The sequence below is a fragment of the Ursus maritimus genome, unplaced genomic scaffold (assembly GCF_017311325.1).
Source record: "Ursus maritimus isolate PB19 unplaced genomic scaffold, ASM1731132v1 scaffold_9, whole genome shotgun sequence".
NCBI lineage: Eukaryota > Metazoa > Chordata > Mammalia > Carnivora > Ursidae > Ursus > Ursus maritimus.
Window position 1 is genome coordinate 1950976 of NW_024427107.1, and position 72089 is coordinate 2023064.

The following is a 72089-nucleotide window of genomic DNA, read 5'->3' on the forward strand; positions in this document are numbered from 1 at the left end:
GAACTGTGTCATCCAGGCACACCAGGCAATTTCCTTTTTGAGTCACTTCTCAGCTCAGAATGAATCATACTCCACCCTCCTCTTTTTCAGCCTTTATGCTTATAGGCTCTGTGCCTGAGTGGAAGGGAGACCATTTTCTCCCCAGCGGCAGCATTTCAGCAAAGAGCCTCCGGAGAATGTCCTGTCTGCCTCAGTGGGCAGGGGTCTGCAGGAGAACTCCCCACCCCTGCGTGATACGACTCTAGACGCAGGGGTGGTCACCTGAGATCCTGCCAGGTCTCAGGGCCTGGAGACATGGTGTGTGGAAAATCAGAGCCCCAGCAAACCCATTTGTTAGTGGAAAAGCACACTTTTCTTTCCCATTTGGGTTTTTCTCCTGACTGAAAAAATCAGAAACTGGTCCCCTAAGCTTTTGTGAAAGGAGAGATTTTAGTGTCATTGTGCCCCTGGGTCCTTGGCTTTGTGCTCTGTCATCAGAAAAATAAGATGTATCTAAAATCACTGGTCACTGGATTTGACCACAGGAATTTCTGAAAGACTTTTCCACTATATAAATATATATATATATATATAATGTATACTTATTAAGTATTTTTGAGTTTGTTTGCATTAATGTATACTTATTAAGAATTTACCTTTGAGTTTGCATTGTTGTTTTCAGCTTTCTTTTTTTCTCTTTTTTTTCATTTTTAACCTATACACACGGTCAAAAATAAAATTACTATTTATACGATGTAATTAAAGACAAGAATGTAAGCAATGGGTCTTGGAACACAGAGCGTTCTCTGTGGGATCCCTGTTCTTGGGAAGGAAGGGGACCTGAGGTGGCTGCAATGAGGTGAGGTCGCGTTCTTTACTCATCCTGTGCTGAGCCCCCAGGCCTGCAGAGCTCTGACGTCCAGTGAGGCTTCCTCAGCTCTGCTCCTGCAGCTGGCCTTGCAGAACTGCGCCTCTTTGGGAGCAGAAAAGCTGAACCCTCAAGCTTGAGAAAAGGATATGACTAATCATTGGATTTAAAAACTGGTGCCTGTACCTTGATTTTAGGCCAGTTCAAGAGCTTTGGGGTTTCCCTGGGGAGGAGTCAGTACTAAAAAGGAAGCTTTTTCAAGCGCTCATTCTCCTTTGCTTTCCTCTCAAAGTCACTTTGAATCCCAGACCAGAGAGAGGCAGCCCTCCTTTGCAGTTTCCCTCTGCTGCCTTCTGCAGGGAGCGGGCAGGGGCGGCAGGTAACATGGTCTTAAGTGCTAACACCCATCCTTCCTCCCACTGTGGTGACATGCTTTGGGGTCTTGAGGGTTTTTCACTTTTCAAGAGTCTTCACTTTAAAAAGAGGCTCTTTCAGAAGGATTAATACCTTACTTCAGGAAGGGTTATACCGGTTAGGTAGGGGAGGCTAAGGCGATGGAGGGGTAAGGGAGCAAGTGGGCTGATGTGGAGGTGGAAGAGCCCAGTGGCAAAATAACCCAGATTTCTGGGTAGACTTCTGTCTACCCACCTCACTGCCTCTCTAGCTTTCGTGCATCATGCAGAATTAGCTTGAGGATGTCACTTCCTTGCTCAGACTTCTTTAGTGACTTGCAATCGCTGCAAGAACAAAGTCCAAACTCATTAGATTGGTGGCCAAGGTGTCCATGGTCTCCCTTCACTCTGCTTTTACAAACTATGGCCAGCCTCATCTCTCACCCTCAGTGTACCTGGGCTCCAACCTACTCTTTGCTGGATCCAGAACACAGCCTGCAATTCCTCACCTCTTTTCCTTTGCTGACTTTGTTCTCTTAGCCTATACCTTTCTTTCCAGTTATTTCCATTCTTCCTCTCCTTTTCCCAATTGTTGAAAACCTAACCATTTTTCAAAGATTACCTACTTCACAAAATTGTCCCCAGTTTCTTAAGTCAATGGAAATCCCATATTTATTTATTTTCCTGCAGTACCTAGTTTTGTCAGGTACAACATCTTATGCTTGCCCCACAATCAATTATTTGAGGGCGTGCCCTGACGTATTAACCTTTGCATACTCCATTGCACTGAGTGTAGTGCCTGGCACATTAAAATAATTCAATAAATGAGCATTAAGATGTTGGTTCAGGTTCCAACATTCCCAAGGACTTACCTTAAGAAAAGACTAGATTTTATTGTTGAATAAGTAGCCCAGAAGCAAAAAGGACCTCAGGGCACTAACAGAGAGGATCCAAAGTGGCATGTGGCTGCATAACAACACTTTCCTCCCAGTTACAGGTGGGCAGCTTGGCATCAGGAAAATAAAAGAACGAGGTGAGTCCATACGTGACTGTTCTGCACTGCTTTGCAGAAAATGAAGATGCAGCCTTCATCCAAATGGTATTCAGCTCATCAGCACTGGACCAAGCCTGCTTAGCAACCTCATGTATGGGCCCAGGGATGCCACTTAACCAATTCAGCATTTACTTGGTTTTAGGGTTTTAGAATAACAGAAGCTTAGAGTTGGGGGTGTACTGTGGAGATCATCTTGCTGACATTACTAACGAATGTCATCCCATTTGTTCCTCAGGGCTCCATGTTTTGGGGTTTGAGGTTGTGTGTCTTCCAGGGAGGGGCTTATGTACCTCGGAGACCACAAAACTGCACCCCTTACCGGTCCCCAGAAGCCTTTGCAGGGAATGTGAGGGGATTTTTCATAGGTGGAATCTTGTGAAAGGTATGCAGAGGGTTAGACAACTTGGTAGAAACACCTTGACACCATGCTGTGCCAGTGAGCATATCTGTCCTACAGCAAGACAGAAATTCTGGGAGCCCACCCTTAAAACTCAAAAATGACTGAAAAAGAAAAGCAATCTTAATGGCAAATTTCTGTAGTCATTCTTAAGAAAAACTTGGATCTTGCTCCATCAACAATTAAGATTTTCAAAGACAAATGATCATGTCACAAAGGGAAACACTTTCTATATGCCAGTTTAAAGAACAATGTCAAGTACACATGATTTGGACATTTACTATATTTGTAAATTTGATAAAGATTCACTTCAATGAAAAAAAAAAGAAAAAAAAACTTGAATCTTGTAATCTGCTTATAAAGAGCTGTGGATTTATCATTTTCAATCAGATGAGAGTTTAGCACGAGCTGTAAAGCGCATTGTTAAGCACCAGTAGTTGTTTATGCAAATACAAGGGCATTTAGAATATAAAGAACTAAGTATGAGGATTTCATGGCTACTGAGGTGTTTCTCATACAGAGGAGGGTCAATGGAGAAATTTCACGCTGCTGAATGAAGTCAATTAATTCTAACTCTATTTGTCTATTGACCATAAAAAACTGATCTATCACTCAGATATATCCAACTCATCAAGAAATAATGATAGTAATAGTAGTGACCTTTTAAAAAATTGTAATAATATCCTTTGGAGGTACATATATACAGTGAGTATGTGCTGTGGATGAGGATTTCAGAGAATTGATTAATTTACTCTTTGATCCTTTGGCCTTGGATGAGTTTATTGTTAATAAATACCTGCTTTTTCTAGGAGCTGTTCCTTGATCTAACTTTAAGGATATTAAGTTATATTTTAATGTTTGATAATAAATGAATAATTTTGAATTATTGCCGCCGTATTATTTAAGTGTTGAGTCAGAGAATTTAAATGAGACATTTTTCACATTTTCCCATCTTAGGAAGCCTGAGAACTGTTCATAATTCAGCAGGGAGGTTACTGTGATTAACTTTTGAACTGTGGAATCCTTGTTCTATCTTTCCTACATCTTAGGCCAGACATCAGAGCAGACACTTTCCATCTGTGACTTCTTACAGAGTTCTTCGTTAGAGCCCTTGAGCCTGGCTGTTAACTGCCACTTCAACCAGGTTGCAAAGAATTCTCAGGATAAAGCTCAAGATAAAAAAGGAAACATCAAAGCCAAGCACCTACTCCCTCCGAACCACTGGTAAACACACAGAAGCACAAGCACACTTGTGGGTGTGCACAGAACTATGAAGCCTCCTTGACTGATTCTGAAGTGTGGCAGCCAGAGGTGCATTTGTATGCGGAGATGCAAATGTCGAGCTGAGCAGCACCTGCTGTGATCTGTGATCTGCCATTTGTCTTGAAAGGGCCAAGATGATAGAGGCCTGAGTCCCTGAACTTTCGAAGGACTCCAAACAGCAGGAGCACCCTGGTGGAACAAAGGGCCACCGACATATGTGAGGGCTGTGTTTTGTCAACTAGATATCATGTTCCGGCCACAGCATGACAGACAAATGCCAGGCCAGATGAGGAGATATAATCTGCTCAACCTGATGCATCTGTACCTGGATCATGTGATGAGGGCAGATGCTGATTCAATATGGATGCAGGTGCAGAAAAAAAGGAAGAAAGAGCCCAGACACTGAAGCCAAGTGCTACAAAAGTCCAGAGCCTCCAGGGGACGCTCAGTTTTCTAAATTATTGATCTGAACTTTTATGTGGTATAAGTGGTTGTCTCTGTGGTGCTGTGCTGAGACTCTCTCACAATGGAAGCCTGAGAGGGTCTTTGACATCTGGAAACTAAAGGTTTCTGTAGGAACACGAGTCTTCCTATTCTCATGTCATGGACCTGCAGTTTCTCCCTGCCTTGATGGCTGCCAAGTCCACCCTTGATGATGGATACTCTTGGTGCTCCTAGCTATACCTGGATGGATCATTAAGATAAGACCACCTCAGTTACACAGGGCTGATGAGCTTGTTACTACTTGTCCAACTTACTAGCACAGGAAATCTGATTTTGCTTGTGAAGGTAGCCCATGTTTGTGTCACACAAGAGGTTTAGTGCTCCGCCCTTATCCTTGAGAATGCCCAATATCAACTACACTGAATAGTTCTTAAGATCAGAGTTCAACATTTCCTGATTGTTTCTCTGGTTGCTTTTATTCAAAAATTACTTAGCATCTTCTATCTGTTAGTCAATGTGCCATATGCTTAGATGAAATGGCTTGCACTTGCATAAAAAATAAATGTTCATGCAATTATTGAAAATAAGCTCCTTGCTCCTCAGTAAAAACTGGCCTCCATCCTGAAAAACAGAAAATGCTGGTAGCTCTCCAGAGGGAGTGTTTCTAGCTTCTGAAACATGTTGACATCTGGTTACTAATGGGAGCACTACTATTTCCCCCTCCACATCTCCTTGTCTATCTTCCCTTTATCCTTCTTCTTTTTTGTTATTATTAGTGCTATTGTTACCTTGCCCCTCCCCTTCCATTTTGGATATCCCTTGGTTCACATAAAGTTTGAGTTCAGAAGCATGAAATCACTCAAAGTTTTTTGTTCCTTGCTTTTAAGAGCTGCTCATTTTTTTAATTGAAACTTTTATTGAGATGATTATATATTTACATGCAGCTCTATCCTTTACCCAGTTTCTCTCAAATGTAACCCTTTGCAGTAGTTTGGTTATATAGGATAATGACATTCATACAATCCATCATTTTTACTAAAATTTCTCTGGTTTTACTGGTACTGGTGTGTGTGTGTATTTAGTGCAATACTATTTTATCACATATATGGGCTTGGGTATCCATCATCAATGTCAAGATACTGAGCACTTCATTACCACAAGGATCCTCCTTGTCGGCCCTTATTTTTATTAATAGACTTTTATTTTTAGAAGTATTTTAGATTCACAAAGAAATTAAGCAGATGATATAAAAAGTTCCCATATACTTCTCACACTTCCCACATACAGCTCTCTCTATTATTATCATGTTATGTTAGTATGATTCATTAAGTCATTATTAATAAACTCCTATTAACTAAAGTCAATAGTATATTCAGATTTTCTTAGTTTTTTCCTAATGTCCCTTTTCTGATTCAGGATCTCATCTAGGATACTATATTATACTTCATGGTCATGTCTTCTTTAACTACTCTCAGCTGTGGCAGCTTCTGACTTCCCTTGATTTTGATAACTTTGAAAAGTTTTGAGAAGCATTGATCAAGCATCTTGTAGGATACTGCTCTATTGGCATATGTCTGACATTCTTCTCAAGATTAAACTGAAGTCATGGATTTGGGAGGAAAATCACAGAGATGAAGTGTCATTTTTATCACAGCATACCAGGGCTATACACTGTGGACATGATTTATAATTGTCAATGTTGACTTTGCTCACTTGGCCGAGGTTGTGTTTATTAAGCACCATTCATTCTTTTTTTAAAAAGATTTTATTTTTTAATAGGCTCTATGCCAATCATGGTGCTTGAACTTACAAACCTGAGACCAAGAATCTCATGCTCTACTGACTAAGCCAGCTAGGCACCCCTAGGCACCATTCACTCTTAACAGGTACTGTTAACACAATAAGACAACAAAACGAAATAAAAGGTGTATAGACTGGAAAGGAAGAAATAAAATTGCCTTTGTTCACAGATGACATGATTGTTTATGTAAACATTTTTTAAAAATCATCTACAAAAAACCCTCTTGGAACTAATAAAGATAATATTATAGCAAGTTTGTAGGATACAAGGTTAATATATAATTTATTTTCCTATATACCAGCAACAAACAATTGGAATTTGAGATTTAAAACACAATATTATTTATATTAAGTCCTAAAACATTAAATACTTAGGTATAAATCTAATAAAGTATGTATAAAAACTATATGAAGAAAATTAAAAATCTCTGATGAAAGAAATAAAAAAACTAAATAAATGATGAGATTCCATGCTTCTTGATAAGAAGACTTGATATGATTAACATGTCAATTCTTGTCAAGGTGGTTAATAGATTCAAGATAATTCCACTCAAAATAACAGCAAATTACTTTGTGGATAGTGGCAAATGTATTCTGAAGTTTGAATGAAAAGTGAAAAAGACCCAGAATAGCCAACTAAATAGTGGAGAAGAAAAATGTCAGGGGACTGACATTGCCCCACTTCAAGACTTACCAGAAAGCTACAGTGATAAGAACGGTTTGGTATGGGTGAAGAACAGAAAAATAAGACGGAATAGAGAGCCCAGAAATAGATCTACAAATGTATAATAAAATAGATCCGTGCAGATACAACAAACTAGTCTTTGACAAAAGAGCAAAGCCAATACATTGGAGAAAAGGCAGTCTTTTCAACAACTGGCGCTGGAGCGACTGGACATCCACACGTGCAGACTGGGATCTAGACACAGAACTTATATTCACCAAATCAGTGAACTGAACATGGATCACAGACCTACATACAAAATGTAAAATTATAAGACCCCTCAAGATAACATAGAAGAAAAGCTAGGTAACCTTGGATTTGATAGTGACTTTTTAGATACAACATGAAATTTATGATCCATGCAAGAAGTAATTTTAATAAAATAAAAAAACTCTTCTCTGTGAAAGACACAGTCAGAATAGACAGACAAGCCACGACTGGTAGAAAACGTTTGTCCAAAAACATAGAGTGTATGAAACCCTCACAACCTCAGAATGAACCCAGATGTAAACTGGAGACTTGGAGTGATAAAGATGTGTCAATATAGGTTCATCATTTGTAACAAATGTACCACCCTGGTGCTGAATGTTGATCAAATGGAAAGCTGTGCATATGTAGGGGCAGAGAGTATACAGGAAATCTTTCTCACAATTTTGTTGTGAACCCAAAGCTGTTCTAAAAATAAAGTCAGTTAGAAAAAAAATCAATTCAGCATATTTGTGGATCTGTGGAGTGGTCTCTTGGGGGGGGAGGTTGAGTCACAGACTGTGGGACAAATTGGTTGGCTTGTTGTACCCACTGCCTTCCTGATTACACTGGTCCACTCCGTTTCTCCTGTGAGAAGGGGAGTCTCTGGCTTGTTGGGGTGAAGAGGCCTTGTTGGGTCTAGTAGGAAGGAGTCATCTCCCTAGACTGTGGTGGTGCTGCCCTGTGCTGTAAGAAGGACCTTGTTTCCCCAGCAAGGAATGGGCTTGCCTGTGCTATTCACTGTTGTAGGTTGAGGGTTAAGAAGCCTTGGAACAGGACCACCTTATTCTGCTGGTGGGAGAGGAGCTGTGGCCATCCTGCTGGGGAGATTTTCTTCAAGTCTCAGGTTCCCAAACCTTTACATATTTCTCTACTACCTTTCACTGTTTTTGTTTGGCAACTCTCAGGATTTATAGTTGCATTTAATCAGGGAGAACAGACAGAAATGGATCTATGCCATCCTGTTGGGACCAGAGATTTGTTTCTCTAAGTTTTGAGCACATAGGTATATAGCACATACTAAAAAAATTTGCTTTGTTTGGATGCTGGTGCATCTTTTAGGATGCTTTATTTGAACAATGAACAGACTAATTTCCTTTATTATTCTAACCTATGTTGATTTGTACTGGACTTTATTCATCTATGAGATAAAGTTCAAAAGATGAGGGGAGTGGAGAAGAAATGTCATGGGTTTAATGAAATGCAGTTGAATTATCTCTCTTGTTCAAAATTCCATCAAATAGAGCGCTGATTTATTTGACCAGAGGCCTCTTTGTGTGTGTGGAGAAGGATGTGAAATGTTTGGGAGTGGAATGGAAAAAGGACACAGGACAATGGTGGGGAAGTTAAAGACTTCTCCTATACAGCACTACACAGCCTCCCAGGAATATGCCATCCACCTGACACCGGGTCACACTTGTGTATGAAATCAGACATGCAACAGACTGAGATAACAAGAGAAGACCCCAACTCTGGTAACAAAGACTACTGCAAAGCAAGGTAAAGATACTCATTGTTTGGCCTTTCATAGCTTTAAGTAACGGTAAAGTCCAATCAAACTTGACAGTTTCTAAGATTATAATAAAATGCTCATTGCTCCCATCTTCACACACTTTATATATATTGTATATTTAAATCAGCTTTAAATAACATTTTAAAACACTTATTGTGAAACACAAGACACAAGAACAAACAGATGAAACATATATACATAACATAAATTATTACAAGCTGATCACATGGTATTTGCCACCAGGTCTGGTAGCACCAGCAGCTCTCTCCCCTGTCCTGACTTTCTCCAACTCCTGAGTGACCTTTCACTCGGAGTGGTGAGGGTCTCCCATCCTGCTCTTCCGAAAAATTCTCAAACATAAATATGCTTTTAAGTACTCTATTTAACTTGTTTTTGAACTTGATGTAAATGAAGTCTTATAACATTGCATATTTTGTGTCTGACTTTTTTCTTTAAACACTATGCTATTTATTCATGTTTCTTTAATTGACCTATATTTAGCTCTGATATAAAAAGGACACACCCACAAATAGAAAGATGAGATATGAGCAAGAATAAATATAAAAGAATGACAGGACATATAATGTTGTTTTCAAAGATGGTATAAACACAAAGGAACAAAAATAGAAAAAAAATGTTAGGGATCTCAAACAAATACTTGAATAAAAAATAGTTCATGAATTACTACTTTTGGGTTGCCTTCCAGAGTCAGGTTGTATTTCTTTTAACTCTATAATGGCTTTGTGGGTTTGTGTCATTATCCCTATTTTCAGAGCAGAAGATGGAAATTTAAAGAAACCAGGTTCCAGCTCAAGGTCAGCAGTTTTGTGGCTCACATTCACACTTCAGAGCCGTGTTCTGACCCACTTACACTGTTACAAAGCTGTCCCCAAAACATCAAAAGGGAACTAAAAAGATCTGTCAGAGGTCAGTGAAGAAATGTTGATGAACAATAAGCAGAAAACAAAACTCGTTAATTCCTATGTTGATTCAGCAACCCACCCCCAATGAAACCAAGTCATTTTGGACAAAAAGGGTAAAACAAATATTGTTAAGAGGAAATCTAAGCCAAAGGAAATCATAAGAAAGTTCTCCTTGATTAGAGTTTGAACATCTTGACCAAAATGAATCATAGACCCAAATGGATAAAACTTCTTGTGTTTGTTGAATGAATGAGTGGCTAGTGTCACCAACCACTGTGGGTAATTGTTGAAGCCTGTAGAAAACTCGTGCAAGAATAGAAAAGTGGTAAGTAAAGTTCCAGTGTCCTTGCTGGGAAAGAATTCTACCAATTATAGACTTGAAAGCCTGCTGTAGATTTAAACAAGAGTTGAGAAATAATTTCTAAATGTTTAGAAAGGAAACATGATCATCAAAGCCACCATGGATTTACTAAGAACAAATCGTTATGTGGACTAGCCTAATTTCCTTTTTCATCAGCGTTGCCAGCTGGTAAACAGATCTGGATTTCAACAAGGCATCTGACAGGGCTCTCCTGTTATCCTTTTGGAAAGATGGTGAGATATGAGTCAAAGAATGTAAGACCCACAGAGTGATGAGTGAGATGAAGTTCACCTTGGAGGGCAGCTTCAGTGTGAGGTCAGGCCTGCTTTCCTCTTGGTCTTGGCCCCTTGTCCTTAAGGACTTGGAGGAAGGAGTGGAACAAAATGTACCAAATTACTGTATGATGGGAATCTGGGTGGGTAATGAACAGGAAGGATAACTAGACAAGGATACTGAAACATCTCAAGTATCTGGAAATATTTAATAACTAAAGATTAATAGAGATTATATAATTCTTCACATTTGGTTAAAAGTACTATGAAAGAATAGAAACAATTTCATATAATAGGGACACAACCTAGCCCCAGCTCCTGGGGAAAACACCTCGGTGGTTGAGCGGACATTAAATATCAGTCAACTTAGCCATGTACCCTCTATATTACCTCTGTAAATCCAAGTCACATTTATCAAGTCACATATATCTGGGATTATAGGACATTTCGTGTTCTCCCGGTTAGGTGTTCTCATAGGACACAAGCTCTAGCTCTGTGCTGGCATTTACCATTTTCTTCCTAAAATGTTGTAGATTTATAAACACCTTAAGAAATCCCAACAACACTCTACAGGCTTGAGGACTTGACTTCCATTTCGGACATCTCTGTGTTCTCAGCAAAGTAGCTGTGAATAATACTGTATGAATGTGACTAAGAGCTAATATGATCTTGGGTCAATCAACATATACAGTGGGCCACAAGGGTGAGTTGGAGAGGTCACTGGCACATGGAAGTGACCCTACATTAGACATCAGTTGGCAAGAGAACTTCAAATCACTTCATAAGAAGAATGACAGAAAAAAAAAAAAAACAGAGGATTTGTTTGCTGTTTTGTTGTGGTGGTGGTTTGTTTGTTTTGCTTTGTTTGGGCTGGAAAATACGTGAGTTAGGAACAGAGAGGAGTGATACAGAATATGATCTCTAAGGACCTTCATGTGAAGAAAGGGTTTACTTTGCTCTGTTTTTCTCTAATGGGAAAAGCAAGTAGAAACAACATATACATAGAATTTAGTTTGACAAGGAAAAATCTTCTAAAAATTAGGAATGAAGCAAGGATAGAATAGGATGTCTCAGTAAGCCATGAGTCACTTTTATTGGAGATTTTCAAAGAGTTGAAATAACATCAATAAATAATATTATTGAGGCTATGACACTAGCTTATTGTAAAATAAGGGCATATGACATTGGAATAATCTTGGCTGTATGTGATCCAGTTAACAGGGATAAAAAAGTGAAAAATGAACTTCAGAGTACTCAACCAGTGGTTCTATGCAGATTGACCTTCAGACTAATAATATTTAGAAAAGCTATATAATTAAATTAAATTATTTTAAATCATTTACTAGAAAGTGGGATTGAATTTAACAAGTTCATAAATTCATTTATTTGTATTTTTAAGGTATAATCTTTTTTATTGCATGATTTATTATCTCAGAGTGCTCAAAAATGAATCCTAAGAACTAAATTAACCCTAGAACTTCTGAGCCCATGGCACTGATCTCAGGTATGACCTGACACCATCTTACAAGTAACAAAGTAACCACAACTTGAGGTAGTAAATGCCCTCTGATGCACTTAAACTTAAACCAACAGGGGAAATAGAACCTAGACAATGGGTCTTCTCTGCTAACAAGCACTTAAAACTGATATATGTAAAACATTTTCATGCCAGAAATTATAACAAATTATCTATGGCTGTTTTAGAAATCTGCCATTTGCTCCTTTCTGCTTTTTGGAGTCCTCAAGGCTAGCTGGGGTGTGGGTCTACTTCCAATAGATTTACTTCTTACAGCATGGATTTTTGGTGAGTCCACTCCCCCCCTGAGAAACACAGCTTCTACATGGTGAAGGATTAGCCTGTTTCTGCTTCTGCATTGGACAGACGTCTTTGACTTCCCTCCTACCTCTGGTCACATGGGGATTCCAGCATGCTGCACTTGTCTCCTATGACCTCATTCCTCTTAACTTTGTCACTTTCCATGAAGGGTATTATAATATTTATTCCCAGCTTTTTTCAAATGTGACTATAAGAAATGATCATATGTATCTTTGGTCAAAAATGACAGAAATCAATCTGATTCTAAATAAAAAGGAATCTAGAGACTTCTACTTCTGGGGAGATAGATTAGATATATTTTACCTTATTCCTTCTTTTATTAAAATTTAAATTCAATTAGCCAACATATGGTACATCATTAGCTTCAGATGTAGTGTTCAATAATTTATCAGTTGCGCATAACACCCAGTGCTCATCACATCACATGCCCTCCCTAATGCCCATCACCCAATTACCCCATCCCCCCATCCACCTCCCCTCAAGCAACCCTCAGCTTGTTTCCTATAGTTAAGAGTTTCTCATGGTGTTTCTCCCTCTCTGATGACTTCCCATTCAGTTTTCCCTCCCTTCCCCTATGATCCTCTGCAATGTTTCTTATATTCCATATATGAGTGAAACCATATGATAATTTTTTTTCTCTGAGTGACTTATTTCGCTCAGCATAAGACCCTCCAGTTCCAACCACATTGATGTAAATGGTAAGTATTCATCTTTTCTGATGGCTGAGTAATATTCCAGTGTGTGTGTGTGTGTGTGTGTGTGTGTGTGTGTATGTATGTGTGTATATATGTATATATGTCACATGTATCTCATATATATATATATACATATATATGTATATCACATCTTCTTTATCCATTCATCTGTTGACAGACATCTCAGCTCTTTCCAGAGTTCAGCTAGTTACCTTATCCCTAAAAAGTCTGGGTATTATATATAAAACATCCATAAAAGATTCTAAAAGTGAAGAGATGAAGGCAGATGAGCTAGAGTTTTTGTAATCCAGAGAATAATAACATGGTGGTCAGTTCCCCAGGTTTTCATTTTGCCTTTTATATCATATACTTGGAGATGAAGAAGCCAACAACCCAGAAATACCAAATAGCAAAAAAGAAAAATGCTCCCTAAAAATCCAAAGGACCAGGAAAGGGGCAGTCTAGAAATACAACCTTTAGACACCAATCACTAAATTGAAACTAAAACACTGCAGGTAAACAGTGGCTCCACCCCTACCCTCTTCAAGAAATGCTGAGTGGAGAGCCAAGGCTTCCAACTCGCGAGGCTGTTATGAAGTGTCCTAATATCCTATCACCTGCTGAACCCTGGCCAAAGTGGTGTCAGAGAAGTCCAAGTGGGAGCTCATACTTTCATGCCCACCAGCAGGTAATGATCCCCCAACCGTTTATGGGGACCCTGAATTTCCAACCCCAAACAGCAGTAATGAGTAACCCTCCTTGTCCACTCAGGGTGGTGTCAGAGGAGGTCTAGTGGAGACTCAGGACTGACGCACTACTTAACAGTGCAGAGGCCATCAGCCACCCACTCCCACAGGCTATCTGTGTAGGCCACATGCTGAATAATAATAAAGCATTCCTACCTTTCTCAGACAGGGAAGTATCAGCAGAAGTCTAGTAAGAAGCCAGAAATCCTATCCACACCCAGCAGTAATGAGAAGTCCCCTCTCCGATGCCAAAGGTGGTCAAGTGGGGAACCTGAACTTCACACCACTTGGCAGAAAAGATGATGTCCCTGCCTTCATCCATTAGAGCAGTATCAGAGAAAGCAGCTAAAAGACAAAATATAAATAAACTCCAGACCCTGTAACATGATATATAAACTGTCTAGACTTCACTCAAAAAATTGCTCATCAAACCACAAACCAGAAAGATCTCAACTTTAAAAAAAAATCATAATTGCCAAGAATGAGATGACAGAGTTATCTGAAAAAGATTCTAAAAAAATGATAAAAAATCAACAAGCAATTCCAAACATACTTGAAACCAACAGAAAAGTAGGAAATACCAGGAAAAAAAAGTTTCAGCAAAGGAGATATAAAGAAGAACAAAACAAAAAGTTTACATCTGCAAATTACAATGGCTGAAATGGATGAGATCATGAGCTGAAAGGAAGATGGAGGGTTGCATGGCCAAACTAGAGGACAGGGCAGTAGAAGTTACCTAATCTACACACGAGAGGGAAAATGGATTGAAAAATATGAACATAATCTAAGGGACCTGTAGGACCATAATAAAAGATCTGAGGTTTATGTTTTCAGAGCCCCAGAAAAAGAAGAAAATAGTGTGGGGCTAAAAAGTACCTAAACGTTTATGAAAATGTCTCATATTTGGAGGAAAAAAAAACTTAACAACCAGACAAACAAAACCCATTAACCTATAGATTCAAGATGAGCATAGCCCAAAGAGAATAAACCCAGAAAAAATTTATATCAAGACATCTAAAAGTCAAACTTCTAAAAAACAAGACAAAAAGTAAGTGTGAAAGCAGTAAGAAAGAAATGGCTGTTGACATACTGAGGTGGGGGTGTGGGTGGGGGGAACAATTCAAAAGACAGCAGATATCTCATAAGGAAACATAGAGGCCAGAAGCACAGCATTTTTTTTTTTACTAATAGACTTTTTTTCCCCAAAGTTTTGGGTTCACAGCAAAATTAAGCATGACCTCCTCCACCAACAATATCCCCTATCAGAGTTGTTCATTTGTTATAGTCAATGAATCTACACTGACATATCATAATCACTCAGAGCCCACAATTTACACCAGGGTTCACTCCTGGTGTTGTACATTCTACAAGTTTGAACAAATGTATAATAATATGTGTCTGCCATTCTAGCATCACGCAGAATAGTTTCCCTGCCCTAAAAAAAAACCCTTGTGATCCACCTATTCATCCCTCCTCTCCAACCTCTGACAACCACTGATCTTTTTACTGTCTCCAATGTTTTGCCTTTTCCAGAATGTCACTGTGGTTGGAATGATACAGCGTGCAGCCTTTTCAAATTGACTGTTTTTTCCTTCATGTCTTGTCATGGCTTGATAACTTTTTTTTTCTTAAGCATGGACTAATATTCTGCTGTCTGATGTAGCATGGTTTATTTACCCATTTACCTACTGAAGGACATCTTGGTTGCTTCCAAGTTTTGGAAATTATGAATATAGCTTCTACAAACATTCATGTGCAGGTTTTTGAGTGGATATAAATTTTTAAGTCGTTTGGTTATGCAAGAATACCTTGTTGTATTGCACTAGATTGGAATTGCACTTCATAGACATTGTGTTTTTTGTTTTGCTTTGCTTTTGCCAGTTGGAGGTTTGTGGCAACTCTGTGTGAAGCAAGTCAATCAGCACCATTTTTTCCCAACAGCATTTGGTTGTGGTATATAATCCTTTTTATATGCTGCTGAATTATGCTTTCTAATATTTTGTTGAGAATGTTTGCATAAATGTTCCTAAGAGATATTGATCTATAGTTCTCTGGTAGTGTCTTTGTCTGGCTTTAGTAACAGAGTTATGCTGGCTTCATAGAATATGTTATGAAGTACTCTCTTCAGTTTTTTGGAAACATTTGAGAAGGATTGGTATTATTTTTGTAAATTTTTAGTCGAAATCACCAGTAAAGCCATTAAATTTAGGGCTTTTCTTTTTGAGAGATTTTTGATTACTGATTCAATCTTTTTGTTAGTTTTAGGTCTGTTCAGATTTTCTATTTCTTCTTGATTCAGTCTTGGTAGGTTTTGTATTTCTAAGAATTTGTGTATTTCACTTAGGTTCTTCAATTTTTTGACATGAAATTGTTCATAGTACTCTCTTATGATACTTTTTATTCTGTAGAATCTGTAGTAATGCCCTCACTTTCATTTCTGGTTTTAGTAATTTGAGTCTCTGTCCATTTAGGTAATATTTTCTCAATTTCATTATCTTTTCAAAGAATCAACTCTTTGTTTCTTTGATTATTTTGTTTGTTTGTTTTCTCTTCTCTGTTTCATTTGACTTTAATTTTTATTGTTTTCTTCTTTTTATAGTTTTGGGTTTAGTTTGTTCTTTTTCTAGTTGCTTAAATTGTAAAGTTATGTTGCTTCTTTGAGAACTTTCTCTTTTTTTAAGATTTATTTATTTATTTTAGAGAGAGAGCACAGGTGGGAGAGGGAGAGGGAGAGAGAATCTCTAGCAGACTCTGCACTGAGCATGGACCCCAACTAGGGGCTCGATTTCAGGACCCTGAGATGATGACCCGAGACGAAACCAAGAGTTGGAGGCTTAACTAATTGAGCCACCCAGGTGCCTCAAGATCTCTCAGTTTTTAATATAAGCATTTGTAACTATAGATCTCCTTGCTGGCACCACTTTTCTTCAACTCATGGTTTGGGTAGATTGTGTTTTGTGATCATTCATCTCAAGGTATTATCTAATTTCCTTTGTATTTACTCTTTGATCTATTATTTGTTTAAAAATATATTGTTTAATTTTCACAATTTGTGAAGTTTTCAGTTTTTCTTTTGTTATTGATTTCTAATTTCATCCCATTGTATTCAAAGAAGATACTTTGTGAGATATCTATCTTTTTAAATATATAGAGACTTAATTTGTGGCCTAACTCAAGGTCTATCCTGAAATATGTCCCATGTGCACTTGAGGAAGAGTGTGCACACAGTTTTGTAGGGTAACATGTCCTTCATGTGTCCTTTGGGTCTGGTTGGCTTATCGTGTTAAGTCCTTTAGTTTCTTACTCATCTTCTGTCTGGTTGCTCTATCCAGTAACTAAGAGTGTGGTATTGAAGTCTCCAGCTACTTTTGTGAAGCCATCTATATCACCCTTCAGTTCTGTAGGGTTTTGATTCATGTTTTTTGATGGTCTGTCACTAGGTGCATAAATGTTTCGGGTGCCTGGGTGGCTTAGTCAGTTAAGCATCTGCCTTCAGCTCAGGTCATGATCTCAGGGTCCTGGGATCAAGCCCCAGATCTGGCTCCTTGCTCAGTGGGGAGCCTGCTTCTCCCTCTCCTGCTTGCTTGGCCTATGCTCTCTCTTTCTGTCAAATACATAAATAAAATCCTTAAAAAAATAAATAAAAAATAAATGTTTATAATTGTTTTACCTTCTTGCAGAACTGAACCTTCTAGTAATACATAAACTTTCTTTATCTCTTGTAACCTGAAAGTCTATTTTGTCTGATATTAGCATAGCCAGCCCTGCTGTCTTTTGATTACTATTTACATGGATTACCTTTTCCTATCTTTTCTTTGTCAACCTTTTGACTTCTTTGGATCTCAGGCAAATTTCATTTACACAGCACATTTTGGATCACATGTTTTCATCTATTCTGCCCATCTCTCTCTTTTGATTTGAGATCTTAGTCCAATTATATTTAAAATAATTACTTATGGGACATAATATAATGTCTAAACTTGTTGAATCACTATGTTGTACACCTGAAACTAATGTAATATTGTGTGTCAACTATAGAAAGAAAAAAAGAAAGAAAGAAAGAAAGAAAGAAAGAAAGAAAGAAAGAAAGAAGAAAATAGAGATAGAAAATAAAATGGTAGTTGCTGAGGGCAAGGGGGAGGTGGGAATGGGGAATTACTGTTTAATGGGTACAGAATTTCAGTTTTGCAAGATGAAAAGAGTTCTGGAGATGGATGGTGGTCATGGTTACATGACAATATGGATGTAGTTGATACCATTAAACTGTATTAAAAATGGTTAAGATGGCAGGTATTATATCATGTGTGCTTTATTATAATAAAAACATTTAAAGGTAAAAAAAATAATTACTTTTAAGTAGAGACTTCTATTACCATGCTCTTTGTTTTCTATATGCCTTATTGGTTTTCTTGTTTCTCATTTCCTGCATTATTAACTTCTTTTGTGTTTAGCTGACTTGTTCTAATAAAATGTTGAATTTCCATTCTAATTTCCTTTTGTGTATAGTCTATAGCTATTTATTTGTGATTACAATGGTGATTATATTTACTGTCCTAAAGTTTAATGCTCTAATTTGAATTTATACAGCTTAACTTTAATAACAATAATCTTGTATTTAAATACAAAAACTCTGCTCCTTTATAGCCTGTCTTCACCTCTTGCCCATTTTTAGTTGGGTTGTTCATTTTCTTATTGTTGACTTTTAAGATTTCTTTGTATATTTTAGATAACTGTCCTTTATCAGATGTGTCTTTCGCGACATATTTTTTTCCTAGTATGTGATTTTGTCTTCTTATTCTCTTGGCAATATCTTTCATAGAGCAAAGTCTTATGTTGTTGTAAATTTATGTAGAGTAAATGTGTAAGGCAATTTATATTATATATGTTGGAGGGTAAATAGAAGTAAAGTAAGGTATGATTTTTCCACATCAGTGAACTGGAAAAATAATAACATCAGTAAATTGTGACCCTGTATAATACAATATCTAGAATAATCACTAGCAAAGTATCTAAAGAGATATACTTAAAATCATTAAAGCTAAATAAAAATGGATTTCTAAAAAATGTTCAAGTAACCCACAGGAAGGCAGAAAAAAAGAAACAGATGGTTGTTCTGAACTGAATATTTGTGTGTCCCCCCACCCCAAAGTCATACGTTGTGATCTAATACCCAATTTGACGGTATTTGGAAGTGGAACATTCAGGAGGAAATTAGGTCCTGTTGGTAGAGCCCTCAGGATAGGATTAGTGCTTTGGTAAGGAGAGGCCAAAGAGCTATCTAATCCTCTCTTTCACTTGCAAAGATAAAAAGAGAAGTTGGCAGTCTGAAACCTGGAAAAGGGCCCTCCTTGGAATACAACCATCCTGGCATCTTGATCTTGGACTTCAAGCCCCCAGAGCAGTGAGGAATAAATAAGTAAATAAATAAAGCATAATGAATGAATGAATGAATGAATGAATGAAGCAAACAAGTTATGGTATTTTGTTATAGAAGCCTGACACAGACACAGACAATAAACAACAATAAAAACCCAAAAAGAACAAACAGAAAACAAAACAAAATGTCAGACTTAAGCCCTAATAACTATAATTACATTATAGGTAATTTGTCTAAATACACAAAAGACAGGAATTAAAAACATGGCCAAATTATATACTATATACAAGAATCTCATTTCATATATAAGATAGGCAGGTTCAGAGTAAAATGATTATAAAGATGTATCATGCAGGGATGCCTGGGTGGCTCAGTCAGTTAAGTGTCTGCCTTCAGCTCAGGTCATGATCCCAGGGTCCTGGGATCAAGCCCCATGTTGGGCTCCCTGCTTAGCAGGGAGCCTGCTTCTCCCTCTGCCTCTCCCCCTGCTAGGGCTTCCTCTTTCTCTCTCTCCCAAATAAATAAACAAAATCTTAAAAAAAAAGATGTATCATGCAAATATTAATCAAAGGAAATGAATAAACAGATAAATCACATTTCAGAACAAAGAAAATAACCAGAGACAGTCATTATACAATGACAAAAGATTCAATCCACCAGAAAGACATACCAATTATAAGTGTGTATGCACCAAGCAACATAGATACAAAAAAATGTGAAGCAAAAAATGATAGAACAGAAAGGAGAAATAGACAGATCCACAGTTATAATTGGATGTTCTGGTAGCTCTTTCTCAATAGTTGAGAGCTCAACTAGACAGACAAGCAGCAAGGATACAGAAGAATTCAAAAACACTCTCAACAAACAGGCTATAGTAAACATTTGTGGAACACCTAATCAAACAACAGTGGAACGTCCATATTGTTTTCAAGTTCTCATAGAACATTTGCCAAGACAAACCATATCCTGATGAGATGTGGGGAAACCTCAAGAAATATTTAAAAGCTGAAATGATACAAAGTATATTCTATGACCATAATGGAATAAAAAGAGAAAATAATAACAGAATGATAAGAAAATATTCAGAAACTTGAAAACAAAACAACACACTTCTAAATAATCTATTGGTCTCAAAGGAAACAAAAATACATTGCGCTGAGCAGAAGTGAAAGTACATGTCAGAATTCGTGGGATATAGCTAAAGTCTTGAGAGGGAAATTTATAGCACTAAATGCCTCTTTTAGAAAATCTAATATCTACTAACCTAAGATCCCATCTCAGTAAAATAAAAAAAGAAGAGCAAAATAGAGACAAAACAAGAAGAAGGAAGGGCATAGAGAAATCATGCCCATGTTAAAAATCAATGAATTTGAAACAGAAAGACAATATAAAATGAATTAAACAAAAATCTGGCTCTTTGAAAGTATCAGTAAATTTGACAAATCTCTGGCAAGATTGGCAAAGAAAAAAGGCAACATACAAATTACCAATACTGATATTCATTCAGGGGTTGAGAAAATGAAACAGGGAATGTTACTATAGACCATACAGTCATCAGGAGAAAAAGACAACACTATGACCCACTGTATACACACACATTTGGCAACTTAGAGGAAACAGACTGCTTCCTTCAAAAGCACAAACTTTTTACTGATGTAAAATAGACACTCTCAATAGTCTGACGACTATCAACAAAATTCAACTTGTAGCTAGATATTTCCAAAATAATAATAATAATAATAATAATAATAATAATAATATCCAGGCCCAAATGGTTTCACCTGAGAATTCTACCAAAAATTCCACCAAAATTCCACACATTCTCTTCCTGAAACTAGAAGAATGAATACTTCCCAATTCATTTTACAAAGCTAATGTTACCTTGATACAAAACAAATTAAGACAGTACAAAAAAGTAAACTACAGACCGTACCCTTGAGATAATATTATCATTCTATTTACTCTAATGATAAGAAATTTGATTCTCAGAGAATTTGCTAATATTTTGCAGAATAAGGGCTTGAATTCATAACCTCTAAATTAAGATGACTGGCACCCACCCTCCCTCTACTATGGATTGTGAGGATTTTCTTTCTTAGCTTCTCCTTGTTCCTTTTCTCTAAATATTCTTCTGTCTATTGAATATTAATCCCAGCAACCATACTTACTAGAGAAGCTTGAGCGAGCCATTTACTTTTTAGAGATTTTTCTTAGCCTTTCATAAAGCTGTTGTGAAAATCATCATCATCATTATCATCATCATCATCGTCATCATCATCACCATTTTTTATTAAATTCTCTGGGTTTGCATTTTTCTAGGTTACTTTTTCATTTAACAATGGATCTACTAAAATCCATTCCTCAATTGTACTGAAAAGTTGTGACTGGGGTAGATTTTATTTGGTGGTAAAGGGAAAAAGTTTCAGATCATAAATGAAGCAATGGTCTGAAGAATCCATCCAGCACTTCAGGGTTTCATGAATTAACAAGGCATGTGTGTGCATTTTTGCATTAGTGGGCTGGAGCAGATTCTTCCATAAGGTATTTCCTTGGAAACTCTCTCTTAATATTTTACAGGCCTGGAGTTACTATGGTATGTGGAAAAGAGAAAAGAATGAAGGAGAAGGAGGAGGAAGAAAAGAAGCCAGAGGGAAGGAAATGAGGGACAAATGTGTATGTAAAACCTCAGAGGGATTTTATACCTTAGGGATAAAATCCAGACATCACATGAAGATGGAGAGACCTAAAATACAAATTGGAGTTTGAATTCAGGCCATACAAGCACAATTTAAGCAAAAGGCATTTGTTGATTGCAATAAAAAGAGCCTGAACTGCTGAATAGAATCAATTTGGCAGTCTCAAGTTTTTTGGTCAGTGAACGGAACTGTCTTTGACTTAAACTTCCTCGCATTCCTTATTCTCATTTGATATATAATTTTTTATTTTTTTATTTTTTAAAAAAATATGTTTCATGTTTTTATTTATTTATTTTTATTTTCTTATAATTTTTATTTTGTTATATTAGTCACCATAGAGTATATCCTCAGTTTTTGATGTAATGTTCCATGATTCATTATTTGCATACAACACCCAGTGCACCATGCAATATGTGCCCTCGTAATACCCATGACTGGCCTATCCCAAACCCCCACCCCCCTTCCCTCTGAAGCCCTCAGTTTGTTTCCCAGAGTCCACAGTCTCTCATTGTTCATTCCCCCTTCTGTTTACCCCCCCCTTCATTCTTCTCTTCCTTCTCCTACCAATCTTCCTATTTCTTATGTTCCATAAGTGAGTGAAACCATATGATGATTGTCTTTCTCTGCTTGACTTATTTCACTTAGCATAATCTCCTCCAGTCCCATCCATGTTGCTGCAAATGTTGGGTAATCACTCTTTCTGATCACTGAGTAATATTCCATTGTATATATGGACCATATCTTCTTAATCCAGTCATCTATTGAAGGGCATCTCGACTCCTTCCACAATTTCGCTATTGTGGACAATGCTAATATGAACATTGGAGTGCATATGGCCCTTCTCTTCACTACGTCTGTATCTTTGGGGTAAATACCCAGTAGTGCAATTGCTGGATCATAGAGTAGCTCAACTTTTAACTTTTTAAGGGACCTCCACACTGTTTTCCAGAGTGGCTGTACCAACTTGCATTCCCACCAACAGTGTAAGAGGGATCCCCTTTCTCCACATCCTCTCCAACATTTCTTGTTTCCTACCTTGTCAATTTTTGCCATTCTAACTGGCATAAGGTGGTATCTTAAGGTGGTTTTGATTTGAATTTCCCTGATGGCTAATGATTTTGAACATTTTTTCATGTGTCTGTTAGCCATTTGTATGTGTTCATTGGAAAAGTGTTTGTTCATATCTTCTCCCCATTTTTTGATTTGATTATTTGTTTCCCGTGTACTGAGTTTGAGAAGTTCTTTGTAGATCTTGGATACTAGTCTTTTATCTGTAGTGTCATTTGCAAATATCTTGTCCCATTCCGTGGGCTGCCTCTTAGTTTTTTTGACTGTTTCCTTGGCTGTGCAGAAGCTTTTGATCTTGATGAAGTCCCACGAGTCCATTTTTTCTTTTCTCTTGCCTTTGGAGATGTGTCATGAAAAAAGTTGTTGTGGCCGATGTCAAAGAGGTTGCTGCCTATGTTCTCCTCTAGGATTTTGATGGATTCCTGTCTCACATCGAGGTCTTTCATCCATTTGGAGTTTATCTTTGTGTATAGTGTGAGAGAGTGGTCAAGTTTCATTTTTCTGTATATAGCTGTCCAATTTTCCCAGCATCATTTGTTGAAGAGGCTGTCTTTTTTCCACTGGATGTTTTTTCCTGCTTTATCAAGGATTACTTGACCATAGAGCTGAGGGTTCTTTTCTGGGTTCTCTATTCTGTTCCATTGGTCTATGAGTCTGTTTTTGTGCCAGGACCATGCTGTCTTTGTGATCACAGCTTTGTAGTATAGCTTGAAATCTGGCAACATGGTGCCCCCAGCTTTGTTTTTCCTTTTCAACAATTCCTTGGTGATTCAGGGTATTTTCTGGTTCCACACAAATTTAAGGGCTGTTTGTTCCAGTCCTTTGAAAAATGTCATTGGTATTTTGATTGGGATGTCATTGAAAGTGTAGATTGCTCTGGGTAGCATAAACATTTTAACTATGTTTATTCTTCCGATCCATGAGCATGGAATATTTTTCCATCTTTTTGTGTCTTCTTCAATGTCTTTCAAGAGTGATTTGTAGTTTCTAGAGTATAGTTCCTTTACGTCTCTAGTTAAGTTAATTCTGAGATAACGTATGATTTTTAGTGCTATTGTAAATGTAATGGATTCTCTAATTTCTTTCTTTAGTCTCATTGTTTGTGTATAGAAATGCAACTGATTTCTGAGCATTGATTTTGTATCCCGCCACATTACTGAATTTCTCTATAAGTTCTAGTAGTTTGGGGGTGGAGTCTTTTGGGTTTCTATATAGAGTATCATGTCATCTGGGAAGAGAGACAATTTGACTTCTTCTTTGCCAATTTGGATACCTTTTATCCCTTTTTTTTTTGTCTGATTGCTGTTGCAAGGACTTCTAGTACTGTGTTAAATAATAATGGCGAGAGTGGGCATCCTTGTCATCTTCCTGATCTTAAGGGAAAGGTTTTCAGCTTTTCCCTGTGGAGAATGATATTCGCTGTAGGCTTTTCATAGATGGTTTTTATGAAATTGAGGAATGTACCCTCTATCCCTACACTCTGAAGGGTTTTAATCGGGAAAGGATGCTGTATTTTATCAAATGCTTTTTCTGCATCAATTGAGAGGATCATATGGTTCTTGACACTTTTCTTGTTGATATGATCTATCACACTGATTAATTTGCGAATGTTGAACCACCCTTGCATCCCAGGGATGAATCCCACTTGGTCATGGTGGATAATCCTTTTAATGTACTATTGGATCCTAATAGCTAGGATCTTGTTGAGAATTTTGGCCTCCATATTCATCAGGGATATCGGTCTGTAATTCTCCTTTTTGATGGGGCCTTTGCCTGGTTTGCAGATCAAGGTAATACTGGCCTCATAGAATGAGTTTGGTAGTTTTCCTTCTGTTTCTATTTTTTGAAACAGCTTCAGGATGATAGGTATTATTTCTTCTTTGAATGTTTGGTAGTCCAGGCCCTGGACTCTTGTTTTTGTGGAGGTTTTCGGTCACTGCTTCAATCTCTTCATAATTAATCAGTCTGTTTAAATAATCAATTTCTTCCCGTTTCAGTCTTGGTAGTTTATAGGTTTCCAGGAAGCCATCCATTTCTTCCAGGTTGTTTAATTTATTGGCATAAAGCTGTTGATAAAAGTTTCTAATGATCCTTCCAATTTCATTGGTGTTGGTTGTGACCTCTCCCCTTTCATTCATAATTTTATTAATTGGGGTCCTTTCTCTAATCTTTTGAATAAGTCTGGCCAGTAGCTTATCGATCTTATTTATTCTTTCAAGGAACCAGCTTCTATTTCTGTTGATCTGCTCTATTGTGCTCCTGGTTTCTAATTCATTGATCTCTGCTCTAATCTTGATCACCTGCTTTCTCGTGCATGGGTTAGGACTGTTCTTCTGTTCCAGCTCCAGCTTCTTGAGGTGAGAATATAAAAACTGCATTTTAGATTTTTCTGCTCTTTTGAGTGAGGCTTGGATGGCTATGTATTTTCCCTTTAGGACTGCCTTTGCAGTGTCGGATGTGTTTTCATTTTCATGGGTCTCCAAAAATTGTTTAAACTGATTTTTACTTTCCTGGTTTACCCAATCATTCTTGAGCAGGATGGTTCTTAGTTTCCAAGTGTTTGAGTGTCTTCCAAATTTTTCCTTGTGATTGAGTTCCAGTTTCAAAGCATTGTGGTCTGAGAATATGCAGGGAATAATCTCAGTCTTTTGGTATTGGTTGAGACCTGTTTTGTGACCCAGTATATGGTCTCTTCTGGAGAAAGTTCCATGTGCATTCGAAAAGAAAGAGAATTCTGTTGTGCTGGCGTGTAGTGTTCTATATATATCTATGTGGCCCAAAGAAAGAAAGCTTTTCTTTCTTTGTTGATTTTCTGCTTAGGTGATCTATTGCTGAGAGTGGAGTGTTGAGGTCCCCTACTATTAATGTGTTATTATCTATATGTCTCTTTATTCTGGTTAAGAGTTGGCTTGTGTCATGGAAGGAGCCAAGATGCCCTTCGACAGATGACTGGATTAAGAAGATTGGTCCATATACACACTGGAATATTACTTAGCCATCAAAAAGAAGGATTTCTTAACATTTGCTGCAACATGGATGGGACTGGAGGAGATAATGCTAAGCGAAATAAGTCAGGAAGAGAAAGACAATTATCATATGGTTTCACTCATTTATGGAACATAAGAAGTAGGAAGATTGGTAGGAGGAGAAAGGGAAGAAGAAAGGTGGGGTAAACAGAAGGGGGAATAAACCATAAGAGACTATGGACTCTGGGAAACAAAATGAGGGCGTCAGAGAGGAAGGGGATGGGGGAGTGGGATAGGCTGGTGATGGGTATTGCATGGTGCACTGGGTGTTATATGCAAGTAATGAATCATGGAACTTTACATCAAAAACTAGGGATGTACTCTATGGTGACTAACATAATATAATAAAAAAATATTATTAAAAAAAAAGAGTTGCTTTGTGTATCTAGCTGCTCCCCTGTTGAGGGCTCAGGTTTATAATTGTCATATCCACTGCTTGGATACAACCTTTAAGAATAATATAGTGTCCTTATGTATCTCTAACAACAGTCTTTAGTTTAAAATCTAATCTGTCTGATATGAGAATTGCTACCCCAGCTTTCTTTTGAGGTCCATTGGCATGAAAAATGGTTTTCCATCCCTTCACTTTCAGTCTAGATGTATCTTTAGGTTCAAAATGAGTCTCTTGTAGAGAGCAAATGGATGGGTCTTGTCTTTTTATCAAATCTGAAACCCTGTGGAGTTTTATGGGAGCATTTAGGCAATTCACATTGAGAGTGATTATTGAGAGATATGATTTTAATGATGTCATGTTGCCCGTGAAGTCTTTGCTTCTATAGATTGTAAATTTCTGTTCTGTATTACTCTTAGGGCCTTTTTACTTTTATAGAACCCCTCTTAATAGCTCTTGTAAGGCTGATTTGGTGGTTACAAATTCCTTCAGTTTCTGCCGATCCTGGAAGGTCCTTATATCTCCCTCAATTCTGAATGACAGCCTTGCTGGATAAAGGATCCATGGCTGCATGTTCTTCCCAGATAGAGCTTTGAAAATACCCTGTGAACCATTCTTAGCCTCCCAGGTCTCTGTAGACAGGTCTGACCTTATTCTGATACTTTTCCCTCTGTACGTAAGGATTTTCTTCCCCCTGGCCGCTTTCAATACTGTATCCTTGGATCTAATATTTGAAATGCACTATGACGTGACGTGGTGTAGGTCTGTTCTCATTGACCTTGGGAGGGGTCCTCTCTGCTTCTTGGACATGAATGCTTGTTTCCTTTGCCAGATTAGGGAAGTTCTCAGCTACAATTTGTTCAAATATCTCTTCTAGACCTCTCTCTTTCTCCACCCCCTCAGGGAGCCGATGATCCTGACATTGGAAACTTTCATTGAGTCTGCAAACTCCTGTAATCTACATTCTTGAGATTGGATTTTTTTGAGCCAAGTTTCTGTTTTAACTTTCTCTTTTACCATCCCATTCTCTAATTCACTAATTTGTTCTTCTGCCTCATTTACACTGGCCATTAGAGCGTCTAGTTTAGACTGCATTTGATTCATAGCATTTTTAATTTCTGCCAGATTAGCTTTCGTTTTTGCCCTTAGAGATTCTATATTCTCGTTAATATTTTCATTAAAATTTTTTTCAATCCTACACATCATCTTGACCATTGTTACTCTGAACTCCATTTCTTTTTTTTTTTTTTAAGATTTTATTTATTTATTCGACAGAGACAGCCAGCGAGAGAGGGAACACAAGCATGGGAGAGGAAGAAGCAGACTCATAGCGGAGGAGCCCGACCGATGTGGGGCTCGATCCCATGACACCGGGATCATGCCCTGAGCCGAAGGCAGACGCCCAACCGCTGTGCCACCAAGGCACCCCCTGAACTCCATTTCTGACAATTTGGTTATATCCATATCCATCAGTTCTGTGGCAGAGGCCACAGACTCATTATCTTTTCTTTTTGGGGGGGATTTCTCCTCCTTGTCATTCTGATGAGGAGAGGTTGCGGGGATGCCCAGAGCCCAAATTATTGACCAGGACCCAGGCAGCATGCACTTGTTTTATAGGGACCTTAGGGATGTAGGCTTCTTGATTTTTCAGCCTGCCTTCTGGGGGAGGGGCCTGCCACGCTGATACTCAGACAACCCTGTTTGGGTAGAGTCTCTGTGTCCCCTGCAAGAGGGGATGGGGATGGGCACACTGTGAGCCAGTATTTCTAGGCTTTTGTTCTCTGCGGATTTCCCTGGTGGTTTTCTGTGAATCTTCTGAGAGTGAGAGCAGCAGTGGCCATATCCTAGCCTCTTTCTCAGAACAGAGAGATTGCAGTCTGCTCTCCACTAAGCTCTCATGGCCACTTTAACTCTTTTTCTGTAGGTGCTGGTAAAAACCCTGCAGTGTCCCAGGTTGTGCACCTCACAGCCGCTCTCCCAGCCCTCACTTCCAGGGCCAGCATGTCTCTGTCCTTTGTGCTTCTAACACCACCAGCCACCCCCAGTTCCCGTGCGCGCTCCCGAGCTCCCAGTATCAGTCCCGTTCCAGTGAGCGCTCTGGAGCTCCAGTTTTCAGTCTAGTTGCACACATGCTCCCGTGCTCTCGGTTTCAGTCTAGTTTAATTGTGTGCTCTGGATCTCCGGTTTTCAGTTTGGACTTGCACGCGCCCCAGAGCTCCCGGTTTTAGTCTGGTTCCAGTGAGTGCTCCAGAGCTCCGGTTTTCAGTCTGGTCACACGCGCGTTCCCAGGCTCAAGGTCTCAGTCTGCTCTCTCACGGGTATCGATCCTCGAGTGTCTCGCTCCCCAGTGCAAGTGGCTACTGCTTCCCGGTGCCCAAGTACGTTGTCTGCCTCCCCCTTCCACTTATCTTCTGATATCTGTGCACGGATTCATGGCTTCCCATTTTGTACCTCAATATTCACCGCTGGAGATGCTCATTTGTAGAGATCCAGATGTATCTTCCTGCGTCTCAGGCTGATTTCGTGGGTTTTCAGGATGATCTGGTAGATATCCAACTCCATTCAGGGGACCAGCTGAGAAAGGATCCCCTACTTCTCTGCCATCTTTTCTCCTCCTTGCAGAAAGTGGTCGCTTTTCTGTTCATAGAGTTTCTGCTACTCCTTTCTTTGTTCTCCAGTTGCGTTCATAGATATTCAGAATGGTTTGGTAGCTCTCTAGCTGAATTCCTGGGACCAGATGAACTTCAGGTCTCCTGCTCCTCCGCCATCTTGGAACTAGAAGCCTCATTTGTTATATAATTTTTGAAATCATGATTCCTCGCAGAAAATGTCTGAGGTTTAATTGAGCCATATTATTTCAACTCTTTCATTGTCTCTGATAGTATCAGATAGAATATTTTCTCCTTTCTACTTTAGAGCAGGAAATGAAATTGTCAGTGTTTTTAATTTCGCAGATTGATGTATTTCTGTTTTTAGGTGGTACAGTACAGCAGAAAGGGCACTGGATTATGCAGATTGTGGGCCTTGAGGCAAGTTAACTCACTTTATGAACCTCAGAGTCTCAACTCTGAAAGGAGATGGTAACAACCAACCTTCCTACACCACAAGTTTTGAGTTGTTTGGATGTTATCAAATGGAACCATATATGAAAAATGCTTTGTAAACTGTTCAGCAATTTACATTGTTGTTCAGATCATTAGATAAAGATAATAATGATTAGTAGTAAAATACATATCGATATTTTTAAAATTTCACCACAGTATTGTTATTAATTGAAAACAATGAAAACCAGTGTTCCTTCTAGATATGTTTAGGGATAAGTCTATTTTTTTTTTTTTTACAAAAGAATTAGGCATGAGCATTAGACTTATCTTTATATAATTACTATGTTTAGACATAATTTTGAGCTCTAGTTTTACACCTTTAAAAAATACTGGTTTTTAAGACTAGCAATTTTTTTGTTTCCAAATATTGGCATAAGATACTTCTAGTACTTCAGTGCTGTTGAAATCACACACATGTGTGTATGTGGGTATGGTATGCACACACACACACAGGCACACACACAGGCACACATGCATACATTAGAGAATTCTTTGAATTCCATGGGGTGCTATCAGGATTCAGGGTCCAGACCGTGTGAAGTCTATATTATGTCAGCCAAATGGACTCCTGGCTCTGATAATAGAAAGACTGACTTTTAAGGACACAAATATTTCAGAAGCCATGTTGTTCCTTTTACTCAAAATGTGCTGAATATTGTTATTGGTCAAGCATAAATGGAAGTGGATTTTAGGACTGATTTACTTTCAGAGTCCGTCTAGAAAAGGAGTGATATATACCATATTTAATTGAAGTTAAATCAACCCCATTTCCAAGGCTTGATAAAAAAAATTGAAACTTCTCTCTACTTCTGTATTTTAATCAAGGAATGGTCATCAAAGAGAATGTTGACACATGCCATTTCAATTTTAGTTAATTTTTCTTCTAAAATACCAATAATAACTTTATATGTATGGTATCCTATATGATGACAGTGACATTCTTACTTTTATTAAAAACAATAGGAGTTTTTTATGGGAAAAATTAGTATATAACATTATATAAGCTTCAGGTATACAACATTATAGTGCAATATTTGTATACATTACAACATGAGCGCCACCATAATTCTAGTTACAAACTATCACCAAAACGACTGAGCCCTTTCACTATTTCCCTATCCCCTCAAGTACCTTCCCCTTTGGGAATAACCAATCTGTTCTCTGTATCTTTGAGTTTGTTTTTGTTTTGTTTTGTTTGTTCATTTGTTTTGTTTTTAGACTCTACTTATAAGTGTGATCATACCATATTTATCTCTCTCCATCTGACTTATTCCACTTAGTATAATACCCTCAAGTTCCATTCATGTGTCACAAATGGCGAGATTCCTTTTTTTTTTTTTTTTCCATGTCCTTTGTATATATGTATCACATCTTTATCCACCGGTCTGGGTTTGTTTTTATGCCAATACTCTACTGTTTTCATTTTAACTTTGTAATATAGTTTGAAATCAGAGAGTGTTGTACCTCCAACTTTGTTCTTTCTCAAGATCACTTTGGCTATTTGAGGTGTTTTGTTCTACCTCTGTGAAAAATGCCATTGGAATTCTGATCAGGATTGCATTGAATCTGTAGATTGCTTTGTGTAGTATGGACCATTTAAACAATGTTAATTCTTACAAACCTTGAGCATGAAATATCTTTCCATTTGTTTGTGTTTTCTATAATTTCTTTCATGAATGTTTTGTAGTTTTCAGTGCACAGGTTTTTTACTTCCTTGTTTGAATATATTCCTATTTTTTTTTTTTGATGCAGTTGTAAATGGAACATTCACTCTATACGAACGTTGTTGAGAGTTTTTGTCATAAATGAATTTTGAACTTTGCAAGGCTCTTTCTCCATCTATTAAGAGGATTCTTATCCTTCATTTTGTAAATGTGGTATATCACATTGATTTGCAGATGATGAACCATTCTTGTATCTCTGAAATAAATCCAACTTGATCATGGTGTATAATCCTTTTAATGTATTGCTATTTTTTAAAGATGTTATTTATTTATTTGAGAGAGAGTGAATGAGAGAGAGAGAACACAAGCAGTGGGAGTGGCAGAGAGAGAAGCAGGTTCCCCACCAAGCAGGGATCCTGATGCAGGGCTTGATCCCAGGACCCTGGGATCCCAGGACGAGAGCTAAAGGGACATGCTTAACGGACTGAGCCACCCAGCTCAGTTGTATTGTTGAATGTATTGTTGAATTCAGTTTGCTAATATTCTGTTGGAGATTTTTGCATCAATGTTCATTAGAGATATTGGCTTGTAATTTTCTCTTTTTGTAATGTCTCTGTCTGGTTTTAGTATCAGGGTAATGCATGCCTCATAAAATTATTTTGATGTGTTCTCTCCTTTTCAATTTTTGGAATGGTTTAAGAAGGATAGGTATTAAATGTTCTTTGAATGTATGGTAGAATTCACCACTGAAATCCATTTGGTCCTGGACTTTTGTTTGTTGGAAGTGTTTTGATTACTTTTTCAGTCTTTTTGGCAGTAATTGGTCTATTCAGATTTTCTATTGATTCATGACAGTCTTGGAAGAGTGTATGTTTGTAGAATTTATCCATCTCTTCTATGTTGCCCAATTTGTTGGCATAAAACTGTTTATAGTAGTCACTTAAGATCCTTTGTATTTCTTTTTTTAATAATAATTTTTTTTATGTTATGTTAGTCACCAGATCCTTTGTATTTCTGTGTTATCAGTTGTAACTTCTTTTTCATTTCTGATTTTATTTATTTGATCCTTCTCTTTTTCTTGGTGAATCTTGCTAAAGTTTTGTCAATTTTGTTTATCCTGTCAAAGAAACTGCTCTTAGTTTCATTGATATTTACTATTGTCTTTTAGTGTCCATTTTATTTACTTCTACTGATTTTTAATATTTCCTTCCTTCTACTAACTTTGGGATTCTTTTGTTCTTCTTTTCCTAGTTCCTTTGGTTGTTAGGGTTAGGTTTATTTGAGATTTTTCTTGTTTCTTGAAGTAGGCCTGTATTACTATAAACTTCCCTCTTAGAATTGTTTTTGCTATGTACCATAGGTTTTGGGACTGTTGTATTCCTATTTTCATTTTTCTCCAGGTGTCTTTTAAACTTATCCTTTGATTTCTTCTTCAATCCATTGGTTGTTCAATAGCATGTTATTTAGTTTCCACATATTTGTGATTTACCTAGTTTTTTCTTCCTGTAATTGACTACTAGTTTCATACCACTGCGGTCAGAAAAGACACTTGACATGATTTCAATCTTCTTAAATTTCTTAAGACTTATGTTCTAACATATGACCTATTCTAGAAAATGTTCCATATGAACTTAAGAAAAATATACTTTCTGCTGCCTTTTGATGTTCTGTATATATCTATTAAGTCGATTTGGTCTAATGTGTTGTTTAAGGCCAATATTTCCTTATTGATTTTCTGTCAGGATGATCTAGCCATTGATCTAAGTGGGGTATTAAGGTCTCCTGTTTTTCCCTTTATGTCTGTTAATATTTGCTTTTTATGTTTAGGTACTTCTATGTTGGGCTCACAAATATTTACAGATGTTATATACTCTTTTTGGATTGACTCCTTTATCATTATATAATGCCCTTCTTTGTCTTTTATTACAGTCTTTGTTTTAAAGTGTCTTTTGTCTGATATAAATACAGCTACAATAGATTTCTGTTTGCTTCCATTTGAATGAAATATCTTCTTCTGTCCTGTGGTTTTCAGTGGGTGTAAGTTCTTACATCTGAAGTGAGTGTGTTATAGGCAGCATTTAGGTGGGTCTTGTTTTTTATCCCTTCAGCCACTCTATGTTTCTTGATGGCAGAATTTAGTCTTTTACATTTAAAGTAATTATTGATAACTATGTACTTATTGCTCTTTGTTCATTGTTTTCTGGCTGTTTTTGTAGCTCTTCTTTGTTCTTTTCTTCTTTTTCTCTGTTCCCTTGTAGTTTGGTGATTTTATTGAGTATTATGTTTGGATTCCCTTCTAATTGTCTTTTGTGCACCCGCTAAAGATTTTTGCTTTGAGTTACTATGAAGTTTGCATATAACATCTTATGTGTATATAACATTCTATTTTAAGTTGATAGCATCTTGAGTTTGAACATATTCTAGAAACTACATTTTACTCTCCCCATGTGTTCTTTTTTTGACAAAACTTTACATTTTTAAATTTTGTATATCCCTTAACTGATTATTATAGTTAGAGTTAATTGTACTATTTTGTCTTTTAACCTCAATATTAGCTTTATAAGTGTCTAATCTACCACCTTTACTATGTATTTGCATTTACCAGTGAGATTTTTTACTTTCATATGTTTTCTTGTTACTAGTTAATGCTGTTTTAATGGTGATGACTTTTTTAGTTTTTGGCTGTCTAGAAAACTCTATCTCCCCTTCAATTCTGAATGACAAACTTGGTGGGTAAAGTATCCTTGGTGGGATATGTTTCCATTCAGCACTTTAAATATTTGTGCCACTTTCTTCTGGCTTTCAAAGTTTCTGCTGAAAACTTAGCTGATAGTCTTATGGGGGCTTCTTTGTCTGTACTACTTGCTTTTCTCTTGCTGCTTTTAAGATTCTCTCTTTTACTTTTGGCATTTTAATTATAATGTGTCTTGGTGTGGACTTCTTTGGTTTGCCTTGCAGCTGGATGTCTGTTCCCTTGGTCAGGTTAAGGAAGTTCTCAGCTATTATTTCTTCAAATAAGCAGTCTACCCTTTTCTCTTTTTTCTCCTTCTGGGACCTCTATAATGTGGATGTTATTTTTCAATGCAGCTTTTGCAGTCTTCAGCTCTGTGACTTCTGTTTGGTACTTTCTTATGTTTTCTGTCTCTTTGTTGAATTTCTCACTGTGTGCATTCATTCTTTTCTTAAGTTTGGTGAGCATCTTTATGACTATTATGTTAACCTTGTTATTAGGTAGATTACTTTATTTCCATTCATTAAGGTCTTTTTTTCCTGAGATTTTGTTTTATTGTGTCATTTAGAACATATTCTTCTGTCTCCTCATTTTGCTCTGACTCCATTTCTATGTATTATGCAAAAGAACTACCTCTCTCAGTCTTGAAGGAGTGGTCTTCTGTAGGAGATGAACTTTATCATTTAACATTGTCCTAGCTTTTGGTTGTTTCTTGGACCATTGTGATTACCTAAGTAGCCTGGTTTGTTCTTGATAGGTCCCAGTTGTAGAGGGTGTGCTAAGACTTGTCAGAGTTCCAAAGCGAGGGATTTCACACAGTGCCTAGTTCAGGCTATTTGTAAGCCATATCCTCAGGCAGCAGCTTTTAATATGTAAATATACACAATCTTGTGAGTCCAGAATCATAAATCCTGATGACTTCCAGATTAGAAGATCTGGAAGTTCTCTTGGGTGACAGTGCAAAAATCTTGGTTTTAGATGTGTGTATAAGGTCCTTTCTGGAAGGTATCATCAAACAGTCCTGAGGCCAAGGGATGGTGCTAATATGGTGTCTCCCTGCCCCAATTCCCCAGAGACATTTCTGTAGCCTCTGAATATATAGCAAACTTGAATTCTGCCTTTTAGGTTGAAGCTCTTGGGTAAGAATATAGGCCTTTCCCACATGAAATCAAAGTGTGTGTTTCAGTCTGCTATTTATGTATTGCCCTGGGGGTAGTAACCTGTCAAGGACTGTCTCTCTAACTTGTCAGACCTGTGGGGCCCAGGTGCTCCAGGGTTGTCTCCTGTGTGGGCTGCGCATGCATGCCAGCTATGGTGAGGTGGCCACAGTTGTGTGAGCATGGTGCTGAAGTCCCACCTCAGCAAGCAGGTTGGAGGGGTTGCAAAAATGGCACCCACCAGGGCTGGCACCAACAGGTCAGAAGGAGAATGCAAAAATGGTGCCTGTCAGCACTTCTGTCACTAGAGAGAGAACCATGTGTCCTGGCTCTCTGGCAGATGCTTTAAGATTAACAGATGAGTCTCTTTTGCATATGGTCCAGGTGCCTTTCAAACTGTTTGCTTTTGTCCTGGGTCCCAGAATGATTGTGTCTATGCACAAGTCCTTTATGAGTGGATTTTCCATTCCTTGTAGTCCTATGGTTCTTGTGGAGCCCCACTGGTTTTCAAGAGCAGCCAAAAAATCTTATTTTATTTTTTTCCTATAATGATACTGACCTTGATGTTTCAGCATTTTTACCTAATTCCTGGGTGGTTTTACCTGGTTTTATTCCAGCTTTCAGTAGGTTTGTAATTTTCATTTTAAGCGTTGCTTGCATATTCTTGACCTTTTCAGCTTAACCATGCATTTAGTTGCTATCTTATTGGAAACAGAAAAATCAGCTAGGGAATGGTAAAGTGTATTGGTCAAACAGTTTAGAGACTGACTTTCTACTGCATTACTCTGGTATAATTTCATATTTTCTCAAGACACATAATATTTCCATTTTATGGACTATTAAAAAGAAAAAATGTGCTTCCCACTTAGCTAGTTTCATTTATTCTCTTGTGCAGGCTTATGGTTTATGGCCTTATGGAGCTGTCCATCATTTTTTCTGTGAATGTTCACAGGTGGAAATTGAGATTTGTTCAGATTTGGGGGAAATTCATCAGGCCCATCAGAAAGTGAGGAGCAGGTGGGGAAGATGAGGATATGATATACTCTTTTTTATAATAGAATATAATTTCTCATGGTGCATAATAGTACACATCCATCCTGGAATGAATTTAAATTTTGCTATTTGTGGAAAAGAAGAAAAATAATTGTGGCAAGTCCAAAATATTTCCCTGTTCAGCAGACAAAAATGAGATTGCTGTCTTTGGCAGGAATGTACTTTATTTTTCCCTTTAACTCTATTTTAAGGGAATAATAAAGAATGTAGTGTATTCTTCATTCACACTCTATCATTCAAGACTGTAAGAGGGGTTTTCTTCCTTCTTGGCTGTAATTTTCGTAAAGATGGTACAAGGAGATATTCTAACCAGTCAGCTGCCAGTTTGAGAGCACTGAGTAAACTGAACTGTTTATGGAGAGTTGTGCACCTCCCTGAAACAGGTCCTAAATGAATATATCAACAATAAGCCTCCTACACCTGGAACCATATGTGGTGCACATTGGCAGCTGATGTGTATATTGTTTCATAGATGAATATATACTTACTGAAGGTTAAGTACTGAGCATGGTGCTAGATGCTGGGGGTGCAAAAATGAAGGGGATTTAGTCTCTTTTCTGTGTCCTTAAGGAATGCAAACCAATCAGAGCGGAATTAGGATCTAGGGGTCAATGCTGTGCTAATCCTGTCCAAAAGTGTACACACTTATTAGAAGTGTGGTACTATTATGATACGTTTGAAAGTACAAGTATTGAACAATGGCTTGAGATGTTCAAATTTTACAACCTCAAATCCTTAACAAGGCCAAAAGAGCTTGTGGCAGATGTTGTTGATGTGCCTACTCAACCCCACCCACTCATCCTTCTGCTTAGATACTTCTGGATAAAGATTCCAAGAAAACATGTGGTTTATTGAGGGGAAAAGGGCAGTGTTGGCTGGAGAACTCACAATCCTTCCCTATCTCCATTAAACCCTTCATTTGCCTGGAATGAGGAACTGGCACAGAAAGAGGTCACTGTGATACTGATAGCAGAGAGGAGAAAACAGAGAGTAATAGCATTGTTGAGCCACCCTTGACAGCTCACCTCCAGCTCTTTTTATGTGACAAATTGGTTCATATTTGTGTAGGTCACTTTTCCTTGATATTCTCTTCCTTGCAACAAAACACATTCCTAAGGGAAATAAAGGTCTTATATGATCTGGCCCATGCCTTACTGTTCATTCCAGCCTTACTGCACTCCATTCTGTAGCATGAAGCTGTGCAGGGTGCCATTCCCAGTGTAGACAATGTGAGCCATTCATGTTCATTCCACCACACTTACTGAACTCCATTCTGTATCTTGAGACTGCAAGCACCATTCTCAGGGTAGACAATGTGGACTGTGCAGAACCCCAGCCCAGCAGTGCCCATGCTGGTCTTTGCTCTGTACTTGTTTCCAGACACATCTCTGGGTCTTTAGAGTGCTTTTCTGTTTACTTAGAGTGCTTTTTCCATCCCACCTCACCTCAGCCCGAGCCACTGCTTCCTGGCCTGGCTGACTCCTTATCTTCTGAGTCCAATCTCAGTTTAAATGTCACTGTCCAGGGAACCCTTCCCCAGACCTCCATATGCTAAGTGAGGACCCTCTGGTTTGTACTCTCCCAACACCCTTTTTCTTCAAAGCACTTATCATAGTTGTATACAAATAATCATTCGGATCATTAAAAAGTGATTTATTTCTCCTGCTTGATTGCAAGTGACCAGACCCATGTATTTTTGTAACGCTTATTTATTTATGAGATAGAGAGAGAAAGAATGGGGGAGGGGGGAGGGACAGAGGGGGAGGGAGAGGGAAAGAGAATCTCAAGTGGACTCCGCACTGAGAGTAGAGCCAGATGGGAGCTTGAGATCATGACCTGAGCTGAAATTAGGAGTCAGACGCTTAACCAACTGAGCCACCCAGGAGCCCCCAGGCCCATGTATTTTTGTACAATGTGTATGCAGCACCCAGCAAAGTGCATGCCACGTGATAGGAACTCAATAAATGTTTTCTGAATGACCACACAAAAGAAGGAATGGATTAACTCATTTTTAATGAACTCAGTTATGTATTTCTTAAATGCCATTAGGTAAGCCTAAGAGCAGGAAGCCACAGGGATTCATTAAGGCTGTTTAATTCTCAGCCTGCCTGCCAACAATGGGCAGCTGACCTCACCAGAGGCCAGCCGCCTGGGCGTGTCCAGACAATGGACCTCTGGCCAGCAGGCCAGGACAGGATGAGCACTGGGCAGAGGAGTTCTGTCCCTGCAATCGAGGAAGTGGGAGGATCCCTGCAGCCACAGCGCAGACTTGCCCCTCTGAGACAACCACGTGCTAGCTCTCCTGTGCTGCCGCAGCTTCCCAGTCCTGACCCCTCCTTCCTTCCCGGCTTCCTTTCTGAAGGTCAGCGACAGCCCCTTCGTGAGCTGGGGACAGCCTGTCGATTCCAACGCCAGCACAGGAGAGCTCCAGGGCTGCTCCAGACTGACAAACATGATTTACCGCAACAGCACCATTTGTTTTAATCTTTGGGGGAAAGTGGGATATGATGAGACACAAGGAAACATTATTTCCCGAAGGTAGATTCCACTTCTTTAACCATTTATAAGTCTCAAAAAATAAATTATGACTATTTTGGGGTTGATATTGTATTTCAATGACTTCTCCAGCTGTTGCTCTGTTGCGTACATTCTGGAGCATTCTTTTATCCGGTTGAAAGCCTGCTGCTCACACACAGCAGTGGCGATAGAGCCGGTAGTTAGTAGTTTCTGTGTGAGGACTAGATGCGGTGACACATTCACACACTGAGTGAGTGTCAGGGCTCGTTGCATGGGGGTGAGGAAAACCAGCCATGTTTTTCTGTTCTTGTGATGGATTAAATTTGGCTTTTGTGAGCCTATAAAAAGCTAGGCAGTGAGGTGACTCTGGGCTCAGTGCTAATATGCACAGCTATTGGCAGGTGCTCTCACTTCTGAGAAACATTGTGCTCATTTAACATATAGGGGACAACTCTCTGATTTCCTCCAAGCTGTGTCCAGGTTATGATGCTCTGGCCCTGGGCCAGAGTGTCCAAGCATATCCTGGGGGAACCACGGCATGTCTGGTACTTCCTCATGTGTGTGAGCCATGGGGAGAGCATGGAATTAAGATGAAATTATATGTTTGCTCTCTATTAATAGATACCAAAGGGTATAGTTACTGATTGTATGAGGGTTTTTTTTTTTTTACTACAGTATAGAAGTATCAGTTAGCATTCTTGTATCAGTAGTTCAAAGTTTTCTTATATTTTTTGCTTTAAACTGTATTAGAAATGGGAAAGCTCCTGTATTCCTGTATTTATTTCACGTTAAAGTAATCATACCCCACTCTTTAGTCCCTTTTACTTAATTATATCTCTTTCCTTGTTCTCTACACCTCCACATGTCATAGCTTCTTTCTCCTCCTCCCTGCCCGTTTCCTTTCTCTGTAGAGCCTCAAACAAGGTCTCCTTCCTCCATCAACCACACAGACTGGGGCTTCTCTTGGGCGCCTTCTGAGGGAACATAAGAAGGCCCAGACCCTACTTTAAAAACAGAGGATTGTGACATACATAGACAGGTACTCTAACAGTTCTACATTGTATCTTATTTTCACAGAACATAAAATGTCACATGGTTTGTAATTTGGGCCTGACCCACAGCCTTGACATTAGGGATTATGCACTGTGACAAAGGGAAGAAAATTCCTTTGTGAACAGACTCAGGGTTACTAAGCAGATGGAGCAAACAGCTGACTGGGAAGTTCAAGCCTGAAGCAGGTGGCAGGATCCTCCAAACAGCAGCAAATCCCCGTGTCAGGAGGCACAGTGAGAGCAGCGGCATGAGTGCAGGACTGGAGCAGCATGTGCCAGGACGGCCAGAGTCCACGGATGGAAGTCACTTCCCAGCGGAGCCCTGCCAGACAGCGAGGCAGATGAGTCAGCCTTGAAAACGATCCTGGTCGTGACCTGGTGGGATTGGAGAGAACAGAAGGGACAGTCAGGAACCAACAGGTGGGCTGGCCCACAGGAAAGGGTCACAGACTCACAGCAGGTGGCAGAGCAGATGGAGGAGAAATATGGACACGGGCAGGTGGGCAGGGCACCGACCGGGGGCGGGGGCTGTGGGACATGCAGACTCCAGCCCTTTGATCCCATCTGACTGCAGGTGCTGCTCCCAACTCGCGAAAGCCAGAGGTGCCAAAGAGCAACTTGTTCTTTCAGGCTATTGACCTGTTTTTAAAGGAAATGGCTTGGGAAGTCTGAAACAACAGTCACTTTTAAATTGACAGTTTAGGACTTCTCTTTGTGTGAATTTCGAAGTGCCAGAGGGAACTGAAGAGGACCAAATTCTTCCAAAGAATCACAGCAGAAGAGTACTGTAAAGGATAAAGTGAAGGGACAGAACACTTCAGTGAGCATTTAATGAGGTGGCCGTGGCACAGAGACGCAGGCTGCCCAGTGTGCTGGGTGAACACTGGTTGGAGACAGAAGACCTGAAGGTGATCCAGCTGTGCACTGACGTACTGCTGGAGCAGGTCACTAGCATGCCCCCCCTTGCAGTTCCCAAATCTGTCCTGTGGACAGGCCTGGCTACACATGGAAAGAGTCAATCTGGCAAAGTGGGGCACCACTGGAGATAAGTGGGGTGCTGTCCTCAATAAATGATAGTTAGACTTTGGAGCCACATGAACTTAAGCTGTGCTCTGTTTCCACAACCATGCTCATACCTTAATAGTAGGGGGAAGAGTCCAACTAAAAACTAACCCCAATATTTGTACAGTGCTTATAACCTGCAGTGTGCTTCCTCATTCGTGTTCTTATTCTTACTTTCTGGCTTTGAGACAGAAGAAGGGCTGATATTATTCAAGGCACCTTCCAGATGCAGAAGCTCAGCTCAGAGATGATAAATGGTGCCTATCAGGAGTCACGGGACGTGTCTCATCAGTCTCTGAGGCCAGGGTGGTGCTCTTCCCTCTGCCCTGCAGTCACCTGTCCTGTTTAGTGCAGTGGCCCTCAGGCCCTTTCCCAGCCCCCCCCCCCCTCAGCATGCCTGGCTGGAGCATCATGCAATGGTACCCTGGGAGGGAGAATCTATGGGGTGAGTATGGTAAAAGAGCCAGTCCAGGGAGGGATGATGTTGGGGTGGGGTGTGGAGAAGAGGGGAACAAACATTCGCCCAGTGTCTGCATTATCTCCTTGTACATACAACTTAGTTAATCCCACAAAGACCAGTAAAGTCAGTATTATTCCAATCTTATAGATGTGGAAGCTGAGAACTGTCAGTATGGAGCAGAGCTAGGATTCCAACTTCAGGTCTCACTGTTGAAAGGCTCCTGCAGATACTCCAGGCCAAGGTGGAAGGAGGTCAGTTTTCAAAGGAAGAAGTGGAAAGATGTAAATAGTAGGGTCTGGAGTCAGGGAAGTCAGAAATAGCAGCAACCAACCAGAGACTTCAAGAGGAGCTCCAGACATAGCCTGGATGACCAGGAGCTGCTGAGTGAGGTGCACTGACCAGAGTCCAAGGTCAGCTGACATGGCCCGATGAAACTCAGGGCCCTGGTAGAGAGGAGCTCTGGCCTCTTAGCAAAGGTCCCTGGAATAGAGTCTCCCTGAGGACCCTTGGCAGACTGTTTGTGTCATAGGACATTCTTTCAAATATAAGTTGGCATTTTAAGAAAGTTCAACTTTTGAAAATCCATGTCCCCCAGACACATGTAAAATCTTTAGGTGCATTTTGCTGTGTGATTCAGACCTCAAGGTGTGGCTTGTGTCACCAAACCCCAACGAAGGTGTTCTGAAAATCACTCTTTCCCCCTCTGCTCCTGGCCAGTCTTCTCACTGTGTATTCCGGGTTCTACCATGATCACTAGGTTTTGAAAAGCCGATGTCCAACTTCTGACTTTTTGTGAGTAATCCTGTGGACAGCTTTGGATGAAAGTCATCTTAGTTTGTGTTTTGAAGGTTTCCACCATTTTCTGTCACTGTTCCTGCCTTAGGTCTCCTTTTCCTAAAGGCTCTTTCTCCCCTTCCTCTCTTCTGCATCCTCTAAGTCTTGGGCCTTTCGACAATTCATCATTATTTTCCAGGTCATACAAAGTGTGATCAGGGAACGTTCAAAAGAGAATTCAAAGACAAAGACTGTGGTAATAAGCAGGTGGATATTCTTAGGCATACCTAAACACCTGCTCTGAGAGAGGCAGGGGGTGGCAGCACAGTAGAAGATGAAAAGCCTTAAAGAAATAGAAACATTTGGTGGGAATCTTGCTTGATTCCTGCTAGGCCATCTGTTCAACCTACACAAGGGTGGGAGGAGGGCCCCTTTGACTTGGTTAGTATTCTCCTTTGTTTCTACCATCACCTCCATATCCACCCTTAATTATAAGGAAAAAATGTTTTAATTAGAAAAGTGTATTAAGTAATGATCCTTTGGGGGAAGAATCTACTTTTGATTTTTTTATACATTTTCTAGAAGCTTAATTATGAGGAGTATTAGCTCTTAAAAAATAAATTAAAAACTTAGAAAATCTTTTAAATAAAATGAGTTTGGTTCCAAATACCCAGAAAGTGGAGGCACCCCATGCCCACCTACAGCACTGAAGTCAGCTCATCCTCAGTGACCTCACCTGCCTGAGGTGCTTTTACACAAATATCATAGTCTTAGTGCTTGGCTGAGAGCATCCCAAGGAGTGGAGAAGCATTGGCAGACCAAGTTCGAAAATCTGGATCCACTTTATTGATCAATGAATTTAAACCCAGTAGATCAGGATTTCCTGTTCACCTGCATTAAAGGTTTGAAACAGTGTTTTGGATACCAGATGGCAGATGTGCTCTATGGTGATTTCTATGGGTGCATTAGCAGGGTGATGCCAGGATGCCAGCTGCCTGTGTTTTTATTCTGCAGAGATTCCATCTGAGTCAATCTGAAGAGAAGCTCAGAGAAGTTGGTACAGCCCCATTTTCAGAAACAAAACAAAGCAACAAAGTGGAGTATGGCCAACATCCCACAAGCATGTTGTGGCAATACTTAGGAGTAAAGACCACTTTATACCTGCACATTGGCCTTATATTTGAACTTTGAACTTCAGATTGGAGCTAGGAGTGAGGTTTTCTCAACCTATTTCTAAAGCTGGACAAACTTTATTTACTACACACCTGGCCACATGGACCCAATGATACACAGCAAAAAGCTGCACCTCTTCTCACAGGTTGGACATGGTGGTGACATCCAGATAAAGGACATGTGTCCTGAGAGAAGGCACTTTATCATCACTGATCACAGAGACAGTGGGTCAGAAACTGGTCTCCTATTGGCTCCTCAGCAATTATCACAAAGCAATTTCCTAGGTCAATCTTGATTTCATCAATGTTAAGAATAAATGTCTGGAAGAGCCAGAATTTGATGATAAAACTTGAAAACAAGTGAAGAGCAGTGAAAACAGATTTTGATGTTTCCTAGATTTTTTTTTCATTAGCTGCCCACATTTACTCTATATATGTACGTATGTATGTATGTATGTATTTATTTATTTAAGAGAGAGAGAGACAGAGAAAGTGCACACATTTTGGGGAGGAGCAGAGGGAGAGAGAGACAAGCACACTCCGCACTGAGCTCAGAGCTCAATGTGGGGCTCGATCCCACAACACTGAGAACATGAGCTGAGCCAAAATCAAGAGTTGGTTGCCCAACTGACTGAGCCACCCAGGTTCCCCCCCACATTTACTTCAAAGTGAACAAGCTTATATAACTAATGCTATTCAATAATTTTATGTTGAAGTGTTAAATGTATTTATTTCCTATAGGAACTCATTTGAAAGATATTGAGAAAAGCGAAAGTAAACCCAGTGAAGGATTCTTGAGATAGGAAAAAAAGGTGCTATTCAGACATCTATGATACTGAAAAATGATAACATCATCTTGCTTGGGGGAATTTCGGCTGCTACTGTCACCCTGAGATGGAGTTGCACTAGACAGTCAGGCTGTATCCCATCACCTACCATGAGGGAGCCTGGCTGGGAAGCTATCCTCCACTAGCCAGATGTGTACAGACTCCTCACACAGGACAGGAAAGGCTGCTCGGTCTGAGCGTGGCTCACTGATCCAGGGGCACCTGCTTGAGGAGTAGTGAACCATTCTGAGAGGTGCTTACCCGGGCAGACTCCCAGCAGAATAACAACATTACTTGTCTGAGCCTGCTGGCTGAGGAAGGAGCTTTCGGTTTACGTGTAGATACAAGCAAAAATGTCAATAACACGTTGCTTTGAAGGATGTTTCTCAGTTTAAAGTGTTCTCAAGTCTATCTGACCCTCATGGCTACTCAAGGTCATGAGGAGAACAGTGCTGCAGGCTTTCCCCCAGTCGGGCAGGAGCATACATTTATTACAAGTCAGTGAGGGAATTTGTAAGGGAAAGTGAGAAGATGGAAACTATGGGTCAAAAGGGGGACACAGGAACATGAAGGAGTATTCTGATTTTGCATCTTTCAGATTCAAGACCAGGGGCACAGGTAGGCTGGGAGAGAGGCCCTAGGTAAAGCCTATTCTGGGAAAATAATATCACCCTGCTTCCTTTTCAAAATCACAGAGATACTGGCTGGTCCTTCGAGCAGTGCTGCAGCAAGTACGTAACCATGTGTGATGGGCCAGCATTGCCGCCTGCAATCTAGCGCTCATTTTCACTGAGTCCTACTGACTTTTTCCATCCATGATTGGGCTTTAAAATGTATGTTTACATAATGATTCTATTACTATCTTCCCAAAGTTAGGCAGCATTGAAGAATGTCCTGGGCTACACAATCTATAGCATGGAATTCAAAAAATGTAAATTTATTTGTAACTCTATTAATAACTTGCTAATTTTGGGTGCCTGAGTGGCTCAGTAGGTTAAGCCTCGGACTCTTGGTTTTGGCTCAGGTCATGGTCTCACAGTGGTGAAATCAGCCCCACGTTGAGCTCAGGTTCAGTGGGAGTCTGCCCCTCGAGAGAGAGCAGGGGGAGGGGCAGAGGAGAGAATCCTCAAGCAGACTCCCACTGAATCTGAGCTCAGGGAGATCATTAGGAGAAGGAAGGGAAAATGAAGGAGGGGAAAACAGAGGGGGAGATGAACCATGAGAGACTATGGACTCCAGGAAACAAACTGAGGGTTTTAGAGGGGAAGGGGATAGAGGGATGGGCTAGCCCAGTGATGGGTATTAAGGAGGGCACATATTGCATGGTGCACTGGTTGTTATAAGCAAACAAGGAACCATGGAACACTACAAAAACTAGTGATGTACTGTATCGTGACTAATATATCATAATAATAATTAAAAAAATGTGAATTTCACCGGATTTCAAGAGTAAATCTAGAAATAGTCTGAACAAGAGACTTACTTCAAAGGAAGGCTTTTTTGTTGTTGTTCTGATAGTCTATAATTTCGCTATCTTGATAAGACTTTTTTATCATTAATATCTGGGAATGTAAATCTAGGAATATTACATTTGAAAAATATGATTAGAAAAGTTGAGATTGTGTGATGTTTTAAAAAATTCTAACAACCATGACTTATGAATAAGCAGAGGAAGATATTTAATAAGCTACTTGCTTGTGTGGTGTGATAAACATTCATTTAATTTGTTGACAATTTTGGCTTATTGAAAATTACCTAACATGATTTATTAGGATTACTAAATTTTAAAGGACAGAAAAATAGCTAGAGAGCAAGTGTTTAAAGTTTAGTGCTGAGTTTGGGGAGCTCAGGCCGGAGAACCAAGTGTATAGTCATGTGGGCATAACTAGTATTGGCCATCTCAGGGTTCTCAGAAGAGTACTTGAGCTCCACTTCTCAGCATCTGAAGTTGTTTGACATGTACCTCCTACATACTGCTGACCTGGGCGCTGCAATTCAGTTATTGTCTTCTCATGGGGACCTTCGCCTTCGGCTCTTTTCTCTCGGGCTTCAGCTCTTGTGTGGGGAGCTTCATCCCAGCGGTTTGCCTCAGGATACAGATAACCCACAGAACAAAGCAGATTTCTAAGACATCACCCCAGAGCAAGCCTTTGCTGATTTTCTCTGCCAGCACCGTCCTTCACCTTATTGTAATTAACTTCATTGGCTGAATTACTCCCATTTACTTTACTGGGGAGTAGGAGACAAGAAGAATGTTCACTTTTTGATTTCCCCTGGATGAGAGCTTTTGAGATGACAACTTGGACACGTAGATTTTCTTCAGATTTATACTTACCTACTGACTCTGCTCTGGAATGTAGATGGAGAGCCCAGAGAAGTCCCCTTGCTTCTGTGTTAGAGCAGCTTCGTCATGAGTATTTATTAACATGACCTCTGCTTCCCACTAAGTGTAATGTTTTTGTCTTCCAAATTAAAAAACTCTATGCCACCCAATAAATAAATAAATAAATAAATAAATAAATAAATAAAAAGTTTAGTGTTAATTTGAAGGTAATTTTATTATTTTTTTTTATAATTTCAAAGGCAATTTGGGATCTCGCTTTGCTTCAATTGCAACATTATAAATAACAACTATTTTTTACTTTTTAGTAAAAGAACCAATCACATCTATTTAGTAAATACTCTTTGTTTTACATATATTATATCATTTATTTATTTTTAAAGATTTTTTTTATTTATTTACTTGGGAGAGGAGAGGGGGAATGGGAGAGAGCACAAGCAGGGGGAGAAGCAAAGAGAGAAGCAGGCTCCCCACTGAGAGGAGAGCCAGGCGTGGGAATCAATCCCAGGACCCTGGGATCATGACTTGAGCCAAAGGCAGACATTTAACTGACTGAGCGACCCTGGCATCCCAATATTATGTCATTTAATATATAAAAGATATATGTGAAGTAGGCATTTTTTTTTTCTGTTTTACACATGAGAAGACTGTGGCTCATTTAAAAATTCAAGGAGACAAAGCTAGGTAAATTCTCAAGCTAGAGTGACAGAACAGGGATTCTAAAGAAAGTTTTTTTGTCTTCAAAGTCTGTTGCTTTAACCATCATGTTGTAGTAGAAGTATGGTTATTAGAACTTGCCAGGTGTTGAAAGAGAAGTTCTAAGGACGTTCAGATTAGATGTGGGATAATATAGAAGCCCACTAGAGCGATATGATGTGAGAAGGTCTTAGAATATAGAATATCGCCAGATGCAGTGAGGACGAGGCATGGGCAACAACAGATTCAGTTATAAGTGCATATTTACTTAGGACATTTGAGGAAGGACATAGACTGAGAGGACAAGTCACATTTCTGATTCTGATTAATGTTCTGTTGTCAAAGAATTGTGAAAGTAAGTATTTATAATGCAATCCAGCAATTGTGAATGGCGTTTCCAACCCACAGCCATTGTAAACAAGTTATTTTACTTCCCTATCTGGATACTTGCAATGAAAACATTATCAAAGTGATAAAATGGTACCTAGAGTCATACATAATCACTGTCCAGGAGATTGAGAAACACTAAATGAGAAAAATGAGTAATGGAGTTTCATTTGTAGAAAACTGGGTTTTCTTGGTAATTGGAAATATTGGAACTTGAATCTCGGGTTAATTAAATCTTTTGAAAAATAATTATTTTGACTCACCATCTGAAAATAGAAACAAAATTCTGTTTCTAACTTCATCTTGAGAGTGTAAGTGAAATCAACAAAATAGAGTGGGCAAAACTCTGGATTTCTTGGTAAAAGAACACTATGGAGGGACTTCTTACTACAGATTCATTTCTGAGTGGACTCCAGATTTCATTGGTTTACTTAGATGCCAGGTATCTAAGTAGCTGACAATACACACTAGAAACGGTATGAACTATCGGTACTCAGGTTTGTAGTGTGGGGATTTTGAGTTTTAATTCTGTCCCTTCAAGGCTGCAGACATGTATTTGTCTTGTCTCCTAACTTCTTTTATGTTTAAGAGAAGACCGGTATGTAGTTCCTTAAAGGAACTTTGTGGTGTATACCAGACCCATAGTCAAAATGATGTAGCAGGGTTCTTATTTTATGGCATTCTTTTGTGATGCTCAAGGTCTCCAAGTCATTGCTTTTTATCCCTAATTTAATGACTCGTTAATAACAAACTTGTCAAATGTGTTTTTATTTCCAGAATTTAAATGTAATCAAGGCAGTTAATATCTCTTAACTACTGTTTCTACCTATCTTCATCTTCTTGGCCTTTTACTTCCACCAATATCTAGAATAGTAAAGCATAATTTGAAGGAAAAGTGATGCTTGGTTTAAATGCATGCAGTGGAGGGGCAATTGGAAAGAAATAGAACATCAACATGCTATAAGAATAAGGAAATGTCATTTTTTACACTGCTTGACAGTTTTTTATTTTTTTTTAAGTAGGCTGTACACCCTGATATCACAAGTCCTTGCTCTACCAGCTGAGCCAGCCAGGCGCTCCTCAATCCACAGTTTTTGACACTAGCTCAATCAGGCTGTGAGATCTTGGACCACTTACAATGAATAAAAGTAGATACAGGATTTTGGTAGTAGCTAAAGGGCACACAGTTACCCAATGGTTGAAAGGGGCTTGAATGCAAAGCTAGGGGATTCAAGCCCATGCTCTCAGTAGAGGGTAGAGGAGAAGTATGGCTTCTAAAGCAGCTGCAGGAGAGGCAGCTGCAGATGTAAAAGAGGGCTAGAGGTGAGAAAATAAAGAGGACAAACTCAGATGTGTGAACAGAAATGTGTTCTCAACTAATTCCTCATGGAAGCATGCCTTTCGTATCTTCAATACACACTGTTCACTTTATTTGGGCTGCATTCGAAGGGTCTAGCAGAATCAAAGTTCTGTCTGCATTTTCTAGACAGGTTGGTTGTATAATTTTCTGCTTTTAAAGGAATTGGATTTCTGTGCCACAGAGTCCATATAGGAATAATTTATTCCCCAATACTTACAGAGTGCCTAAGACATCATTTATCTTTGCATCTTAGAATTGGCATTCCTATCTTAGAGATAAGTATATTGAATAAAAAAAGAAGGAAAATCCAACTTACTGAACTTTATACAATTTGTTTGGAAGGAACTCAACCTATGTAACACTCATGAGGTTTTGTTCTTTTCAGTCTCTTTAATTTTCTTTAATAATAATTATATATATAATATTTCTTTAATAATTATATAGATATGTCTGTATATATATATTTACAAAAGTAGACACAAATCATGCAATGCACAGCCTCCCCCATTATCAACATGCCCCACCAAATAGTACATTTGTTACAAAGTTGATGAACCTACATTGACATATTATAATCACCCAAAGTTTATAGTTTACATTGTGGTTCAGGGTTGGCATTGCAAATCCTATAGTTTTAGGCAAATGTGTAAGAACCTGTATCTATCATTACAGTATCATATAGAGTAGATTCACTACCCTAAACCTCCTCTGTGCTTTGTCTATTCATTCCTCCCTACCACCTACCCCCCACTCCTGGCAATCACTGCTGTTTTGTTTTGTTTTGTTTTGTTTTGTTTTGTTTGTTTTACTGTCTCCATAGATTTTCTTTTCCAGAATGTCATATAGCTGGAATCATATAGCATGTAGCCTTTCCAGATTGGCTTCTTTCACTTAACAGTACGATGTAAGATTCCTCTGTGTTTTGTCATGGCTCCATAGCTCATTTATTTTAGCAGTGAATAATTTTCCATTGTCTGGCTGTTCCACAGTATCCATTCACTTACTGAAGGACAGACGTCTTGGTTACTTCCAAGTTTTGGCAATTATGAATAAAACTGCTATAAACATCTTACAGGTTTTTGTGTGGACATGCACTTTCAGCTCCTTTAAGCAAACACCAAGGAGTGGCTGCTGTGTCGTATGGTTAGAGTGTGTTTAGGTTTTAAGAAACTACCAAACTGTCTTCCAAAGTGACTGTATCATTTTGCATTTCCATCAGCAATGAAAGTGAGTCCTTCTTGCTTCTCATCCCCTCCAGCATTTATTGTCAGTATTTTGGATTTTGACCATTCTGATAGATATTATTGGCTTTAATATGCAATTCCCTAATGACATATGATGTTGAACACCATTTCATATGCTCACTTGCCATATGTATATCTTGTTTGGTGAGGTGTCTGTTAAGACCTTTGGCTCAGTTTTTAATGGAGTTGTTTCTTTTGTTATTGTTGAGTTTTAAGTGTTCTTTGTATATTTGGATAACAGTCTTTTATCAGACGTGTCTTTTGCAAATATTTTCTCCCATTCTGTGGCTTACATTCTCATCATCTTGACATTATCTTTTTCAGGGCAGAAGTTTTTAATTTTAATGAAATCCAGGTTATCTACTATTTCCTTCATGGATCATAACTTTGGTGTCGATTCTTAAAAGTCATTGCCATACCCAAGGTCATTTAGATTTTCTCCAATGTTATCTTTAAGAAGTTTTATAGCTCAGTGTGTTACATTTAGGTATGTGATTCAAATTAATTTTTGTAAATCATGTATGGTCTGTGTCTAGAGCCATTTTTTTTTTTTTGGTATGTAGATGTCCACTTGTTCCAGTACCATTTGTTGAAGAGACCATTTTTTGCTATGTTGTATTGCCTTTGCTCCTTTGTCAGACATCAGTTAACTGTATTTATGTGGATCTATTTCTGGGCCTTCTATTGTATTCCACTGATCCATCTGATTTTTCGTTTGCTTTTCTAAAAGCGTACAGTCTTGATTACTATAGATTTATAGTAAGTCTTTTTGTAAAGAATTTATTTATTTGGCAGAGAGAGAGGGAGAGTGCACAAGCAGGGGGAACAGTAGGCTGAGGGAGAGTGAGAAGCAGGCTCCCAGCAGAGCAGGGAGCCCCGTATGGGACTGGATCCCAGGACCCTGGGATCATGACCTGAGCTGAAGTCAGACGCTTAACCGATTGAGCCACACAGGTGCCCCTACAGTAAGTCTTGAAATTGGATAATGTCAGTCCTCCAACTTTGTTCTCCTTCAACATTGTGTTGGCTGTTTTAGGTCATTGCCTCTCCATATAAACTTTGGAATTGACTTATCAATAGCCACAAAATAAATTGTTGGGATTTTCATTGGAATTGCATTGAATCTATAGGTCAAGTTGGCAAATATTGACATCTTGAGAATATTAAGTCTTCCTGCCTATAAACATGAAATATCTCACCATTTGCTTAGTTCTTTGATTTCTTTTATCAGTTTTGTAGACTTCCTCATACAAAGCTTGTACACATTTTTTTAGAATTATACATAAGTATTTAATTTTTTAAGAACCTAATGTAAATGGTATTGTGTTTTAAATTTCAAAATTACACTTGTTGATTGCTGATGTATAAGGGAGTGTTTGGTCTTTGTATCTTAACCTTGTTTCTTGCTATCTTACTATAATCACTTGTTAGTTCTAGGAAGATTTTTGTTTTGTTTTATTTTTTCTTTCAGCTTTTTTTTTTTTTAAGATTTTGTTTATTTATTTGACAGAGAGAGACAGCCAGCGAGAGAGGGAACACAAGCAGGGGGAGTGGGGGAGGAAGAAGCAGGCTCCTAGTGGAGGAGCCTGATGTGGGGCTCGATCCCAGGACCCTGGGATCACGCCCTGAGCCGAAGGCAGATGCTTAATGACTGCGCCACCCAGGCGCCCCTCTTTCAGCTTTTCTATATACATGACCATGTCATCAGTGAACTAGGATAGCTTTATTTTTTCCTCTCCATTCTGTATTTTGTTTCCCCACCGCCACCCCTTAGATGGGACAGGATGACTCAAGAGGGCTGAATTTGATATTTCCCTTTCTCCAGGTCAATTAGTCTCTGATGATACCCCAGCAGGTTAGGCTCTGGTTAACTAGTTTTTCCCAAACTCAAGCTTTGTTAAGAAGAGTGGTCTCTAGTATTTCAAAATAATTTCTTTTCCCTTCCCCCTGCTGAATGCACAAGGAAATTTTTCTCTGATATTTACTGTGGGGACACTGGCTGAGCTCCTGGAGGTAAATCCCACAATATTGTGCTCTCCCCATCCCACACATGACAGGGTCCCCTTGGGTTCTTTAGCTCTCAGACTTGTCTTCACCAAGCCTCTAGAAATTTGTCAATTACAGTTCAGGTTTTCCTACTCAGGTACTGCTTTCCACAGTGATTTCTGCTCCTGAGGGTGGTCTGGTAAGTTGTGACTCCCTGTATTTGTCTATCTCTCTGTCTGTCCAATCTTCAGGACAGTGGTCTGGCCCATGCCCTTGCCTCCCTATGGATCCAAGAATAGTTGCTGGTTGTTTAATCTGTTTAGCTTTTTACTTGTTGCAGAGTGGTGACTTCCAAGCTCCTTACATGGGGAACCAAAATCTGAAGTTCCATTTAGAGGTATTTACATTAATTCCTGCAAGTAGTTAATTTCTTGGACTACAGGTAGGAGATGTTCCCCTTTCCTAGAATTTCTTGATATATGTTGAATGTAACACTGGTAGTTTTACCACAGAATTGTGATAATAAGTTTAGTTAACAAAATATTACACAGACATATTCAGTTATTCATTCATCAAATAAGGCTTCTAAGTGCCAGGCACCATTCTAGATTCTGAAATAATAGTGAGCAAGACAAACAAAGCTGTTTGCTTCCTAGAGTTGCCATTCTAGTGGGCAAGACAGACAATGATTATAATAAGTAAGAAAATATGTAGTATATTAAGTAGTGGTACCTGCTATGAAGAAAAATGGAACACAGGGAGAAAGAAGTATTGGAGGTAGGGGGCTGCTATTTTAGGCTAGCCAGAAGAGTGAGGAGATGACATTGAAGTGAAGATCTATAGAAAGTGAGAGATGGAGCCATATGATATGTCAAGTACAAAGGCCATGAGACAAGAACAACATATGGATATGGGTGTGGGTGTATGGGTGGTGGTTAGTGGAAGGTGAAGTCAGAAAAAGAACCCAAAGGCCACATGATGGGAGCCATTGGGAGTGGCTGTAAGGCTTTGGATATTTACTCTGCATAAAATGAGGTACAATTGGAGAATTCCATACAGAGAAATGTCATTATGTAACACTTTTAAATTTTTAAATATTTCAATACTTTTAAACTTTTATCTTGGATTAATTTTAGATTTAGAAGAATTACCAAAAAAAGTATAGAGAGTTCCCATAAGCCCTTCATCCAGCTTCCCCTAATGTTAACATATTACTTAAGCATGGTACATTTTTCAAAACTCAGAAATTAGTATTGATACAATATGATCAACTAAACTATAGCTTTCATCCAAATCTCACTAGTTATTCCAATAATGTCTCTTTCCACTTTGGCATCAGTCTGGAAATACTGCACTCAGTGACCCATGTTTTTAATAGGACCCTCAATAGGCTCTGTTGAGCATGGGGTAAATGTTAGAGGTGTAGAAAGTAGAGAGGAGTCAAGGATGGCCCCACGGGTTTTGGCCTGAGCACTAGAAGAAAGGAGTTGGCAGTTTCTTAAATGAGGAAGACTCTGAGAACAGCAGGTTTACAAGGCCTCTCAGGAGTTCACTTTGGGATAGGTTAGGGATGAGCTGCCTGCTAAACACTTGGTCTGGGGTAGGTTGCATATAGATACAGAACCCTGGATGAACGCAGGCCTTAAATAGCCATTCAGTTTACATAGACCCAATAAATCATGTCCCTTCCTTGGATGTGCATATAGCATCATTTAAGATGACTTTACCAGAAAGTGACAAGATAACATTTCTCAAACTGGCTTAAATGTAAGAAATGCTGTCCCTTCCCTGGAACTCCAGGACTGAACATTGTCCAGAAGCATAGGGTCGTGTGTGTGTGTGTGTGTGTGTGTGTGTGTGTGTGTGCTCTGCTGTCCTCAGTGTCTGCTGCAAGACTGAGCAAAGCTGGTCGTTTCATTTGGAGTGGCAGAATAGCTACTGGTGGCAGTTTGGACTTCGGCCTTTTCCTTCACTTTGGAGTGGGGATGGGGAGGGAGTGATCAGTCCCCAAACCATTGTGGTAAGGCCAACTTAAGTCAGGTGCCCGTGGGGCAGTGACCTCAGTGGAGTGCCCTGTGTTTGTTGGCTTGGGTCAGGGTTTCTCAGCTAGAGTGATTCTACCCGCCCTCCCTGGGCACGTTTCACAATGTCTGGAGACATTTTGAGTTGTTATAACTGGTGGGGGGTGGTGCTACTGGAAACTAGTGTATAGAGGTTGAGGATGTTGTCAAACATCCTGCAATGCACTGGACAGCACCCCCATTACGAAGTATCACCTACCCAAACATCAGTAGTGCAAAAGTTGGGAAAATCAGAATTGAACTGAGTTGAGGTCACCCCTTCTGAGCCTCTTGGAGAAAAGATGGCTACCTGAACAAACTATAGATTTTTTTTGGGAGGAAGAGGGAGTCAAACCTTGAGGTGTACCCCACTTTTCCCTTCAGGCTTTCCTGCTGCTACTCAACATGCTGAGATCAGTTCTCTCCAGACTCACCAGGATTATCTTTTCTGGGCTTCCTCTTTTTTCCTGACCTGTGACATGTCCCACATCCAATTGTAAGGCAGTGGGAAAACTGCCTCAGATTCACCTGAGAGAAATTTGCATATCTTTTCTTTGAAACGTCATGGTTTTTAAAAATTTCTGCTTTAGAAAATGCAAAAGAAAGAATATGACCTTTAGCATTCAGAGTATCTATGGAAGTCCCAACTTGTTTCTTTCCTAGTTACTAATCCAGTGGACCTAATAATAATTATTCAGGGTTACTTTTGATTCAACTTTAACTAAGTGTGGATTCTCCCCAAAAAGAAAATTAGCATTGTTTATTCTAATGCTCTAATGCCTCAAAAAGTTGTTGACATACAAGGGGAGGTTAGGTTGTTGAATTGACTTTTTCACTTCCTCAGATCATTTAAAATATATAGCTGGCAAGACTTTTCTTTACATTTCACCTGTGGAGTTTCTTGTTTGGAGTGATACTGTAATCCAAAGTCTAGCACATTGATCCACACATAGCAGGGATTTGTGAGTGACTGTTGCCAACTCTGATGGAAACACATACCTGGCCCCAACAGCTACATTATTCTGCAAATATTAATACATATTTAGAGCCATTTGCACTTGTTTGCTTGCATTTTTTAATTTTTACTTTCTCTTTCTTAACTTTATTTTCTACTTTGCTGCAGGCCTAGCAGTCCTACCCATCAAGAAATGGAAGGAAACTATTTAATAAACATTTTGCCCTCGACCCTCCTGAAGAAATTTAGACCTCTATGCTATTATCTCATATTCAGCTGAAGTCATTTTCTATCCATGTTACCTTCCTGTTAAGGTTAAAGAGAAACCCAGCACTCTGTGCCCTTCTGGGCTCTAGACACTCCACTTCTTCTGTCCATGTCCAAAAATATTCGCTAATTCCTCTCTAAGATCAAAAACAAAACAAAAAAACCAACATCAACAAAAAAAACCCACGAAGTGATGGACACAACCCTATTTTGGAGAGTATAGGTTTATATAAATGATACAAAGAAAAATATTCAACTTGAATATTTAATTTTTTGTCAAGATTTTATAGTTCTTTTCCCTTTCATGTCTTAAGAATTCTTTCTATACTGCTCATTATCATATAATCATATTAATCTTTCTCCTAGAAATAAGATTATACATTCAGTTCAGTCAAAACTCCCGAATCAGTTGTAAATGCAGATACTGTCCCAATTGTAATAGATTAAAGGGAATTAGAATACAAAGGTTAATATCTCAAAGACAGAAAAGAAGATTGTGGAGGGACACAGTGCAAGAAGAAAAGACTTTTAGAGATTTTATGCAGAGCTCTGCGTTTTATTAGCAGATGCTGAATTTCTAAGACACGGATAACTATTTTTCAGAGATTATGGATCTCTCTCTCTCTGTTTTATTCCCCTCTTTTTTATTCTTTAACAACAAATAATTTTAAAGGATTTGAAATGACACTTTCTTAAAATACTTTTATTTGTTAGCTTGGGTTTGAAAAAGAAGTGCTAACTAAACCAAAATTGGACAGCACATTGTAACAGGTGGCAGAGACCATAAAAGGGGGAATGCGCGAGGCAATTTGATAGTGAGCAGCAGTGTGGTGCCCCTTAGGGAAAGAAACAAGGAGGAATTGTTTAAAATCCCAAGGAAGAAAATATACATGCAGGACAGTATTTTCATTAGCTTTTTAATACAGAAATATTCACCCTTCACTGGATTTCTCTCTCTTTCTCAAATAAATAAAAACTTTTAAAAAAATAGAGCTATAATTACAATTACACAATAACACTGGGATATTTTTTCTAAGAGATTCAATTAAATGTATGCTAAATTAATTGCATAAAATTTAAGATTCTGAGTGTGGACTTCTATGTAAAATCCCAGTACTAGAAATTTTGGGGTAATAGTAGATAATAGATATAATTTCTCCTATTGAAGGAAGTTGGGTTCCAACCAAAGGAGAAAAAGCATAAATGCAGGTGTTGATCAAACACGGGGAGGAGAAGAAAGTACTGAATGTAGCTGACAAGAAATGTAGGCAGGCTCAGGATTAAAGATGAGACCACAGGTAAAGTGTTTCCCTTACAGCTCAATCATCTCAAATAGTATCCTATGCTTGGAGACAGGGTGTTGTGAGTAAAGTCTACTTTTAAATTTAGCTCCTAAGTTAGGGTGGTATCATTTGAGTTCTGAACACAATAGTTGGGGCTACTTTTAAATTCCCTTCCCATTGTCCATTTCAGACCAGGAAAATAAAGCCATCAAATTTGCTTGTAAATGAGCACTTTGCCATTGAACTGAATAAGAAATCTGTTTAAATATTGTCATTTTCATCAATAATGAAGATACCAAGTTATAATAAATGTCTTTCCATTGCATACATCAGTGGGAAATGTACTGATAGAGATTGGTACAAAAAACAATATATTGAGGAGGAAAGATTGAGCAGAAAATTTAACAATCAGGCTCAAAATGAAGAAATATTTCCACTAGATTATTGCACTTTTCTGTGCAAACATTGTGGGCTTTTGCATATTTTGATTGATAAAATATGTTGAATGAGATACTTTCAAATTTTTGTAAGCCAATTACATCATAAAAATAAAGTTTTGGGGAGTTTTGAAATTATATTTGCAAACTATGACTAAAAATAGGAAAAGGGAAACGGTGATTGAAAAGAAACACCCTCACTTACCTGGTGATTTTTTGTTGTTGTTTGCCTTGAAATATTGTCTTTATATTATCTATAAGATGTTAGAAAATATCTATGTCCAATTTTATTTAGATTGATTCATGTATTCTTTTGTAGTTTTCATGATAGTCTGTGTATATTAAAAAATGCATGTTAAAAAAAAGCAAGCATATGAACCATATGAGTTAGCTATCTCCATGTCATCTATTCTCCAACCTATTTTTATTAACTGTAAGATTAAAGGTGGGAAGCAGCCAAACACTAGGCACGGTTTTAAACAAGTGAATCAAAAATTCCCAAAGGAAGCCTCCACTTGAGGTACTTCCTTGACTAAGGCCATTGTTACCTCTCTCCTAACCAGTGCCTTCACCTGGCCTTTAGAACCTCATGTTGTCCACATTAGGACTTCTGACAATGTTCCGAAGCCTGAGAACTCTGACTCTGGGTGTTTCTCTGAAAAGCAATACAGAGCCCCCCTTCTTGAAAGGCCCTTAATAACTTGGGAATGAACTTAAATATTAAGACCTCTCCACCTTTGACCAGGCTAGACAGTGCTTGGGAGCCTTAGCCTGATCGAAAAAAAAAAAAAGACAGATAATTGAGGTTGGTCCTTTGCAGGGAGGAGTTTAATCACTGTTATCCAGGGTCATCCACCAAATGGCAACTATTTCCTTTGGGATATTCCCTACTTTCCTTCCATTGGCTCCTCCCTCTCTGGAATAAACACAAGATTTTTCACATGTCATCTATAAATCCTGTTTCATTACTTAGAGTAACTAATCTGTTTTTACTTTAATTGAAATTTTTAGAAATAATAATTATAGATTCAAATCCAGTTGTGAGAAATCGTACAGAGAAATACTTTGCACACTTTACTCATTTCCCCCCAATGATAACATTTCAAAAAAGTCTAGTATTTTATTACTTCATTTATTCATTCATTCATTCATTAATGCACACTTTACTACTCATTTTCCCTCAAAATTAACATTTCAAAAAAGTATAGTGTTTTATCACTATATTTATTTTTTATGTGTGCATTATACAAGCTTATCATGTGTGTAGTTTCTTGTATTTACCATCGCAGTCCAACTGGAGAGTTCTAACCTGTCCCCTTCTGTTGCTCTTGTACAGCCTGGAAGAAAACCCATCACCCTCCTGCATGCCCCCCCTAGGTCTTCTAGACCTAGACCCTGCAACCAGTTATGTGTCCTCCATTTCTAAAATTTTTAAATGTTATAAAAGTAGAATATATTATTGGCTTGTTTAACCAATCACCTGTTGGAGGGCAGCTGAACTATTTCCGGGTTTTGACTATTGAAAATAAAGCTGCTAAGAACATTTGTGAACAAGTTTTGCATAAACATGAGTTTTCCTTTCTTTGGGATAAATGCCCAAGAGTACAGTTGCTAGGTTGTATGACAATTGAATGCGTGGTTTTATAAGAAACCGTCAAACTTTTCCAGAGTGGCTGTACCATTTCACATTCTACTATCTGTGAGTTATCCCATTTCTTTACATCCTCATCAGGATTTGGTGTTGTCACTTTTTTTTTTAATTTTAGCCAATCTGATAGGTGATACCTCATTATGCTTTCAATTCGCATTTCTTTGAGAACTAATAATGTGATCGGTTACTGTATATCTTCTTCGTGGAATGTCTGCTCAGATCTTTTACCCCTTGTTTAATTGGATTGTCTGTATTTACCACTGACTTTTGAGGGTTCTTTATATATTCTAGATGCCAGTCTTTTGTTGGATATGTGTAAATATTTTCTCCTAGTCTTTAGCTTATCATTTTATGCTCTTCACATGGGTTTCCATAAAACAAAAGCTTTTAAATTGGATGTGGTCCAATTTATATGTTTTCTTTTATGGATCATGCTTTTGTGTCAACCTAACTCCTTTTGACTAGCCTAGATCTCAAAGTTTTTCTTCTTTTTTCCTAAAAGCTTTATGCTTTTACATTTAACATTTAATCATCATTATCTCTTTTGAGCTAATTTTTGTGTAAGGCATGAGCTTTAGATCAAGGTTCACATTTTTTAACCATGGATGTTCAATTGTTTCAGCCCGATTTGTTGAAATAACTGTCTTTCTGCCATTTAATTGCTTTTGTACCTTTGTCAAAAATAAATTCGGCATACTTGTATGGGTCTACCTTTTGATTTTCCATTCAGTTCCATTGGTCTATATCTCTACCCTCTGACAATACCACAGTGTCTTGGTTAGTGTTGCTATATAGTAAGCCTTAATACTGGCTAAACTGATTCCTATCATTTATTCTTTAGTGTCAAGATTGTTTTACCTATTCTGTAGCCTGTGCCATCTATATACATTTTAGAATAGGCTTGTCTAAGTGTACAAAAATCCTTGCTGGGATTTTGATAGGAATTACGTAGAATTACATTAGTCCTATGCATAGATGATAGATGTGTGTATATTCGTATATTTATATTTATGTAATATTTATATGACATATTAAGATACAAATAATATAAACATATAAATAGTACTCTATGTATTCATTCATATATATGTGTGTGTGTATATACATATGCATATAGATAGATAGATGATAGATACTTTCAGGATATTTGATATCTTTACTATGTTGAGTCTTTCAATCCAGTAACCTCCTTATGTTATTTAATGAGAAGAGAGTTTTTTCTAACTAGTATATAAATGGGACTTGTGTCTTTATCTACTCTGAAAATACCTGCATTTTAATTGATGCATTAGATTATTTACATTTAAGGTATTTATTGATATGGTAGCACATAAATTTGTCACAATTTTTTGTTTTCTCTTTGTTTCCATTGGGTCATCTTCGTCTGTTTACTTTTTATTGCTTTCCTATGGGTTATCTAATTTTTTTATATTTTGGGGGGATTCCATATTGATTTGTTTATAGTGTTTTGGATTGTATCTCTTTGTATAGTTTTAATTTTCATTGCTTTGGTTATTACTATACACATAGGTGAATTATAACAGTTTACTGATATTAACATTATACTACTTCAAGTGTGGCAAACTCACTGCCATTTTGGTGTCTTTATCATACTCACTTTTAAATATCATTGTCTTAAATATCAGATGTGCCATAAATTTTGTTTTAATCATCAAATATGATTTATAAGACTCATGAGTAAATGGATAGTTTATTGTATGTACCTGTATTTCTCGTTTTTTTATTGTTCCTTCTTCCTCTCTGATATTCGAAGATTATTTCTATTATCATTTCCTTTATGTTTGAAGAAATTCCTTTAAAATTCCTTAAAGGTAGGTCTACTAGCAACAAATTCTTTTAGTTTTCTTTATATGAGAATGTTTTTATTTCCTGTTGATGCCTGAAGAATAATTTTTATCATATATAGAAGGAGCAGTTGACAGTTCTTTGAGCACTTTAAAAATATTGTGCCACTTTCTTCTGACCTGCATGGTTTCAAATGAGAAAGTCACTTTCATTCTGATTGGTGTTCCTCTATAGGAAATATGTCATTTTCCTCTAGCTTCTTTGTTTTTAGGTTTTAAAAGGTAATTATGATGTGTTTTGGTGTGTATTTTGGGGGGTTAAGCTGTTTAGAAATTGTTCAGCTTCTTGAATATGTAGGCTTGTGTCTTTCATTAATTTGAGAAGTTTCCAACTTTTTTTTAAGATTTTACTTACTTATTTGACAGAGAAAGACACAGCGAGAGAGGGAACACAAGCAAGAGGAGTGGGAGAGGGAGAAGCGGGCTTCCCGCTGAGCAAGGAGCCCGATGCGGGGCTCGATCCCAGAACCTTGGGATCATGACCTGAGCCGAAGGCAGACGCTTAACGACTGAGCCGCCCAGGTGCCCCTCCAACTATTTTTTTGTACTTTTTTCTTTTCAGATTGGGTGTGTTCTATTCTATTTCCTCAATTTCACTGATTGCATATTCTGTCATTTTTACTTTATTCTGAGCCCATTTAGCATGTTTTAAATTTCTCTTATAGTATTTTTCATCTTATAATTTCCACTTAATTCTTTTTATAGCTTCTATTTCTTTATTGGCATTTTCTACATTTTCATTTGTTTCAAGAGGGCAAACCGATGATTATTGAAGTGTTCTTATGATTGCTGCTGTAAAATTCTAGTAAGTTAATTTCATCATCATATTACTAGCACTGTTAGTTTATTGTCTTTTTTTAATTCAAAGTGTGATTTCTCTGGTTCTTAGTATTATAGATAAATTCCAGTTGTATCCTGGACATTTTGTCTATGATGTCAGTAGTTAGTGAGCCCTATTTAGATCTTTTAGGTTAGAAGTCAATAACCTGTTTAAGTTTAGCATGCGAGTCTTGTAATATTTTTGTGGACTGCAGTTCCAGTGGTAGTTTAATTTTCAGAATGTTTGCAGTGCTGTTTTGATCTGCTTTGGTTCTTCTGGTTCTCTGGGGCTCCCACTGGTCTCCACCTGTGTGGCCTGAGGAGTGGAGGGGCTTTTCCAGGCCAGCTATTAGGTGTCTCTCAGTGGGAAAGGGTTGTGGTGGGATCCCTGCTTTTGTGCCCCAGGTTGTCCAGGTGTGTCTGGACAGAGCAGGAGAGCCCCAGGCTATTTTGTGACAGTGTTCCCAACCAGCCTTTCCTATGGCAGGTCCCTTCCCTGGTTCCACCCCTGCCCAGATGTGTCTCAGCAGGAAAGGTGGCATCCCAGGCCTAGTGAGAAAGAGTCCCCTGCTCACTCATTTCTGATAGTACTCCAATGGAAAGTCCTGGTGGCTCACCTGCAGGTTGTTGGGGGGACCCTGTTCTATCTGGAAGGTGAGCCCATCTGGGTGAAGGTCATGAATTGTCATGTCTGATGGCCTTCCTTTACTCAGTGGGACTGAGGCCAGCACTATGCTGCTTCTCCAGCCCAGGCCCACCCACCTTGCTCTCACCTCCTTCCAGACCCTCCTGGAGTTATCTCATGTAGCAGCTCAGGGTATGTAATTGTACTTAGTGGGAAAGGGGGTACAAGAAGAATGGGTGTACCCACTTATTGGGATCAGAAGTCCACAGAACTGCTTTAATCCCTCAGTGTTTATATGCAGCAAATAACCTTGTGGAAAGTTTACATCTTTTGTTAGGTATCCGATTTGTCTCTTCTCTCTCACTTGCAGTCCACTGCCTACTTCAACCTCTGTCAACTCCTCCTGGGACTATAGTAATAGCTACAAAACTGAGCTCCCTCACCTCAGATTTTGGGTCCTTGGTCTGACCTTCTCATTGATCATCACTGATCTAGGACCTTGTCACACTTTCTCTTAAGACCATCAGAGGCCCCCAAGCCTACTACCCTGATGTTGTCTTTCTCTTCTTCCTCACTCATACACCTAGCTGCCAGAAGTGTCCACATTCCACTTTGTTTCACTCCGATGCCTTATTTATTCTGTCCTCCTCTACCTAATTCATTCATTCTTTACATTTTTTACCCCTGGCTAACTGTAACTCCCCTTAAAGCTAAGTTAACATGTGACATCTCCAGAAAGCCTTCCCTAATCCCTCCAGGTTGGTGAATGCCATTTTTCCCAATGCTTATTTCCTTAGTTAGATTGCAAACTTTCTGAAGGCAGGCATTATTATGTATTTTTCCTGTATCCCCAGAACCCTTTGAGTTTAGACATTTAATCTTTGGGGTTTTGTTTGTTTGTTTGTTTTAAAGATTTTATTTATTTATTTGACAGAGAGAGACAGCCAGCCAGCGAGAGAGGGAACACAAGCAGGGGGAGTGGGAGAGGAAGAAGCAGGCTCCTAGCGGAGAAGCCTGATGTGGGGCTCGATCCCAGATCGCAGGGATCATGGCCTGAGCCGAAGGCAGATGCTTAATATCTGCGCCACCCAGGCGCCCCAGGACATTTAATCTTTGTTGAATAGCTAACTGGATTGATATCATCTCTCATTCATTTTATCCTTTTTTTCCCCAGCTTTCTAATGTCTTTTTCCGATTTTTGTCTTTTTCTTTTTTCTTTTTGAATTAGAAAGTAATCACTTTTATTACCTTGTTATTGATAAGGAATTAAAGACAAGAGTGAAATATAAAATATTTTGTGAACCATTTTTCCTATTGAAACTTACTTCAGGAAATATATTCCCTAAATATCTACTTCCATGTACACATAATGAGCAGTGCTTACATAGTTCAAGCAGGAAAGCTGGATTCCAAAGAAGTTTCTCAGGACACTATATTCAAAGTGAAATTGGAATCTATGAAAAGGCAAATGTGTGCATCAGAGTTGGCCACTGGGCATGACCTAAGTTCATTTACACCAGCAATAATTCCTGAGCACCCTCACACAGTGGAATTCAGAAAAAGAGACATTTCTTTGTCTAACGACGTTTTTAATGACTAAGTTGACTTTAAGCAAGTTTTACATTTTCTTTAAATATACCTAAAGTCAGGTTAATTTATCACCATTTCACATAAATTACTCCCCCTGGTCTAATAGGCTAGTTCTTACTAAATGGATAACAAAGAAAAAATGATAAAAGAAAATAAGCTCCTCTTAGTAATAAGTTTAAATGATAAACTTGAACTGTCTTTCTTTTTCCTCAGGTGAGTCAGGGAGCTATGATTTGGATTGACTCTGTCATGTCACTTAAATAGTCCCTTTTTCTATGAAAATATTCTGGGAAGCCACTACAGAAAATCATTTAGGGCATGTACATAGGCTTTGTGTTAATACAATCAAGAACTTCGGATTGGAATATTGATTTTAAAAAATTGAGACAAAATACATCTCCTTTAGAAGTTCATTATTGTGAGCTTTCGACCCTTTATGTTGGTGCTGACACCCTAACATTGTGCCACATGTAAGAGTTGCAATCTGAGCAGGTTGGGGAGGCCTACAGCCATTCATAGTACAAAGGACTTGGGCTTAGAACCCCTGCAGACCAGGACACAGATCTGATGTGACTCGGGGTGACTTTGGGCCTTTGGTGACCTCCCCCAGCTAGGTCCTCTTATCTGTAAGTTGAGGGTAATAAAACTTGACTCTTAGGCATGTCCTGCACATTGAACAGGGGAGCTTATCCCAAATTCCTGACACAGATTTAGACTCCAAGCCTGTTGCTTCTTCTCCTGCCTGTATTTTGCACCAAGGTTTGTATACTCTGAGGAGCCATCTCTTACAATGAAGCGCTAGTCTCTCCAGCATGTCATTGTCAGCTTCCTGGGGTGAGGTCAGAATGGAGCTCTTCCCTCACAAATTTTCTAGCCATGTGGGTAGCTTGGACTCACCCTAGATCTAAGGAGGGATCAGGCAGACCCCACGCCATCCTGTGAACATCCCACACAAGGGTCTTTTTGGATGTGCTTGGCTCTGCCTTGAATGGGAGGCTCTCAGGGTTTGGACATGCAAATGTAGCAGAAACAGGGCTTTGGAACACAGCTCCCCTACTGGGGCACAGGAACCAGGTATACCAATTCTTGACTCAAGTTCTTGATTCAGCAAGAAGTGATATTGAAAATATTCAGGTGTTGCTTTGATATCAGTCACACACATACACACACACAAACTCAAACACTATTATTTGTAGAACTAATTTTGCTCCTTCTCCATGCCATCATCTGGGGTGCGTATGGAGAAACCTGTCACTTCTCAGGAGGGCTGAGGAGCAGGGAGCAGTGGGACTAGCAGAAAGGAACTGGAGAGCACAAGGTATTGAGTAGATGAGAAATGAATAAGAGGCACACCCTGGGTACGTATTAAAAGGGTGTGGGGAACAGCGAAGGTGCAAGGGGAAGGCCAGGATCACCACCACTATTCCTCAGGTGTCAGGCAAATAGCACACCTCAAAGTGCCTTGACAATTAAGTAGAATTTCCATTTGTCTTTGTGTGGCACCCTGCTGCACAAATATTTCTGCATCTGCAGAGGAGATACAGAGCCCCCTGAGTTCCATGCTACACTGAGAAGGACACATTGCAAGCTGATGGAAGCACAGAGTGGTCAGGGCAGAAAGAGGGCTCTACCCAGGTTGTCCTGGGGTTTGCAGGTTTCAGAGGCCATGTCCCTAGACCAGGCCAACACCTCATCCCCAGACAAAAGTGAGATGGACATGAGGATCCGGGCTGTACTGTTCTAATGTAAACGTGAAACTTGTGTGGATGGCTCTCACTTGAGATTGCTGCTACTGGAACTTTCTCCCTTGCTGAAATGTGCTGCACAACGAGACACAACATGACTCCAACCTTGGTGCGTGGGTTCACTGTGCTTTTATTTCAGAGCCAGGAATGTGTCATATAGAAGGAAGCAGTTTTTAAAATAGGCATTACAAACCCTTAAATTTTGTGTGCCCAAAGGTGAAATAGCCATCAGTGGTTTTGACCCAGGTGTCACCAACCCATAGATTTAGATGTAGTTGTCAACCTGCTGTAATGCAGTCTTGAAAGGATGGTGAAGGATAGGTCAGAGGGTTCTCAGTTCTCCCAAGGAAGTCAATGCTCACTTATTATACACCATGCCTTTACCAGCGTGATTACCCCCAAAGAAAGAAGGTTTCTCAGGGAGGAAGCAGGGAGTAAAGAACATAGGTGCTGGTTCCAGCTCTTCTTCTAAGTCATTTTGTGGCTTTGGTCCATTCATGGAAGTTTTCTGGGCTTTGGTTTCCTACTTTGCACGTGTGGGTGGGGTATAAACGACATGCCCCCTAATGTCCCTCACATGTCAGTGCTACAAGTTTCCACAGCTTGATTCTGGCCATAGATGGGGCGACCCACTTTTCTGAACACCCTTGTGCTTCTTTTGGGCAAATAAACAGATTCCAGAAGTTACTTATATTTGCGTATGCAGACACAAAAACAACAGGTGATGCATCTTGCAGAGCCTCACGAATGCCTTCCCTCAGCATGTGTGGAATTTGCAGAGCCAGACTATCTGGTTGAGGAAAGCTTTAGCTTTGAATAAGGTTGTTTCCAGGCAAGAAATGGGCAGGCTTTTCTCCCACTGCTGTGTCCTGACAGAATGTCTCTCAATAAATGAAACTATTACATTGTTTCTACAGAGGCAGTTTCACTCTTTTCCTCTCCTCCCCATGCAGTGCTTTTATTTTCCTCTTTAAAAATATGAACAATTAAGTACAGGAGTTGCTGGCATCTTTTTTGCCTTTGTTTTTTAGAACTGTTGAAATTTCTGCTGAAAGAATATAATTCAATTCTAGTTCTTAAAAAAAATTGGCTTTGCCTGCATTATATTTAAGGAAATTGCTTATCTTCTGTTTGCTAGATTTTTTCCCATTAGATTTCCTATTAGATGTAAATGATTAACAATAAGTAGAGCCCCCAGGTTTTATATATTTTTGAAGTGTAATGGAGAGCTATTTTCCCTAGTCCCTGGAGTATGGGCTTTATCATGAAACATCTGACATTATCTTGCCATCAAACAAGAAATAAACAATAACATTCAAGCCACTATAATTACACAACTTTGAAACATTTAAGATTCAGAGTGGGGAGAGAGTTGTTACAGAATAATTACTTTCTACCGAGGGTTCCACATGCTGATGACTTTACACTGAGGGTGAAATCTGTGTTATATGGTATTTGCTGTAGGCATGACATGGCAACATGCTGGAAGGGATCTTGATCAAATCGATGAAAATTCATTGAGTACCTGTTGGATGCTTCATGTGGCAGTGGCTATGAGGTCACCACACAGTGTCTTCTTTTTTAAGGATCATTCATTTCTCCTTAAGGGTCATACCTCAGATGACAACAATGGAAGATTTTACATAATCAGACTGTGGAGAGTAGACTTGTGCATTCATTCAATACTTACTAAACACCTACTATGTATTAGGCACATACAATCCCCATATTGTTATGCTGAATGTATTTTAATACTCAGGGAGCTTTTGATTCATTGGTAAATCTGAGAGTATTAATTGGATTATATGAAAAGCAAAAGTTGTCCCATCTTACCAGTCTTGCTGGCAATATGTTATAGTGTCCACCTTCCAAAATCCTGCTGCTGTCCTGGTGCTACAGTACTGTAACCAGGCAGGCTTGCCCACCTCACCCCAAGAGGGTGTCTGGCCATACCCTTCTGGCAGCCCTGCATCACTGTGTCATATGTTCCTCCCATTTCTTTGAACCATTTGGAGAGGAAGCATGATGGTGGATTATCGTGGAAGAGGGCAAAGTGGAGACTGCACTGAGAAGGCTGGATGTTTGGAGGAAATGGTGCTACCTCTGAGAGATGCATTTCTTAGTCGAGTTAATTGTTCAGAGGGAAAAGGAAAATGTCAAGCAGAGGGGTGCAGAACAGAGTCTGGAAATGAGCAGGTGAATGGCTGAGAATCTGAAAGGTGGGAGGGATGTGTGCGTTTGCACCAATCACTTATAATGAATGAAGCCATAGTTTCCAAAGTGCAGGAAGGCCAGCCCATGGAACAATATCTACCTGATCTAGTCTAATAGTATCTTCTTCCAAACTTTTGTAGTACCTCAATTTACACTATGCTCTGATGATGTGTCAATCAGGATATTCTAAATTATGCTCTGAAAACAAACCACATGAAAATTGCAAAGGCACAAAACAACAGTTTATTTGTTGCAGAGTGGTTACGTAGGGCAGATAACAAGGGAGTATGGCCATCGCTGTTACATGGCAGCTTCATATGGAAGCATATGCACTTATGCTTCCTAATACTAATGTGAAGTGAGGGGTAGAAGGAAGGCCTCTGGCTCCCACTTGCATTTTCATACTGAGATAGAAAACTGCAGATGGTGGCTTTAACTTCAGTTGTTTCAGAAATCTTACTTTTTTTGTAAATGAAATAATCCATTTCAAAAATTATACTCAGTGTTACACTGAAGAGGGCTTAGTGGCGAATACATTATTGTCAACTTCCACTGAATTCTCTATGGCCTTGGAGGGGGGAAACAATTATTTTGCTAAACTTGATCATTTATATTAGGACTGCATATTAGGCATTTTGGTCCTTTTATATGAATTATTTAAATATTCTACATTAAACATATCCATTGGGTATTCTATCGATGCTTGGAAACTACAAACAAAATACACTTTTGAAGGACTGATCTATTTCTTCTATTGTGCACTTGGAATTTTTTTGCAAATGAAATTTAAAACTATAAGAAACAGGTGATTCTTTCTCAGCATTCCTAAAACTATGGTGCTCCAGGAAATGTAGGAATCCACTAATTACAGAGGGATTCTGACATCAATTGTGATGTTTTTCATATTTTTGGACAAAAAAAAATTTCTAACTATTGATTATTTGCATACTGCTGTTGAGGAAATCAATCTTATAAGAACACTGTTCCTGGCTGATGGCATAGAAGAGACCAAATTTAAGTGAGTACAGTAGAGTACTTCTCTCTGTCAGTAGCAACAACCCAGTATTATACAGAGCATTGTCACCCAGCACACATCAGTTGAATGAATGAATGAGTACCCCTTTGCCTTTATGGTTAGTAGTTGACCCATGCATTGATCGTAATCTTCCCTTGCCCCACAGTTCCACCAGTGTCCTATGGAAACCTTTTTGCTGAGGAAAACTGCCCTGGAAAATATGATCCAGCCCACCTGGCATTTCCTCCTTGCACTGCACCGTTCAAGATAATTAACCTTGTAAGCCACAACAAGAAAAAGCCTGAACCAAACCGTAAGGCATGTTTGCAGGTCATGGCAAAGGTCCTAATACACGCTTTTAAATGATGCCCTGCCACAGGGTTCTCGGAATGGAATACAGCCAAATAGTTCTTAATTCATATAATTTAAATAACAGCATGAATGACTGACTGCAAAGGGCAAAATACTGCAGAAGTATTAAGAAAATAATCCAAGCTGTGTTGCAAAATCAAATGAGATTACACTTCCTGTGCGATTGAAATGATCAGCCTTCAAAAGGATGAGCCTTCTGTTACCTCTGCTTTAGTAAGCATTTGGAGGTCTCTCGGGCCAGACAGACAAGCGTACTCAGTGCCCAGAGGAAGGAGAGTGTCCCCAAACTTTCTAGGGCCTGGAGCACTAGATGCAAATGAGTATCTCTTCCTGGGGAATTATCAGCTTCCCATGGTAACCTGATTGACTTGTTTTCCTGCTCAATGACACTGAAATATCTTAGAATCTTTTGATAAAGCATTGTAGTGGAACTTAAACATAAGTCATTATTGCATTTTTAAAAGACAATAAGCAATTAGAAAGAGATTCAAAGAAAGGGGTATGTATTCATTCCTTCAACTGATGTGTGCTGGGTGACAATGCTCTTATAATACTGGGTTGTTGCTACAGGCCGAGAGAAGAAAGAGGCCTGCAGAGGCCTAGAGCTTGGGCAGTATGCAAAGAAGCCACTAGAAGGTTGTACATTATGTATGTCTCCTGTGCTTTGCTGGTTCATGTTCCCACCTGTTACTGGAGGATTTTATTTTCCTGAAATAGACTTCCTTACCCCTAATTCCATGGGTTTCTGGGGATTCCTGATGTGTCCCATGTGCTGAGGCATGCCCTCTTTTCTCTTGCTCCCAGCCTCCCTCACCCACCATACCACAGCAGGGCTGCTCCACCAGGCTCTGTGGTCCTAGGAACTCCAGGCCCTCAAAGTATTCAGGTGGGTTTTTTCCAAAACAGAGTGGGGCAGGTCCTGACCTCTGCACCCCTAGCCATCCCTCAGGTCCTTCGTTATCACCTCTAGGAGCTGTCTGCTAGTAAACCAGCTCTGAGCCCTTGTGGGGCTGGGCAGTCAGGATAAGAATGGAGGTGGAGAGGCAGTGAGGAGGCTGAGGAAGAAGACAGTTGATGTTTCCTGAGCTCTTCCTGACTTCCCTGGGCTAACACTCCTAGCCCTCCCACCAGCCCAGCAGCAGACAGACAGTCAGGGAAGCACAGGTGACTCAGGAGGGTATGTACACGAGGGCAGATACACAGGGCTTGTATCAGGGCCTGGGCCAGCAGAGCTGCTAGACCTTGTCCTAGACACCAGATCAGGCAAACATACACCAACCCTCACTTTACACCTCCTTCCTTCCTGCGCACCATCCTGCTGAGCTCCCCATTGCCCACTCCTTGAAGGCAGTGGGCACAAATCTGGCAGAGAGCAGGATAAGTGTGGAAAACCAGAAGGGGTTTCAAAGGCCAACCAGAAGATATCAGGCACAAACCCTGTAAATGTAGGTGCTTTCCTAATCCCATTTCCCCCATTCAGGAGGGAAGTGAAGCTTTCTGGGGAAGATGTGGAACAAGAAAAAAAGCGGCCTGCTTTTAGAGCCAAAACATTTAGCTACCAGCCTGGAAATCAGATCACCCAGGCTGTACTGAGCATCCACCGGTACCCAAGCACTGAGCCTGGTTAGCAGCGAAGCTTTCTGCCTCACCCTTTCCTCTGTTAGGAGGCAGTATACCCTGAAGGTTCCCGAATCTCATGGAAGTAGATTTCTGGTGGGCCCACAGTGCTCATCTCTGGCATGGACCCCTCATCTGGATATGTTCAAAGTCCATGGGAACCAAGAGGCAGAGCCACAGACAAAATGGATCCCAAATACGTCTACCATAAAAACTGAGCTAAAGTGTTAAGGATGAGTAAAAATCCTTCCTCTTCTGCCCATCATCCTCCCTACCCTCTGCTCAATATAACACTAGTCTTGGTCCTGTCTATCCCTTAGTCAAAACTCCCCTATGGCTCCTCAAACCTCCGGCATAGCAGACACTGAGCACAGAATCCAGGCTGCCTATCTCCTCAGTGCTTCTCCTGGCAGCCTCCCATGATAGCCTGCTACCCAGGCTGCCGAACCAGGTTTAGTTTCTAGAAAATGCTACATCCCTCTGTGCATCTGCACCTACGTATGTGTTCTGTCTTCTGCCTGGTACATCCATCCTCACTGCAGTCAAAGACCATACATTCATCCTTTGGAGCTAAACTCCAACATCAGCTCTTGGGCAGATCTTCCCTGTTCCTCTTCAGGCACTTGAAGATTTCCCCCTGCTATGTTCCCCAAAGGACTTGCACATGCCACCATGATAGCCACTAGCATAGAACCTCAGTGTGCTTACTCTTTACCTGTGCTTTCTCACCCAGCCCAGGAGGGCAGGGACTCTATTTTTGTATATTCAATAATCTGCAAAGTGCTCAAACATTGAAAAAAAGAGAAAACACCTACATTTAATCCTTAAATATTGATACTTACTAGTTAACTTAGCCTAGATTTCATAGTTAAAGTTGAAAACTGTAGAGGACCTGAATAGACAGGATGTCCATAGAAGATATACACATGGCCAACAAACACATGAAAAGATGCTCAATATCACTAGTCATCAGGGAAATGAAAATCAAACCACAATGAGATATCACCTTGCACCTGTCAGAATGGTTAGTATCAAAAAGACCAAAAAAAAAAAAAAAAAAAAAAGACAAGCTATAGTAAGTATTGGCAAGAATGTGGAGAAAAGGGAACCTTCATACACTCTTCCTGGGAATGTAAATTGTTGTAGCCACTATGGAAAACAGTATGGAGGCTTCTCAAAAATAAAAATAGAACTACCATATGATGCAACAGCTCCATTTCGGAGTATTTACCCAAAGAAATGAAATCACTCTCTCGAAGAGAAATCTGTATCTGCATGTTCATTGCAGCATTATTTACAATAACCAAGACATGGAAACAACCTAAATAAATATTTGCTAAAGTGAAATGATTTTTTTTAAAGGTAACTTTTACACAGAAGTTCTTTTATAAAGTAAGTGCACCACAGGACCACCTACCTATAAAACTGAGTATTAAATTTGAAGTCAGCTCTTGTTTATATAGTGTTTTCATAAGAACCCAAACACATTTTGAGATTGAAGTTAAAATGGAATCGATGATTCAATGATCATTCAGTTGTTTTAATAAATCTGAACAATCTGCTTTTTATCTATTAAAAGAAGTGAAAAGGCTTTCACAAGGGCTTTTTACAACAAACTGGTGGTTGCCAGAGGGGAGGGGGTGTGTTAAGCCTAGAGCCAAAGTTTGTTTTGGTCTGGGAGGAATACGAATTGCTTCAACTAAGAAGTGGAAGACTGGAGAGGAACAGACATTGGGGAGGGGGGGGAGCAGACAGGAAGAGGAATTTGGTTTTGAACATGCTAAGTTTGAGTTATCTATGGACACCTGCTATAGGTTGAATTATGTCCTTCAGAAATTCAAGTGTTGAAGACCTCATCCCCAGCTGAAAATGTGACCTTATTTCGAAATACAGTCATTGCAGATATAATTAGTTG

At 39.1% G+C, this 72089-nt stretch overlaps 1 pseudogene; it reads left to right on the top strand.

Annotated features, from left to right (window-relative positions):
• The first annotated feature begins 45518 nt into the window (after positions 1–45518).
• LOC103677401 lies at positions 45519–45855 on the top strand (annotated as a pseudogene).
• The last annotated feature ends 26234 nt before the right edge of the window (positions 45856–72089 follow it).